This window comes from Neofelis nebulosa, chromosome 1 (genome assembly GCF_028018385.1).
Source record: "Neofelis nebulosa isolate mNeoNeb1 chromosome 1, mNeoNeb1.pri, whole genome shotgun sequence".
Classification (NCBI taxonomy): Eukaryota; Metazoa; Chordata; class Mammalia; order Carnivora; family Felidae; genus Neofelis; species Neofelis nebulosa.
The window spans coordinates 216,121,841-216,193,929 of NC_080782.1; the positions used below are offsets into that span (position 1 = coordinate 216,121,841).

Below are 72,089 nucleotides of genomic sequence, written 5' to 3' on the forward strand. Positions count from 1 at the left end.
GTGTCCCTGCTGATTCTGTCTTTGTTTAAAAGTTTGACGGTTTGTTCGTCATGGATTGTTTTTGCACTAATTTCGATCTGTAAAAACAATCCGTCAAAATATTATCTTGATTACTAGAGGTTTTTGGTGCCACCTCGGATTCTGCATCAGAGGTAAGTGCCTAAGTTGCCTTACTCCACTGCCAAGCCTCCTCCCAGTGCGAGTTCCTGTAGCGCCCTGCTGGAATGCTATTGCTAAAGCAGCCTGGCACACTCCCTAAGAGGTTTCCCAAGCCTTGCAATTCCACGCCGCCTCCACTCTTCCCCCAGGCACCAGAGGATCTAGCAACAGGACTCCATTTCCTTTCTATTTCTGTGCCTTCGGAAACGTGGCAAGTGATCTCTTTGGCTAGGCTTTAGTTTACCCAGGATGGTTGGGAACTGGTTATACTTCCAAATAGCTAAATGTTTACGCATTTACTGATAAAACTGAAATCCAACTACATTAAAATCCCTCCAAAATGTATTATACGTCTCTGCAGTCGTCCATAAGACACTCCTATTTTAAAATGTTCTCGATGGCCCAGCCTGATCATTCTAAGCATCAGTTACATAGACTCCTTGCTATAATCCAGTGATGCCAACTCAGGAGCCATGGGGATTTATAAGTCTGCTTTTCGCCTGAACTCAATGTTCACATACAATTCATTCTTTTTCTTATTTTGCTGCAGTCTTGCTCCTCCTGATCTCTGCTCTCTGTTGTCAGATTCTGCTTCTTGTGATTCATCCCTAATTAGTTGGCCTCATTTCCCTTTCCCTTGTCCATGTCACTCCCACCTTAACCTTGCCCTCTGCCATTCTCTCCCCTAGCTCTGCTCTCCCAGTACTTGACATTCACAGAGCTTGATAATTATAACCTTTGCCAGCCTACGACTGTACTCTTTTCTTCTGCGTGGCTAACTGACTCATCCACTTTATTGTTCAGTCTTTGTGTCGTTATCTCTTACCTCCTTTTACTTCCTAGTTTGCCATTGTTCTGGTTGGTTCAGAGACGCTGATATGTATGTAACTGTGGCTGTGTAATCCATGGAGAAACTCCCCAGTTTATCTCTACTATGGCATTTCTCTGCGTAGGGGATCATAACAAGGGGTTAAGAAAGAATCCTAACCTCAAGTACCTGAGGGACTTGACATCCTCTGTCCTTTGCCTCTATCTCTATGTGCTCCAATCCTAAATTTTTTAGGTGGTGCAGTATGAAGAGATGTAGGAAACTAACATGGGCAACTGAAGTATCTGTGATTCCTGATGGGAATATTGAGTCTATGGATCTTACTCATGTTTGAACAAATTCACTGTAAGTTCCTTTGGTTCCCTGTTAAAAATGGAAGAAGGCAGGGATTTACTGAGACTGACAGTTGGTCCCTGAAATCTATTTTGGGGTACATTAAAGGGCTCCTTTAGATGACAAGTTCATTTTTATTAAGAGTTGACAATCACAAAATTATAAAATATCCATACGATCTAATGAACAAAATGTAGAAACATGGAAATCCAGAAACTTCTTCACAATCTGTCCTGGGTCACAAACTAGCTAGAATAAGGTTTTTAAATAGATCCTTTCCTAGTAACTGAGATTATTTAAGAAAAATAGGCACGAAGTAGAAAACACAAGTTTCTGTTTGCTCATTTTTCTGGTCATTATTCTCTGTTTAAAAATAAGCAAGTAAATCAGGGGCCATCGGAGAAGGTTTAGTACTTCTTTTTTGGATATTGAGCACAGATACATCTTTTTTGTTTGTTCCCATAAGAGTCCTCACCCCTATAGTCTATGTCCTTGAAATGTGGCATAATGCAAACAGCACAGGCTTAGGAGCCAGACAGATTCAGGTGTGACCTAAGCCCCACCATTTATTCTCTGGGTGGCCTTAAGCATATCACCTTCATGGTATGAGACAGCAAAAGGTTACTAAAGGGCAAGGCATGGGACACCAGTGAGGACTGAATTAAAGAATATGCACAGGACTTTTAGCTCAGTGCCTGGCACATAGTGGAAACTCGGTGAACATAGGTTCCCTTCACATCTGCCTCTCCTTCACTTTCACTTTATCTGTGTGAAGGGCCAAACCTAGTGTCAGGGCCTTTACCCCCATCCTGTACTGAGACTTGCTCTCAAGAACGGAACTAAGGAAACTTCTTTACAATGTAAAACTAATGGCAGGTGGTCTGGAATCCAGTGTGTCTGGGCAGGTGCACATTGCTCTGAAGCAACCACGGCATTCATGTATCTATTCTCGGATCAGGAACTAGATCCTAAGACTTCCCCCTTATTACTGTTTGAGGGCTAAATAGGAAGGAAGGAAGCGGAGAACTCCACGGCAAACATACGGTTAACCCTCTCTGAGGAAACCACACAGCATGGCCCCATGCTCTGAAAGCCTGCTGCCCTTGTTCTTCTAAGGTGTGCAAGCCACCCCAAGGCGGGCCAGGCAATGAATAATGGTCTAAGCCCTTGTCCTTTGGATGAGATGGAGGGGTCTCAGCGGCCCAGTGTGGCAGCTTCCTCAGCAAGGGCTGATTCAACAGCACTGTTCTCTCAGGCAGTTAGCCCAGTTCTGTAAGGCAGCCTCAGAAGAATTTTATTATCTTTCTTTGAATCTCTTCCAACACTTTGATGTGCCTGAAGTTTAAAAGCTAAAAATTGCAAACAGTGCAGTGTGCCACACAAAACACCTTTAGAAATTTCCAGTTCAGAGGAACTTGGGCAAAGACAAATCTCTCCATTTGATTTTGTTTCTGTTGCTCCCCTGGGATTTGTCTTGGGCATGTTACTGTACGAATAACTCCTACCATCATCGTCATCACCATCATCATCAGTTTGTTTTCAGAATTATAACAGCTATCAAATTAGCTTATCATTTTTGAGACAAGATGTTTGTTGCCTAAAATAAATTATAAGAACAATCAGCTTTAAAAAAAAAAAAAAAGCGCAAGCATAGCCAATAGGACTAAGCCATTTGTTCATTGTGTATTTTTGTTGTCAACTTATTTTTTTGAACCTGGGTCCTTATTTGAGTGTCCTCTGATGCTGTAGGACATACCTGCCAAGCAGGCCACATGCTTCCCTCCCCTTGACTGCCATGACAGCCTTCTATACACTGTGCTACTCAGTGGTCACAGGCAGCCAGAAAATTGCACAGGGTAGCTGAGCCTTTGAGAAGTGGACAGGTCAACCTTTTTAATTCAGTAAGTCAATGTGATTTAGGTCCCCACCAATGCAGGTTGTTCTATAATAGGAAAAAGCTCTGGAATTTCTTATCTCAGAAGACACTGGCCATTACTTTGGGAGTAGCTATGGATATTAGTGAGATAAACCGGAGTCAGGTCATTCAAATTGGGACATAAAGTATCTGCTTGAGAGTGTCAAAGAGTCTCTTAGGGGTAGGGTTCCTATCTACAGTGGTCCTGAATTTTTTTTAAATGACTTGCTTAAAAACATTTCAAAGTGGTACCCAAACAAAAACCATACTCTACTGATTAAAGAAGTAATGCATTTATAGGTAAATTTATGCATGTATATTCACATACATATATGTTTTCATAACTGCTCCAATATCCACCCTGCTCCCTGTGATAGTCAATGGAATTTTTCAGGGCAGAACATCTGCCAGCCTTCCTCTAGTCTTTTTTTCTCCACAAAACCCTTTTCATACCTTTGTTCCAGCTGTGGTTAGCTTTTCGAAGCTACCAAACAAGTCATACTCTCAGTCCATCCCACACTTGACTCAAATTGTTTCCACTACCTTGAATGCCCTGCCCTGCCCCTATTCTTTACCCGGCTAACAATCCCTAACTATCCCCATCTACGGAGGGCTCTAGGGCTCCCTTCCAGGAACTTCTCACACACACATAGCTGTATACTTGACTAGTACTTCATGCTTACTTCCCCTTTAGCATTTAACCCTTTTGCATTGAACGGTCTGGTTACTTACTTGTCCCCCTTCACCCACCCGTAGTGTATCAGCTCCACCAGAACAGACCCAGTATCTTTTTCATTACGTGACCCCGTGCTTCTGACGCCTGAAAAACACTGAGTGAGCGAGTGAATATATGAATCGAATGAACGAGAGAATGAGTTAATCTTGCTCTGACCATTTGGTGAAGAGTCATCTCAGACACCAACCTCTAATCCCACTCCCACCCTGAGGTCTGGAGTTGAAGGCTGGTGGATGGAAGATTTTGTCACCATGTTCCCTGGGCAATAATGCAGATCAACCATCCACATTCCACCTGGATGAGAGAAAACACCTATGCGAGTGGTTTTTCTTTTCCAGGAGATTTTTGTCACAGTCTGTGGCTCGTTTTATCAAGTCTAGACAGCTTTTTTTTTTTTTTTTTTTCATATGCCGTGGCGTCTCAGTCCCTGTAACACAAACCTCTTTGATCATTAGTCTTTCTAGTATAATTTGATAGGGGTCATATAAAATCCCTCTCTTCGTCTGCTAATGGCAATTTATGGACACTTACTATGAGCAATATACATTGCAAAAGACCAGAAAACTCCCCCTCTGGCTATGATGCAGCACTATAAGGTGATAGTCTGGAAACTAGACTGATAGTTTAATCAGTGGTATGTGATCTGATTATCGTGGTTGGCTGCCTCATCAATTTTCATTTGGGACTTGAAATGGACTCTGAGGCAGATATGGCATTAATTACGAGGGAAATTGGTTGCAATATGCCTCGAGGTAAAACCCTTCTGATGGGAATCTGAGATTGAAAGAAAGCCAAATTATAAAAGGATGATTTACTGGAAAAGGCAAATGTATGCATTACCATCACCGCTTAGCAAAGAAAAACGAGTTGATAAACCAGAGAGATTGTGGAATGACTGAAAAGTGAAAAAAAAAAAAATCCCTGGATGTAACTCACTCAAAAAAGAGATTTATTCTTACGCTGAATGCATTAAATTTCCCCGGATACATACGACATTTTCCAAGAGTATGCTTCAATTAAAAGGCAACGAGCATTAATAACAGTTGTCAGGGTCCCTATTTTCTTCTAGACTGAAATACATTTTAGTAAGAATTGAATAGGGAGCATCTAGGGATACCAAAGCAAAAATTCATTTTACCAGTATGGTACCTGCTGTTATATCAATTTTCTAGTTATAATATCATTTTTTTTTCTTAAAGATTTCCAACACCTTCTTGGACAATCCTTCTTTACCCTATCACTGAATTGTAATGAGGTAAAATATAGAAGCAAAGTTGTAGTTGAATGACTATCTCCAACTTATGAAAACACTAAGACACAAGGAGCTTCAATTAATGCAGTTTTAAAGCAACATATTGTTTTTCATTGGCTATATTACAGAGTGAGTTATTAAGAAAAGTATTGAGAGTTAACACCTCTTCCCTCATCAGACCCAGGAAAAGAAGATCAGCATTGTGTTTCTAACAGTTGGGACATGTTTATCCAGAAGAAAAGTGAGGTAAGCGTAACCAGAAGTGAGAAGCCTTTGTGATAAGCAGAGAGTAGCACAATACATCGTTAGGGGCAGGGATGAAAATGAGGCTCTCTGCATCCAAATTCTGCCTCTGCTACTTATTAGCTGGGTGACGTTAGCCTTGGCGCCTCAGTTTCCTCATCTGTATGACCAGGAGAGCACAAAAGTGTTTGCTATTATCGTGAAAATTAAGTTAGGTCCCTTCTGCAGAGGGGAATGTTCAAATTGGACAAAGCAGAAGCTTTTGGACCCTAAGAAGGTTTAGAGTCCTAAGATCAAATATAGGGATAGGGTTTCACACATTTCCCCCAGTAGGGGAGATCAGGTAGTGCCTTGATGGTAGACTGAAGGACACCTGAACCCAGGACTCTGTATCTTGGTCAGGAGACCAGGCGCTAAAAATCTCATAGGCAAATCTTGGGCATGGTACATGTCCCTGTCTGCTTGGAGCTGAGTGCCAAACAGCACATTCATAGCTACAGGCATTTTCATTGTGTATTCTCTTTCTTCATACGGTTCCTGGAAAATAGGTAAATAAATGTTCCGTGAATACAGCCACTGTGGACTGAAGATGTGGCATTTTCCCTGGTTTTGTGTGTGTGTGTGTGTGTGTGTAAGGACCTCATAAGTCTGGCGTTCTTGAGAAGACAGGACAGGAATCACAAAAATGACTGAGGATGAATTTCCCACCAACCAAGTAGATGGACACTCACAACAGATTAAATTTGATTGAGAACAAAAGGGAATGTGTGCCTTATATCTCATTCTACTATTTTAGTGTAGACTAGAATCAATACCTGCTCTACCAGCTATGAACTCATTTGGCAGCAAAACCGTACTGTTGGTGATTTAAAATATGGTGCTTTATTCACTCATGTAACAGGAAATTTTGGAGGTAGACCGTTCAGACTGTCACCAGGGCCATCAAGGACCGAGTTTCTTTCCACCCTGCCACCCTTAGCACGTGGCTTTCATCTACAGCCGGTTGCAAGACGGCTGCTGCTTCTATAAGCCTTTTGTTGGCGATCCAGGTAGGAGGAAAGAAGAAAGGGCAATGAAGAAGAGGAGGTGTCTAAATCAGGAAAGCAAACACTTTCCAGAAACTGTCACTTTATGTATGTACGTATGTATGCATTGACTGGAGATGGGCAACTTTAGTTTTTATTAGTTTTTTGATTGAAGTATAATTGACATATCCTATCCTGTTAGTTTCAGGTACTCATCAAAGTGATCCCGTATTTTTACACGGTTCAAAATGACCCCAGTGGTAAGTCTAGTTACCATCTGTCACCATATAAAGTTATTACAATGTTATACTTTATATTTCATTGGCCAGTAGTACTGTGCCACATGTTCATCCTTTCCATGTGTGACGATGAAGCTAGAATTTACAGCTGGGCATGTTGCCATGCTGAACTAAATTAGTTTCTATTAGCAGAGAGTAAAATGGTGGTTACTAGGGGCTGGTGGATAGAGGAATGGGGGAAATGGTGGCCAAATTGTAGAAGCTTGCAGCTAGAAGATGATTAAATTCTGGGGATCTAACGCACAGCATTGTGGTTATAGTTAACAATGCTGTATTATATGCTTGGAAGTTACTAGCAGACTAGATCTTAAATATTCTCACCACACACACACAAAGGATAATTATATAATATGATGGAGCTATTAGCTATCACTATGGTAGTAATCATATTGTGACATACAAATGTATCAGATCAACACACTATATACATCTTAAACTTACAGTTTTATGTCAATTATATTTCAATTATAAATTACATAAATTGGCTTCTATTAATGAGATAGAATGGAGAGAAGAAACAGCTGCTAATAGTGTCTGCCACACACATTTTTCCAACATCTAAAATCTACCTTTATCTATTTAAGAACATTTATGGGGGCACCTGGGTGGCTCAGTCGGTTAAGCGGCCGACTTCGGCTCAGGTCATGATCTCGCGGTCCGTGAGTTCGAGCCCCGCCTCGGGCTCTGTGCTGACCGCTCAGAGCCTGGAGCCTGTTTCAGATTCTGTGTCTCCCTCTCTCTGACCCTCCCGCGTTCATGCTCTCTCTCTGTCTCAAAAATAAATAAACGTTTAAAAAAAAGAAAATTTATATATTGTTTAAAGCAAAACATATACCTGCAAAATATGACCATCTGATTGAAAAATAAAGGGGGAAGTTCTATTTGACTAAAGAGTTTACAAAATAACTTTCTTAAATTGTTTTTAAAAGTCATTTGATATTTTTAGGAAGGTAAAAAGTCTTTGATCTCAAGGAGTCAGAGATAATTTAAGATAGCCCTTTCATTATACAGTTGAGAAACAGACCAATAGAAATATAATGCAATTTTCCCATGTTTCTACAGCTAGGTAGTAGGAGAGAAGAAATCAAAAGCTTTGCAATAACAGATGCCAAATTTTTAAGATTATCTTGCATTTTAGACTTTGACTCTTGAAGTAGCTAAGTATAATATATAATACTAAATGTGTTTATTTGTAATACATTTTACAAATGTCCTTACAAGACTATTACAAAAATAAGTACATGTTAAGAATTATTTAATAATAAATTATATTTTTTAAAAATGTCCCCCCCCAAGAATTATTTATCACAGCACATGTAGGTAATTTTCATTTAGAAAATGTACCAGAGTTATAAAAAGAGGAGTCTTTTGCATGTTAAAATACTAGCATTGTTTCTTACTAACTACATGAGCCATAGGCAAATGGCTCATCTTTCTAAGCTTCAATTTGCAGTTGTAAAGGGAAACGAAACATTTGCATATGATTTTCTTAAAGGAGGTTAAAGAAATCAGCACATCCAAAGCATATGGTGATGTGGCTATCATTTAAGAAGTGCTCAATAGGACGTCTGGGTGGCTCATTCAGTTAAGGGTCTGACTCTTGATTTCGGCTCAGGTCTTCATCTCACAGTTAATGAGATCGAGCCCTGCATCAGGCTCTGTGCTGGCAGTGTGGAGCCTTCTTGGGGTCCTCTCTCTGCTCCTTCCCTGCACGCACGCGCTCACTCGCTCTCTCTCTCTCTCAAAAATAAAATAAACTTTAAAAAAGTGCTCAATAAATGGTTCCAGCTATTGTCGTCCTCCTCCTCCTCACCACCACCACCACCACCACAGCCATATTCTTCTCAAAGAACACAGACCAGTGTTCTTCATAAAAGTAGACTCACAAGGAGAGGAGGACTCTGAGAAGAAAGGACTTCAGAAGACTTTTCCACTGAGGCCGAGGATTCTCCCAGGGAGTCAGGGCAAAAAGGTAGTGATAAACTCCACCTCTTTAGGGGCCTGCCAAGAGCTAAGGAGATAACCATGGAGTCAAGGACTTACTTCTCTTTCACATCAGGATCTAAGTCTGAGATTTCATGGTTCTCTGAGGTAGCTTAGCTGCTAGAGGCCTGTGAATCCTTTTGGGGAAAGTCACTACCTATTTGCCCAGGGAGTTCTATCTTTCTACTCCCAGTGGAACTAGATGGGAATCTTTCAAAAATAGTTCTCCATCTTTATGACTGTGATCAGAGATCTGGCGGTAACCAGCTTTCTCTCCAAGCTTCAGCAGAGGGTTAAAGATTTTCTCCAGTTTGTTTACTGTTGATTCATTAACTGATGAGAGTAGCACTGCTGGGCCTTCCACTACCTTTTTACTGGTTGTAAGCTCCACAAAGAAGCTCACAATATGACTCAACTGCTGAGGGAATAATAATATATATTATACAACGAAAACTATGCACTTAAGGGAAACAGTAGCCAGACATAAGCAGACAAAACAGACTAGCAATATCAGATGGCCACTAATATTGATGGAGAACTGGTGCAAAATCCGGAAAAGATTTTTTACCAGAAGAAAAATAAAAACCTTCTCCTTCTGATAATGGTAGAGTATGTCATTAGAATCAACCCTTCCACTGAGGACAACTGGAAAAGTTGGAAACATACAACAAATATATACTTGAAGTATTCTGAGAACAAACAAATCCATGAGGAATTAGAGGACCAGATCTGTGGAAAATAGAAAAACCCACTAAGTGAGACGCACCTCTAAAGTTGCTTTCCTTCTAGGGGTATCTGTTACTATTGAAAGATGTAGCTAAGATAACCAGTTTCCAACAGTCTTGGGGAGTAAGGAGACAATCATTAGAGTCCAGGGATTAACAAAGACGAAGGACTTGTATAGTCACAAAAGGAATGTACCCTAAGAGTAAAGGTGACTTATGAATACACTGGACCTTACAGGGACTGATGCCCAATGTTGAGCCACCTCAATCCCTGAAATTGAATCAAGGTAGTGTGGGATGGCTAGAGCCCTTGGTCTCTTATCAGAAACTAATGTGGATCCTCTCTGGAGGAAGATAAAATTATTCTGGGCCTCACATTATTTCTATATTTTTTTCATAAGTAAAGATTAGGATTCCATCAAAAATTAGCAGTCACACACAAAGATAATGTGAACATAGTTAAAGGGAAATAATATGTAATATAAACAGATCTATAGGGAATAATAAAATAGTTACCAGACAGATACTTTAAAATAACTGTACCTAATGTGTTCAAGAAAATAAAAATAAGATTGAGAATTTCAGCAAAGAACTGAAATATTTTTAAAAATGAGAATTCTAGAATCCAAAAAATGTAACAGCTGAAATTAACTCAGCATAGGTTGAACAGAAGATTACACATTTTGAGAAAGAATTAGCAAATTGGAGGATAAGTGAATGGGGGGAAGGAAGAAAGAAGCATGGAGACAATTAATTTTAAATGGTCACAGGTAGGCAATGCCGAAGTTCCCTCAAACTGGACCTCTTTGGATTTTCACAGACTAAGATCTACTAAATATGAGGAAATAAGCCACCACAAATAAGGGTAAGCATAAATAATAGTTCTGTTAGACCTCTGCCTGTTTCATATAATAGAATAATGAAGAATGTATAAAGAATATATAATACATGTGTTTAAAATATTTAAGGAGATTTAAACTAAATAAAAACACAAGCTAATAATTACATGTTATTGAAAAGAAAGATTTGAAAAATAGCCAAATATATCTCCACCCAGAATTATAACCACTGAAATTTAAAAAGCCAATAGCAGCCCAAAGAGTAGAGCAGACACAGCTTATTAGAGGTAAATAAGGTCCTTGATATAGAATTGAAAATTTTTTAGAATGTAGCACATTGAGAAAAAGAGAGAAATAGGGAAGAGAAAAAACATTAGCGACATGGAAGATAGATTGAAAAAATGTCTACAAAAGATATAATTGACATTTGAAAAGAAGCAAAAAGACTTTGAAAGAGGCAATGGTTGAAGAAATGATGGATGGGAACTTTCTAGAACTAATGAAAGATATGGATCCTTAAATTCAGGAAAGATAACTAGTCCTACACAAGACAGGAAAAAAGATATCTATAGCTAGACTCATCAGAGTAAAAGTACAGATTGTTAAAGACAAAGGGAACATTTGACAAAGTAATCACAGAAAATACAAATCATCTATGTAAGAGCAACAATTAGTCTGACCAGTGAATTCTCGACAGCAAAATGGAAATCAGAAGATAATCAGGTAATACCATCAAAGAACCAAGAAAAAAATCCAGTAGCCAAATACTGTACCTAGCTAAGCAAACATTAAAACAACCAAAATAGATCATTTCCAGGATCCCAAAATTGAAAGAAAGAGAAAGGGAGAGAGAGAAAGAAAGAGGGAGGGAATTTTCTACCAACAAACTCTCAATAAAGGGAATTCTGAAGATTATACTTAGGAAGAAAGAACATGATCCTAGATGAAAATTTTATTATACCAAAGAAATATTGGCAAAAAACTTCCTAAGCACACGACTGAATTTAAACAATCATTAACCATGTAAAATACCAAAGAAATGTCTAACATGAGAGATTAAAAATTAAAATTAAATATTAAAGAATAACATCCATGTAGAGAAACATAAGCTTGTCCATCAATGATTCCCTAACAGAATTTCATTGGAATTGCACCTCATGCATCATTTCACTTGACAAATTATGTTTATGAGATAGCATTTTCCTCTCCAAGGATATTGTATACCTTTTCATTTGTTAAAGTGATCATTTTCATGGCTTTTCAGGGTCTTAAGTTTTCTTTGTATAGACATTGTACATTTCTTCTTGCATTCATTCTAGGAAATGCATCTTTTTATTGCAATTTTGTTTTATTTATTTATTTTACACTTTAAGGCATGCCACATGTTTGTTGCAATTCACAGATGTGATGAAACACTGAGCATGTGCTCCTTGGTTTTGCGGTCTGGCTCTGCACAGTGTGGTACTGTGATTTGAGATGGGGTCTTCCATTATTATCTAATTGGTGGTTGATCATACAGAAGTTGTTTATTTATATTAATTTTGTAGTAGTTATCTCCCTCAATTTAACTTTATTGTTTAGTTTTTCATTTGATTTTTGGTTTCAGAGGTTTATAACTCACATCATATGCAAAGATTTTACTTCTTCATTTCAAATGTGGATTTCTCTTGCCTGTTTACAACATCTAGTACCTCAGTCTAAACAATGTTAAATAACAGCGGTGTTAACGGACATTCTTTTCTTATTTATGACTTCCGTGCAAATGTTTCTAGAGTTTTTCCACTAGGTATGAAACTATTTTGTTGATGGAGATGGGTATTTTTTATAATCATGCTAAAGAGGGATCTACATATGCTTACTTAATTGAATTTTTAAATCAATATACCACATAACTTTACTCATATGTGTAATTCGAGAAACACAACAGATGAACATAGGGGAAGGGAAGAAAAAATACGATAAAAACAGAGAGGGAAGCAAACCATAAGAGACTCTTAAATACAGAGAACAAACAGAGGATTGCCAGAGGGGAGGTGGGTGGGTGGGGATGGGTTAAATGGTGATAGGCATTAAGGAGGGCACTTTTGGGGAGGAACACTGGGTGTCATATGTAAGAGATGAATCACTGGGTTCTACTCCTGAAGCCAAGACGACACTGTATGTTAACTAGTTTGAATACGGATAGATAGGAAGGAAGGAAGGAAGGAAGGAAGGAAGGAAGGAAGGAAGGAAGGAAGGAAGGAAGGAAGGAAGGAAGGAAGGAAGGAAGGAAGAAAGAAAGAAAGAAAGAAAGAAAGAAAGAAAGAAAGAAAGAAAGAAAGAAAGAAAGAAAGAAAGAAAGAAAGAAAGAAAGAAAGAAAGAAAGAAAGAAAGCCAGCCAGCCAAGTTTTATCAACTGCCTGTTTGGTTATCTATATTATTATAGTATTTCACCAATGTACATCTATGTACTTTGATACATTATGATGCATGTTCTTATGCCAAACCAGCTGCATATCACTCAAATACATTTCACATGGTCATGCTGTAGTATCTTCTAAAGCTATTGAATGCTGCTTCATTTTTTTTTTTTTATTTAGGATAATTGTCTTACTATTGAAAAGGAAAATTTGTAACTTTATTTTTTGGTAAACTTTTTCAGTATTTGGAGACAATGTTATGTTCACTTCATAAAAAAAATCTTTGGAAGAATTTATTTCCCTATGATCTGTAAAAGTAGAAATTGCATAGAAATTATCTGCAATACCAGATAACATCTTTTTCAATGAAGGAAGAACTTTTCTTTCCTTCACTTCTTTCTCCTGCCCCCAACTTCAACCGTGGTGGAGGCAGTCAGCTAAGTCGGGTAGAGTGAAGGGGTGTGCATGAAGATAAGGCACATATAACTGGAATGGATAGAAATTGATATTGTTCACCTCTCCTAGTCTTAGATTCCCAGCTCAAAGAAGCAGTATAAAGCTGGGGGACAGGAGAATATCAAACTTCAATTGAAGTTCAGATTTTTATTATTAAACTGGGCTGCATCCTTAAATTGCTGAACTGAGACTATTCTTGTGACTTGAAGCGACTGGGGACTTTTTATAATCTAAGAGTTCCCAGAAAATCTCTGGGACTTAAACAAGCACACTGAATTGGTTTGAAAGGGCCATGGGAGGAAACATAAAGCTATTTTATGATTGTACCCTGTTGAGTTCATCTTTTGCTATCTGACAGTTACACCTGCCTAGAACACTATGAGGAATGATTAAAAACAGTGCAGGTTGTTGAAAGGAATACAACAATGAAAAAAACAACAATAAAAAACCTCTTGGCTTCCTCACGGCGAACTCGCAACACAGAGCTCTTTCCTCCACTTCCATTTAAATAAATTGTAAACCCGACCTAGAAGATACTCTAGGAAAGATTTTGCCAATAGTATATCATCTTTCTCAAAACAGCCATCGTGGCTCACGGATGTCAGAAAGAAATGGCTGGTGGAGAGAACATATGGGCAAAGAGGTATCAGCCGCATTATCTTGGGAGTGAAGACATCCCTTGACTCCTTATTCTATTGCTCTCTGATATTTATAATTCAGCTACCCGCCCCCCGCCCTGAAGAAGTTACCGAAACCACAAAGCAATAATTCTCTGATGACTTCAATTAACTAAGGAACAATTCAGTTTTGACAGGTATTCGGGAAACTTAGCTTTGCATTTGTACATCCCAAGCTTGTGAAGGATTATGTTAACTAAACATCTGCAGGAGTTGGCACAGCTGTTGGGAGACTACTCCTATTCTTTCTTTTTTGCAGTCTTTCAAAATTTTTCTTATTTATTTATTCCCCCTGAATGCTCATTCCTCATTCCCATTGCGCTTCCTCCTTCAATCAGCAACAATTCATTTGAAGTGTATCCACTCATTTTGTGTGTTCTAGCAAAGGATGGACTATTTTATGTGAATGTATCTTAAATGCCTACTAGACAGTCCTGATCTAGACCACAATAAACACTAACCTATCACACATCTAGATGGGGCATTCGTTGCCTGGTTTTCTGTGTCAATTTTTATTGCTTTCCAGAACTGCAAATAGCAACATGCTCAAAGGTAGGCATTTCATGTTTTTATATTTGTTCCTCCCTGTCTTTATTTCTCTGAAGTATGAAAGGGAAGAAAGATACAAGACTATTTGGAGACAACATGTATTTTTCCACAATGGAAAAAATTAATATTACACAGCCCAAGTCAATGCAAAAAGATAAAAAGAAATAAGTTCTTTCTTTCCTTTTGTACCTCTCATCTTCATATTTATGTACATGTAATATATAAGTACGTGAGTATGTGTGTGTAATGAAGAGACTAAACTGTCTTATTTGCAGTTAATATGATTTTCAACTAGAAAACCGACAGCTTAATTAGAAGTCAGAAAGTCAGTAGAGTATCCAAATGAAAGATAAACCTACAAAAATCAGTAGTTTTCCCGTATAGAAGCAACAACTAATTAGAAAATGAAATGGAAATATCATACACATAATAGCCACAGGTACTGTAAAATACTCAGAAATGAACATATACAAAAAGTATATAAACCCATATTAAAAAAGATAAAACCTTACTAAAAGATATAAAAGAATTCTTTTTTTTTTTTTAACGTTTTTTATTTTTTATTTTTGGGACAGAGAGAGACAGAGCATGAACGGGGGAGGGGCAGAGAGAGAGGGAGACACAGAATCGGAAACAGGCTCCAGGCTCCGAGCCATCAGCCCAGAGCCCGACGCGGGGCTCGAACTCACGGACCGCGAGATCGTGACCTGGCTGAAGTCGGACGCTTAACCGACTGCGCCACCCAGGTGCCCCAGATATAAAAGAATTCTTGATTAAGAGACATACAGTGCTCCTCACAGAGACAATTCAATATGATGACGGCACCTATTCCTCCCATTCTGTATATTCAATGCAATCCTAATAAAAACCTCAGACAGTATTACAAACAGAATTTAATACGAACGCCCGAATATTCATTTGAGTGGGGAATCAAGAAGTAGCCAAAAAGTTTTGAAACAAAGTGCTTGCCACGATAGTACCTCAGAATGTAACTACATTTGGAGGTAGGGTCTTTAAAGAGGTAGTTAAGTTAAAAAGAGGTCATTGGGGGCGCCTGGGTGGCGCAGTCGGTTAAGCGTCCGACTTCAGCCAGGTCACGATCTCGCGGTCCGTGAGTTCGAGCCCCGCGTCGGGCTCTGGGCTGATGGCTCGGAGCCTGGAGCCTGTTTCCGATTCTGTGTCTCCCTCTCTCTCTGCCCCTCCCCCGTTCATGCTCTGTCTCTCTCTGTCCCAAAAATAAATAAAAAACGTTGAAAAAAAAAATTTAAAAAAAAAAAAAAAAAAAAAGAGGTCATTGGAAGTGGTTCATAATCGAATATAAATAGTGTCCTTCTAAGAAGAGAAAATTAGGATGCAGACATACGTAGAGGAAGGATCATGTGAGTACATAGTGAGACGGCAGCCATCTACAAGTCAAAGAGAGAAGCCTCAGAAAACCACACTCCTGTTGACACCTAGGTCTTGGACTTCTAACCCCCAGAACTGTGAGAAAATAAATTTGCTAAGCCACCCGGTCTGTGATACCTTGTTATGGCAGCCACGGCAAACTAATACAGACTGCTGAACTTCATTTACGGCACAGGCCAGCAACCTTCTGCCAAGGGCCAGACAGTAAGTAATTTTGGCTTAGTGTTGCATAGATTTTCAATGGCTATGACTCAACTCTGCCACTGTAGGATGAAAGCAGCCATAAGCAATATGTAAATAAGTAGACGGCGCTTATTCCAGTAAAACCTTACTTATGAAAACACGCACACAGCTGGATTTGACCAAGGGACCGGAGTTGCTGACTTCCGACTTACAGTGGCCAGGTTCAATTTCATTCAGTGATGGCAGCAGCAGTGCCAGTTGGTGCGACGGTCAAAGCCACCTTCGGCACATCTGTCTGCAGGGTCGACAGCGGCTGCGGCACCATCTTGATGAAATCTCTCTTGCTGCCCAGCCCACAGCATTTCTTTGGTTTTCATTCATTTTTGAAGCCCACTACTCCAGCTTCTAGTCAGTACTGACTCTGACATTTCCTTAGTGGAAGGAAATGGATTAGAAAACTATTTGCTGAAGGTCGTAGGTCTTCTGTTGCTTCCAACTGAGAATACAGATTGATACAGAGGCCAGTTTATGCGCAACCACCAAATTTAAAAAAGAAGAAAATGTCCTTTGATCCATCAACAGAAAAATCTTGGAAGAAATAACGTCATGTAGATGCAAAGAATATGTATAAGAATGTTGATTTCAGCCTTTTTATAAGGTTGGCATGACCCAGGATTTCATTCTTGCCCCACATCTCTATCTTCTCTTACTCCCTAAGTGATTTTACTTGGGCACCTATCCTTAAACATCATCTGTAAATGTTGACAACCTCTAAATTTATAACCCAGTCTGGACTTCTCCTATGAATTCCAGAACCCCATATGCAACTCTCTACTTACTATCTCCTTGTGGACCTTTAACAGATTTTTCGCATTTAATATATCCATTGCTCAAGAACAGAACAATGGAGTCATCCTTGATTCTTTTATGCTCACATGCTACATCTGATCCCATTGGCTCTACTTTCAAAATGCTCCCAGAATTCAACCACTTCATCCCTGCCAGCATCATCCAAGCCGCCATTTTCTCTTGCCTAGATAACGGCAAGAACCCCTGTGTCTGCCTTCATTTCCCTCGGTCTATACTCAATAGTTTGATGATGTTAAAATGTGAAATTCTGTCCCTTCTCTGCTAAAAATTTCAATACCTTTCCAACTCGCCCAGTGTTAAAGCCAAACTCTGTACCAGAAGACCTAGAAGAACTACGTAATCTGATACCTTTTCCTCCTTAACATTGTCTTCTACTGCTATTCCCCTTGTTCACTCCACTCCAGCCACACTGGCTTCCTTGCTGTTTCTCAGAGCCTTTGTTCATCCTGTTCCTGTTCCTGTTCCCTCTGCCTTGAATGTTCTTCCCCCAGACAGAGACAAGACTGGAGCTCCTGCTTCCTTTAGGTCTTTGCTCAAATATTATCTTCTCAAAAAGGCCTTAACTGAACACTCTCTAAAATTCCAACTCTCTACCCACAACAGTTCATATCTCTCCTCACTGCTATATTGTTTTCTTTCTTCATTATATATATTTACCTACTTAGCTTGTCTATCTTCTCCAGTAGACTCCACAAGGGCAGGAATTTTTGTTTAGTTTGTTCACTATTGAATCCCTAGTGCCTAAACTAATGTGTGGTAGGTCGTGGGCACTCAAAAAATATTTGTTCAATGAATAAATGAATGAATTGAAAAAAATGGAAACATAGTAAGTGCCCATTAATGGTGATTAAATAAATTATGGTAGATCCATAAAAGGGCAGGATAGAATAAAAATGCTGAAATCAGATTACCTGAAATAAAGTTTTATCTCTGATACTTGCTAACTCTGTGGTCTTGGGAAACCTACCCAATCTCTTATTTTCCTCATCTCCAAAATGAAGATAATAAAAATATCTACCCTTTAGGACTGGCATAATGATAAATGGGATTATCATATTAAATGCTTAGCACAGATGCTGACTTACAACAAATGCCTAAATAATGTCAACTGTCATTTTCACAATGGGATACTATACAACTGTTAAAGGCACAACACTGATTTACATGCATGGATATCAGAGATCATAGATGTTAAAAGAAAAAAGATATCCTAAAACAAATATGTATAGTCTGACCTCACTTATGTATTATAAAATCTCTCCAGGCCTGTGTGGACGATTAAAATATGTGAGAAAAAAACCAAACCAGACTTTTATCAATAGCTAGTTCTAATGAAAAGATTAGATGGAGGGCTATGAAGGAGACTTTAACTTTCTGTTCCATATATGTCTTTGTTGTTTGAATTACTTGACTGAATTATTCACAATGGGCACCAAGCTATTCATTTTTTTTGTATGTAAAAACTTAAAACTGGGGTAAAAGATTGCTCCTATGCCTGTCTGCCAAGCCACTTTCCAAGAGGATGGTCCAGATCTGTGAGGTATGATTTTAAGGGTGTTAGGAAAAGAGTCTGACTGGACTTCTTATCAAAGCATATGAATCACTAGAAATTCATTCCTCCATTTATAAGCAAATATTTAAGGCCCTTTCTATATCTTATATTGTCCCCGAATAGAAAACCAGAAAGGAAAGAATATGCTTTCACAAACTGTACTTCCTCCCTGTCCCCCTCCTAAGATTTCAAAATAACTCTTAGAACCTTGCCCCTTTGTTTCTCTTCTAAAATGCAACCTAGAGGGGCACTTGGGTGGCTAAGTTGGTTAAGTGTCCAACTTTAGCTCATGGCCTTGATCTCATGGTTTCAGGAGTTCCAGCCCCTCATCGGGCTCTGTACTGACAGTTCAGAGCTGGAGTCTGCTTTGGATTCTGTGTCTCCCTCTCCCTGGCCCTCTCCCACTCATTCTCTGTCTGTCTCTGTCTCTCTCTCTCTCTCTCAAAAATAATTAAACTTAAAAAATAAGATAAACTAAGATAAAATAAAATAAAATAAAATAAAATAAAATAAAATGTAAACTAGAAACTGAAGTCAGTCCTAGTGTCTCACTGTCACTTCAGTGTCACAAATGCCTGACCAGTGAGAGCAGCAGAACATGTCTAAGTAGCAATTTTGCAGTGACCATCTCTTATCCTGTTGATAATGAGTAACCAACCCTCCCCTGTTCCCGGGTTTGAGATCTTGAGCCTTCTCAGACTCTTCTTTCTCCTCACCTCTCACATCCCATCCATTTTTGATAACTAGAAAGTCAACAGACCCCTGGTGAGGACTTACAGTGTGCCAGGCCCAGAGCCTGGGGCTGTGGAGACACAAGACATTGGGTGTGGTCTTTGTCTTTGAAGTGCTCACAGTCTGGTGGGGAAATGGACAGGTAAGCAAACAACACATCCTACAAAGTGTTATGGAAACAGAAGAACAACCACTTTTCCTCCAATAGTAGTATCTCCTGCATCCATTCCTTCTGCTACCTCTCTTATCCAAGTCCCTTGGCTGCAATGGTTCCTTAGCTCATCTCTCCATTCTCAAGATCTCTCCAGTCCAATTCACTCTATGCAAGGCAGCCAAATGAACTTTCTCAAGTCATGATTTGTAGTTTACTTCATGATCTTACATGATCTTCCTTTCCTCCAACGGTCAAAAAAAAAAAAAAAAAAAAAAAAAAGCCTTCTTAGTTTCTCTTTGCCAACATGATAAAATACAAGTTTCTTTACCTCAGGGTCAAGGCCAGCACATGGTGTACTCTTAATATACCGATGAATGAATAAATCAACGAATGAATGAATAAATCAACGAATGAGTGAATGTGGACTGAATTCTCTATTCAAATTTATTTTATATTTATCTGGCTCTAATCATACTACTTCATCAACAAGGATATAAATTCTGTCCCCAGAGCACATGAGCACATTCCTGTCTATGTCTCTTTCTGGTGCCACCCTTCCTATGTCTCCAGACTCCTTTCCTAAATGCCTCCTTCCTAACTGCCAACACTCGAAAGCTCAGCTCTGGGCCCACCTCTTCAGTGGAGTCTTGCCCAAACACCACGCTCTTCCAAATGTCTTTAAAACTCCTTGTCTGAGCCATTCATTTGTTACTTTGGAATATGCCACTGGGAATTGTTATCTTTTGATAAATATGCCCTGTCTCTCCAAATAGGATCCCCATAAATTATCAGTCCTCTGAAACTGGAAGTACAATTGTTACCTCTCATATAATAATTACTTAGAGTGCTAAAACAATACATTTAGAAGAGAAAACAACATTTACTCCCAATAGGTATGAATGACACATTCCCACATCCACCTCCACTGCAGGCTCAACAAGGAACCTGATAGGAAATCGCGAGGCAGCAGGCCTCGCTAGTATGGTAATGAATTAGGAACATGCTGATCAACATCTTCTCTCCCATCAACACGACAGAATTACAAATCTATTTCCAGGGCCAGCTCCATTAAACCAACCAGCTGTCACTGGCTATTTCATAATTTATTTGGTTTGATTATTAAAGATTCAGGCATGTTTAAATTGGGAAGCGGGAGAAAAGGACTAAGAGCCTTCCTGGGCTCTTTGTGCTAAATCCATAGCATCCCCCCAATACAGGTCTTCATGACTTTCGAGTTTTGGAGAACAAAGTCTGTGTTTTTATCTCATTCTACAATATTGTTGTTTATTTCATCCCCAAATTCAGGAGCCAAAGGGCATAGGGACGATCTGTTCTACTTGCAACTACAAAGCCACTGAGGCAGGTTGGACCTGCAGACCAGGGGAACTTCTTCCAGTGCTACCACCCCCCCACCCATGAAGATGAGCAGCCCGCCCCCTCCATGCCCGCCCATACCCGAGCACTCCAACACCATGCTGCCAGGCCACCCACCATTGTGTCCCCAAATGTGTGTGTCTGTGCACCCCAAATGGAATAGATCAAGAACAGAATTCTTCAAGATCATGGCTTTTCATCCCTGTCATTCTCATCTTCAGAAGAGCGTCCAGCAAAGAGCAGGCCTATAATGTCTGAACTGAGCAAAAACTGGCAACTTCCTATGGTTTTCAACTTCGTACAATCCTAACACCATTTCAGAAAACACAGGCTGCATACTGTATCTTGCCATAGGAATGCAGGATGCATATTGCAGCTGGGAAAGTTCAAATGGATATTTGAAGATCTCTCAGCAACTACTGGCTAAGGCATTAGCATTAATAAGGCATTTTCATGGGTTACTGGATTAATCCTCACAATGACCTGTGAGTTTGGTACTATTATTCCCATTTTAGAGGTGAAAAAAACAAAAAAAAAAAAAACAAAAAAAAAAAAAAACAAAAACCTAAGACTAAGAGAAGTCAGGGGTAACAGGCAGAATAATGACCTTTCAAGAATATCATGCCCTAATTGCTGGCACCTATAAAAGCTACCTTCTAAGGAGAAAGGATCTTTGCAGATGGGATTACACTAAAGATTCTGAGATGGAGAGATTATCCTGGATTATCAAGTGAGCCCTAAACGCAATCAAAGGGTCCTTATAAAATGGAAGCAGAGGGAGATTTCACAAACACACATGAGGAAGCAACATGACCACGGAGGCAGAGATTGGTGTGACGCAGCCACAAACCGAGAAGTACTAGCAGCCCCCGGAAGCTAGAAGAGACAAGGAATGGACTGTCCCCCGGAGCCTTCAGAGGAGTACATCCCAGCGGACACCCTGATCTGGGGCCAGTGGAACTGATTTTGGACTTCTAGCTTCCAGAACTATAGAAGACTAAAGTTCTGTTATCTTAAGTCACAGGGTGTGTGGCGATTTGTTTTGCACAGGAAACTACTGCCTTGAGGAACAGGCCTAAAGTCAAATAGTAAGAGGTTCACCCAGCATTCAAATCCAGGCCCTGTGATTTTATTTTTTTTTATATGAAATTTATTGTCAAATTGGTTTCCATACAACACCCAGTGTTCGTCCCAACAGGGGCCCTCCTCAATGCCCATCACCCACTTTCCCCTCCCTCCCACCCCCCATCAACCCTCAGTTTGTTCTCAGGTCCTCTGATTTTAAATCCCAAATCCGTTTCCCTATTTCACATGGCCAGGGATGCTGAGAACACGACCCAATCCCTGGCTATGGCGAGGAGCTTTAGGAAGCTATATTAGCTTTTCAACTTTCCAGACTGGTAAAGATGGCTTACTCCTTCACATTGGACGTATCTTTATGTGACATGCCCAGTACTTACATAAAGTACTTTATATGCATTATATCTTCCAATATTCTCAACATTAAGAATTACATGCAATTGTTATAGCTGTGAAAAATGGAAAAATGGAGGCACACGGAGGTTAAATTACTTACTTGAGATCCCATACACTTTAAATGATTTGCATACCTAAGCATAAATATGGCAGGATAATATTTTTGTAACTTTTAATCAGATTCAACCTCCTCCCCCCAGCCTTCTCCCTCTTTGGAATTCCTTCATATGTTCCACAAGGTGTTTCCCCCAACTCCAGTGATACATTATGAATTACTCACGACCTTAGGAATAGGAAAGCAGAGGAGAGAACAATGGAGTCAAATATATTACTTACGTTTGACAAGCTGAAGTGCAGGTAAAAGATGGTACAAATTTGGAACAATAGGACCTTTGGTACCCCCACGTCATTCAGTGCAGAAAATAATTTCATGGCTGGTGAGATGGCAGGAGGAGAGATCTCATGGACAGGAATACAGGACCACTGAGAAGCTACTCAGATCTGCCGCCCAAGAGCTTCATGGCAGCACAGCCAGGGTTCAGACCCCAACAGTCTGGGTGTTACCCACCAAATGATAAGCGAGACTGATGCTCATTTGACCTTTGTACACTTCCATTCAACCCACCTGATAGGGACAGTCACCGCTCCCCAATTTCGATGGCTTGGGTCACTCACACAAGTAACCACAAACACATGGAAAGGAAGATGGGGCCCTGATATCTGGAAGGATAGGGCAATGGGGTAAGGAGAGTCCCTAGGACCAAATCAAAGCATTTTGCAGTCTCCCCTGGGATTCCCCGAGTCCTGTCACTCCCACCCCTTTCACTAAGGCAATCAGCAACCAACCAATTAGACCACGAATGCATTCAATGGTCCTATTGCACATTATCAGGGGTGGAGAAATCTGGCTCAATGGGGTTCTTCTGCTGGGAATCTGTTACGGAAAGCGATGCTAATTTGTAGTGTCTTCTATTTCTCCAAAGTACTCAGAGATTTTGATATTCAATCTTTTATTCATACACCCTACTGTGGGGTCTTTTAGGTCATCCTGCAGATCTCTCTTCTACCTCATTCTTCTCTAACAAGTGGTTTGTTGGCAAACCAGTTGCATTCATGGAGCAATTTATACACTTAGCCTCACTTCTCTTTGCTCTACCAATAATAAGGGTCCCATCCATTTAACCTAGTGCTAGACCTAGCAACAATTTAAGAACTCGAAAGGGCAAAGCACCAATTATAGTACAGAAGGCTTGGTCGGCTGGGTGAGGAGGAAATAGCAAGCTTGACCTTTCAGACTTAAGCTAACATGTAGATCACCAGGGTCCATTTACAAGTCAAAGACATTTTCCAAACCACCTCAAAGAATTAACAATATATCCCTATCATAAGAGAATTCAGAGATTTTTTGTAATCTACAGAACCAGACTCAAAGCATGTATATATTTACTTCTAAACATTTTTCATTTCCTGGGGAGATTTGAGGAACTCTAAAAGAAAGAGAAATGGCATAATATGCTATAAAAGGAAAACACTGAGCAAACAAGCTGTAAGCAGCCCTCCATTTGGTTAATATGGCATAGTGTTTACAACATTCTTTTCTTCACCACTATCTCACAAATATTTTGTCCAAATTTCTATAGTATATATGTTTAGCCACAGACCGAGCATGAAGGAGAACAAGCTTTGAGTCACTGGCCGTCTAGAAGCAACAAGTTCTCTTTCCAATGTCTACCCAAGAGGCATTTACCCTGCCATAGTCACATCTTCTCATTAGATGCTCCTGAAGCACTGGATCATTCCTGCTCAAAGGCAAGTCCACTAAAGTGACCAATCTTTGCCCTGTGGGAGGAAACAGCTTACTCCACACAGGAATTATTAAAGTCTCAGTTGATATATAGCAACATCTTTGAGTAGAAACCACAAGCAGCACATAGAAGAGTTAGTCTTCACATTAGTACTCTGCCATCACACCATGAAAAAGTTCGTCCTCCTTTTTAAAGTCCTCCTACTTAGCTTTTAACACCTTTCTATAGGGTGAATCACCCTTGCAAGTATTATCATCATTTACTAGGCACCCATACCATTTGAGATCATGATGTTTCTTGACATGCATCTATCTGGCAGAAGTATTCCAAATGTATTGAGTCACTGCTATTATTCTTCCAAAGTTGGAACTACCACAAAGGAAGTGTATACTTGACCTGAACTCTTGAGAGCTGACTCTTTTAAGTAAGTATAAACAGAGCGGAAACCCTGTCATCAGAGAAGCATTTGCAAAAGGGAGACCAAGTCAGAACATGAGCAGCAGATGGGGCTTGAGAGCCAAGAATGAAAAACCCAGGAATGCATCCAAACTCTGTAAATCATTATTGACTTAGCTTCATGCCGTCTTAATGACTTTTACTACCTCTTGGTTCCAATTCGAAGTGCATATTAAAGCAAGCAACATTGCAAAGACCAGAGGGGCTAGAATAGTAAACTACCCGTGGCTTAGTAATCGTTATGCATTAATTATTCAGGAGCTGGAGCTACTCTTTGCAAACATTAAAACCAGTGACAGCAAAGAAATATGCCTTCCGTTTGGAGGATGGGAAGGAGTAGTACTATTTGGGGTTGATGCTGGCACAATATTTAGCAGAGCATGACAGGTTTAGTAGATAAATAATGTGATGTAGTATCATGCAAACTGTTAGCAATGTATTGGAAGGCTCAAGTATTCCCTGTAGGGCATTTACATTGGATTTGCTATGATTGCAATATCTGCACAGTGATGCATTACGTGTTTTATTCTCTTTATTATATGTTTTCATTACTTTGTGTGTTAGAATGCAATAAAGAAAGCTGAAGCAATAAAGGCTGATTGATAATAATAATTCTGCAAAGATGCAACTTCCTTTCTAAAGCAGTTCCAGAGTCAGAAGAACCAATGGCATCCAGTCATCTGTTCCTTTGTGAAGATTTTATCCTCCTTTCTGATAAAGGAACGGTAATTGGTTTGGAAACAGCTTCTGGTGACAGCTGGCACTCTATGGTAAAGGAGGAGGAAGGTAGGGGAGAATGTGTACCATTTAGAATGCTGAATCCTGCATGTGGTTCAATTCTCTGCTTCTCTTTTTGCTTTCATCTTCTTCAATTAGAGATCAGATGTCCTCTTTTAAAGGAAAAATAAGTACACTTTCAGGATCAGTACTGTCTGGGCTCTCTCACTCTGACAGCCTCTCCTACATTCGAAATTTTAAAACATCTTCCCCAGGGAGGCCCTTTAGTAGCTCTCAAGCCAGGTTCACTGGATTCAGGAATGTGTCACATGTGGCCATGGGTCAGGAGAGGACGAGTCCCAACCTAAGTTGAAAGGAGCTTCCGAGATCCAGACATGGGTGGAAGTGTCTGTAAGGAGTAGATTTTTCACAGAGGTTTTGTTGGGGGTATGTGGTTTTCTTGTGGGCATCCAGGACAAGTGGATGGATATAAGGGGTGGGGGGGCGGCAAGGGGAAGCTGCACGCACAAATTAAATGAAATAGTTCCATAAAGGACCCTGGGGATCCAGAAAAGTAATAGTGTTGGGGAAAAAAAAAAACACAGAATCAGAGCAAACAGTATCCTCCTCACTTCTGTGTCCAGCACAGAATGGATTCATCCCCATCAGGAGGCCTGGGAACACAGCACAGCTCTCAGCTTCCTGAGGGCTTGTGGCTATAAGAGCACAGGGAGAGAGAGAGGGAGAGAGGGAGAGAGGGAGAGAGGGAGAGAGGGAGAGAGGGAGAGAGGGAGAGAGGGAGAGAGGGAGAGAGGGAGAGAGGGAGAGAGAGAGAGAGAGAGAGAGAGAGAGAGAAAGAGGGAGAGAGAGAGAGAGAGAGCGCGCACCTGGTCCTGGTCATGCAGATCAGCATCTTCAGGGAGGCCACCAGCCTTGGAGCCATGGGGAGGCACAGTCTAAATGACTCCAAAAGCAACACACATCAACCAGCAGCACAGTGCAGAGAAGCAGGACTGAGAGCACCTGTGAGGCACCTTCCAAGACCTCCCAGAAATACCGGGGGAGAATTATGCAGGGAACTGCGGTTTTGTATTATGTAGGCACAGGCATGAGTCAGTGAAATTTGGGTTATAACCATTAAGTGGCTTTATTTGTACCCACAAACAGATGAGGCTTTGGGGAAAGTCAGGTTATATGTGAAGTAGAGAGAAAATTACATTTGTGATTGCAAAGGGCAGACAGTCACTCCCAGTATGTGATTTTCTAAAAGGCCCAAGCAATATAGATCACCCTCAGTTAAACACACTAATGGAACAAAACAATAGTATATTCAGGTCAGACCAGTGAGCTGTCACATGTGGGAGTCCCTGCAAAAGATGACAGAAAGGGTAGGGACGCCCAGGGATCACATGAAATGGAGGGCAGTACTTGTAAAATATTGGTCACAAAGGAATGAATGAGGGGCGCCTGGATGGCTCCGTCGGTTAAGCATCCAACTCTTGATTTCGGCTTAGGTCATGATTGCATGGCCACAAGTTCGAGCCCTGCGTCAGGCTCTGCACCAACAGTGCAACAGTGCAGAGCCTGCTTGGGATTTTCTCTCTCTCTTTCTCTCTCTCTCTCTCTCTGCCCTTACCCCACGTGGTGTGCCCTCTGTCTCGAAATAAAGCATTAAAAAAAGAGAATCAACGAGAAAGCCTATTAAAGTGCAGATTGTAGGACCTACTCCCCAGAGGTCCTGATTCAGTCAACTCAGATATTCTTCAAGGCTCCTCCAATGTAATCTGTATAGAAGTGATCTTCAAACCACTCCTGGATAAACACCACCATAGGGGCATCTGACAAAGTATCCATCTGGGTCTACACTACCAAACCAGAACCAGAGCTTTGCCAAGGGAATCACTGCGGCTGTGCCCAGAAGAGATAGAACCCTGTGTAAGACAGAGAATAAAGTGAGGAAGACAGCATGGAATGCTGTAACCAGACGCAGGGTTGGAAAATAGGAAGTCTAGAGAAGCAGAGAGAAGAATGAGTGGGGGCCAGGGCCACGGACCAACAGGGCCATGGGTCACAACTTTTACATGGTGTCCTCAGCCTGATCTCACGAGGTTGGGCTGGACAGTGATGGAAAAGCCTCAAGAGATAACTACATCTGATCATTTATTTCAAGTATTTTTGTAGTCATTGTGTATGGTAGGCACATTTTTCATGTGCCAAACTGCTTTCTGAAATACATTTCTCTTAACTAATGGAATTGTTTGCTATTGAGTACAGATGTGAGTTTGCAGGTACAGTTTTTGAGAAGCTCCGTCTTTCTTCGTAGATGTTTCTTTCTTCGAAACTTACTTTGGGAGGCAGCCTTGTATGACAGAAAGAACATGTGCTTTGGAGGCAGAAAGACTGGAATTCAAATTCGGACTCCACTCACAAAGTGGGTGACACTGAGCAAATTATTCGACCTCTTGGGACATCAGTTGTCTACTCTATAAAGTTGGGATGATTGTACCTAGCCTACAAGTATCTTGTGTGGATTAAGTCAAATAAAATATGTCAAAGTAAAATACAGTTGTGACGCCTCCCTCACGGGGCTTGAGATTTAACAGGCACTGAATAAATGGCAACTCGTAACTAGTATTACCAACCAAGTCTATAGCTTTGAATAAGCCCATCTTTCTAACACTGTGGTTAGCAGCTTATTACACTTTTCCAGATTAAAAGTAAAAGCTGAACTAGTGTTTGTTAATACCTCAGCATAAACATGTACTTATATTTCTAATCCTTATATTAAAACAACATATGACTAATGGTTTTACAGAAATTTCAACACTTGGGGAGGGTTATTATTTTTTCCACATCCTTAATCTAATCCTAGTTTTTCTTAGATTTAAGCAGAATGTGTTCCTTCTACTGGTAATCTCTGATTGGCTTCTGCCTATTTTGCATGCATCCTCCAGATAGGGATGGCCACTTGAGCATAGTCGGTCTGGATAGACCACCCTGGGGTGACAGAAATCCCCCTGCTTCCTTGCTGTCATTTCTTAGTACCAGCCTCTTCTACATTTTCCATTATTTACTTAAGTCCAAGAGGTACTGCCAGCAAGTCTATTCTTTTTTCACCCCAGAGCATATAAGAGGAGCAAGGTAAGAAGTTACAAGAGCAATGGTACCAAACTGGAAGAGCAAAGCCAATCCCTATGCAGCTATTGTTTGTGGGCAATGTCTTGTAGCTTATGGATTACTAGACTATGATTGGCGAATTCCATAAAATGATGAGTTTATAGTATGCTTTGGGAGCTCGGAGTAGGGAGCGACTATGAAAGGCAGGTTCAGTATAGCTTCAAAGAGGAAGTGATATTTAATCTGGGATTACAATGGCAGGAGGGTCATGAGTATTTCAGGCAGTGTGAACAGCATATGCAAAGAAAAGGGCAAGTACCATGTTGTGGTTAAAACTGTGTGTGTGTGTGTGTGTGTGTGTGTGTGCGCGCGCGCGCTCGCGCGCACGCGCGTGTGCACACATCTAGAGGTGGTGATAAAGGATTGAAGGTGAGATCAGAATGGTAGGTTGGGATTAGACAAGGAATGGCTTTTAACCCAAGCTGTAAAGGTAGTACTTTATCCATAAATTTCAACTGGCTGTAAAAAAATATTTCAATAGCAATATGTGCATAAATTGTATAGAACACGAACAGAAGTGAGGAAACCAGTGAAATGCCCAAAGAATTATCTTTTAACTATCGGTACATCTCATAGACCACCCGCATGTCCCATATTAAAACAAAGTAGAAGTGATCCTACCACAGAGGAAAAGGGGTAAAACCAGCCAGCACCCTGTTTTGGTGATTTGTTTTTTAAGTAAATCAAAGTGAAGTTCAGCCGTTGTTAATGCCCCAATTTAAGACCTAGAATTGCATTTTGCTCATTTGAAAGGCCTTTTCTTTTAGAATAAGTATATTTCATTTGAAAATGGATTTTGCAGCTTATTAGTGACCTAGTCCTGCAAAACTAGGATCCTGAAGCCAGCTTCAATGTGATTCCCACAGTATTTTCAAGCTACTTAGAGCTCTTACCACAACTCCACACCGCTGTGGGGGTGGGGGGGCAGGTTACAATTTGGACAAGGGGACCTGAAACTGGGTCTAGAAAGCTGTGCTATGACCTAATATAGAAAAAACAATTACCTTGAAATTTCATAGAATCCATAAAGAAAATCAGGCTGTTTGCATTTTATGGATTCTTTAATTCCCCCAAAATAGCTCCAATTTCCTCCTAACACCCTAATCATACAATCTCTATGATTTTAGACAATTACTGATCAAAGTTTTATTTTCCCAGGCCATTGCTTCCTCTCAAATCCTAAATTTGTTATCAAAACTAGCTTCAGTGACCCTAAGAGACTTCTCAAGAAATTTTTTCCAAGTAAATTATTCAACAGTAAAACAATAATTTAAAAGGGAGAAATTCCTTTTGATCTCTTTTTGAACCATTGAAATGGACTTGGGGTTATTGTCATTGTCAGACTTGTTCAACAATAATCTTCATTCTCTCCACTTATCAAGAAAATGGACAAAATCACCATGTACTTCTGTTACAAATTATAATTTTATAAAACTTTCATTTTGTAAGTGAAATACCATGACTAATTAAAAAAAATGACACTGGGTTTAAATATCACTCTTATTGTAGCAAACATCATCACTTTCTGATGAGTAAATCTCATCAAAGAAACAAGAACAAAGCAAAACGTCATTCACTTTCAAAATTCTATTCAACCTCCTTTTAAAAATTAGGGACAATAAAAGTTCTGAGCTCAACATACCTTATCAGCTTCTCCTGAGAGTCCTCATCGTCCTTTGATCTTTTCTGCCATCTGTAGCTCCACTGTTGATGACAGAACCTCTCTATCCTGGAGACAAGATGGAAGCATGAAAGGATAGTGGATTTGGGGTCCAATTTCAGATCGTGGTTCAAATTTAATCTCATAATAGTTTTGTAAGCTAAAGCCACACAATTAACTCATCTGGCTCGGGTGTGAAATGAAGGTAAAAGTAACCTGCTTCCTACGGGGTGTGTGTCTGTGTATGTGTATTAAACTGCGCTCAATAAACACTTGACAATTTCCAATTACATAAGGGGGAAAGCTCAAACTTCTTACTGCACAAAAGAAGTCTGACCAACAGAACTCACAAAAGAAGTTAGAAGAGATGGATCCACATGTACGTAAATGGACTCAACTGCCCAACTAAAAGACAAAGAATGTTGAACTATATGTTTTTTAAATAGTCACATCTAAAATGAAATTTGCAAAAGGAACATCTAAACACAAACCACAGAAAAATTAAAAATGTAGAAAAATTATGTATTAAGCACGTATTGGTTAATACAACCCAAAGAATTCTGGTATAGTTACAATAATATCAGACAAAAGATCATCTTTAAGAGGAAAAGATTATTGCACTAGTGGAGAGGGCTTCTACATATTTAAAAAAATGTAGAAACACGTAAAAATACTAAAACTCTATAAACCACAATAAAATACCTTCAAATATATACAACAAAAAGCTATAGAATGAAAAGGAAAAATTGATAAAGCAACCATCATCATAGTGAAAGGTTTTAACACACTTCTCTCAGTAATTTAAAGACCAAGTAAACAAAGAATCAGAAAATAGAATATTTGAAGAACACAATTAATATTCCATACATTAACATTAATGTACATAGAATATAATTAGAGAATAAACATTCTATTCAAGTATACATGGACTGTCTATAAAAACTGGCCCTCATAAGGAGTCTCAATAAATTTCAGAGAATCCTATAATAATCTGCATTCTCTGATCTCAATAATACTAAATTACAAATCAGTGAGAGGAGGATTTTTTCAGGCCCATATATTTAGAAAGCTAAAAATATGCTACTTTAGAAAAATGTTTTTAATATTTATTCATTTTTGAAAGAGAGAGAGAGAGAGAGAGAGAGAGAGAGAGAGAGAGAGAGAGAGACTGAGCATGAGTGAAGAAGGGGCAGAGAGAAATGGAGACACAGAATCCAAAGCAGGCTCCAGGTTTTGAGCTGTCAGCACAGAGCCCGATGTGGGGCTCAAACTCACAAACAGCAAGATCATGACCTGAGGCAAAGTTGGATGCTTAACCAACTAAGCCACCCTGGCACCCCTAGAAAGTTAAAAATACACTACTAAATAATTCATGGCTCAATGGAGAAATCATACAAAACATTTGGAAAAATAACAGAAACATTACATCGCAAAATCTGAGGAATGCATTTAAAAAGGTAATTGAAGTTAAAACAAATAATCCTAAAATTTGTATGGAACCACAAAAGACCTCGAATAGCCAAGGAATCTTGAAAAAGACTAACACCATTAGTATTGCAACCCCAGATTTCAAGATATACTACAAAGCTGCAGTAATCAAAACAGTAGGGTGCTGGCACAAAAACAGACACATAGGACAAGAGGACAGAATAGAGAGCCCAGAAATAAACCCACAATTATATGGTCAATTAATCTTCAACAAAGGAGGCAAGGATATGCAATGGGAAAAAGACAGTGTCTTCAATACATGCTGTTGGGAAAACTGGACAGCTACATGCAAAAGATGAAACTGGACCTTGGCTTACACTATACACAAAATAAACAAAAAAAATGGATTAAGGACCTAAACGTGAGAACTAAAACCTTAAAAATCCTAGAAGAGGGACACAGGCAATAATTTCTCTGACATCGGCCATAGCAACATTTTTTCTAGATAGGTCTCTTACGGCAAGGGAAACAAAAACAAAAATAAACTACTGGGACTACGCCAAAATAAAAAAAATAAAGTAAAAAAAAATAAAATTAAAGAAAAGCTTTTGCAGAGCAAAGGAAACCGTCAACAAAACAAAAAGTCAACCTACTGAATGGGAGAAGATACTTGCAAATGACATATTCAGTAAAGGCTTAGTATCAAAAATATATAAAAAGCTTATACAATTCAGCACACAAAAAAACAAGTAAACAAATTTAAAATGGGCAGAAGATATGAACACACATTTCTCCAAAGACATATAGATGGCTAACAAACACATGAAAAGATTCTCAGTATCACTCATCATCAGGGAAATGCAAATCAAAACCACAATGAGACGTCACCTCACACCTGTCGGAGTGGCTAAAACCAACAACACAGGAAACAAGTGTTGGCAAAGATGTGGCTGTAAAGGAACTCTCATGCACTTTTGGCGGGAACGCAAATTGGTACAGCCACTGTGGAAAACAGTACGGAGGTTCCTCCAAAAATTAAAAATAGAATTACTTTATGATCCAGTAATTCCACTAATGGGTATTTGCCCAAAGAATACAGAAACACTAATTTGAAAAGATATATGCACCCCTATGTTTATATCAGTATTATTTACAATAGCCCAATTATGGAAGCAGCCCAAGTGTCCACTGATAGATGAATGGATAAAGAAGATGTGGTGTGTGTGTGTGTGTGTGTGTACGTGTGTATGTATATGTATATATATATTTCTGTTCCAAATTGTGGTTTTGTAAAAACTTTCATTTTATCATAAGTTCAATACCATGACTAATATAAAAAATGACCCTGGGTTTAACCACTTTTATTGTAACAAACAATATATATTTGTGTGCGCGTGTGTGTACCTATATATGTATACGTATATGTATACGTGTATATACATGTATACATATACGTATATGTATATATATATATACATAGGTATACACACACATGCACACACACGCACACACACACAATGGAACATTACTTAGCCCTAAAAAAAAATGAAATCTTGCCATTTGCGATGACATGGATGGATGGAGCTAGAGAATATAATGCTAAGCGAAATAAGTCAGTCAGAGAAAGACAAATGCTGTAAGATTTCACTCATATATGGACTTTAAGAAACAAAACAAGCAAACAAAGAAAAAAAGAGACAAACCAAAGGACAGAATCCTAACTATAGAGAACGAACTGGTGGTTGCCAGAGAAGAGGTGGGTGGGGGAATGGGTGAAATAGGTGAAGGGGATTAAGAGTACACTTATCGTGATGAGCACTGTGTAATGTATGAATTATTGAATTACTGCATTGAACACCTAAAATTGACACAAGACTGTATGTTAACTATACCTGAAGTACAATAAACAAACAAAACCAAGAACAAAATGAAAAAAAGGTAATCGAAGTAACACAGCCATAAATGCTTTTATTAGAGAAAAAGAAAGGGTGAATATAAATAAAGAGTCCAACATAAGGGATTTTTTTTTAAAAAAATTGAAGTAACACAGCCATGAATGCTTTTATTAGAGAAAAAGGGTGAATATAAATAAAGTGTCCAACCTAAGGAATTTAAAAAAAAATTTTAGTATTTTTTAAAAATACTAAAAATAAAGAAAAAAGGAAAATTAAATAGTAAAGATAAGATGAAACAGGAATAAAATAGGAAATGAAGATATTAACAGAGAGGATTAACTGAACAAAAGAATTCTTTTATCTGAGTAGTAAATTTGACCAATTTTAGCAATATTGATCAAGAAAAAATAGAAAAGGTACATTATGAGGAATAAAATTAAGTCATAATTACAAATTCAGCAGAGACTAACAAGATTTCTTTAAGATTATAGTTTTTTGTCAATAAATTCGAAAATATAGGAAAAATCAACAAATTCCCTGAGACAGTTAAATTGTCAAAACTTACTCAAGGGGCGCCTGGGTGGCGCAGTCGGTTAAGCGTCCGACTTCAGCCAGGTCACGATCTCGCGGTCCGTGAGTTCGAGCCCCGCGTCAGGCTCTGGGCTGATGGCTCGGAGCCTGGAGCCTGTTTCCGATTCTGTGTCTCCCTCTGTCTCTGCCCCTCCCCCGTTCATGCTCTGTCTCTCTCTGTCCCAAAAATAAATAAAAAACGTTGAAAAAAAAATTTAAAAAAAAAAAAAAAAAACTTACTCAAGAAAAAAAAATAAAAAACTTGAATATACCCATAACCAATAAAGGCATGGGTCCATCTGAACTTTTTTCATAACGAAACTCCAAGGACAGACAGTTTTATATGCAAGTTCTACCAAATATTTAATAAGCAACTAATTCCTAAATCGGTTTCTTCCTTTTATGTTTTGTTCAACAAATATTTTTCAGCTGAAGGTATAAGCCTGTTCTGTATTTCCTTAGAAAATATTTGGAAGCTTTGTCTATCATATGTACATAGTTATTACATTTAGAATTGATTTTGTATATCCTGTGATGTAGGAATCAATTTTCTATTTTTCCATATCCACTGTGCTTTCTGCCATGTATCAGATTTCAATATATATGTCTGTTTCTGAGCTGTTGTTTCATTGATTCTATATCTATTTATCAATATATACTAATATCCGCTGATATAATTACCACAGTTTTTAATGTTTGCAAGTTGTCTGGCCTCCTTCCTCACCCCACTTCACCCCCCACACCACCCACCACCTCCTTCTTCAGGAACATCTGAGCATCTGGGCTATTTTTACCTCTGTTCATATAAATTTTAAAATACACTTCAAAAGTTCCATAAAAAGTCTTGTTGGGATTTTGACTGGAATTTCTTTTAAAAATGTAGACCAGGGGCGCCTGGGTGGCTCAGTCGGTTAAGCGGCCGACTTCAGCTCAGGTCATGATCTCGCGGCCCGTGAGTTCGAGCCCCGCGTCGGGCTCTGTGCTGACAGCTCAGAGCCTGGAGCCTGTTTCCGATTCTGTGTCTCCCTCTCTCTGACCCTCCCCCGTTCATGCTCTGTCTCTGTCTCAAAATTAAATGTTAAAAAAAATTTTTTTTAAATAAAAAAAAAAATGTAGATCAACTTGGTGAGAACTAATACCTTTATAATATTGAAACTTCTTATGCTAAAATACGGTATACAGCTTCATTTATCACAATCTTTAGGCTTTTTCAATAAAATTGTTGTAAATTTCTCCTTAATGGTCTTTATTTTTTTTTTCCTTACCCCTACACATTATGTTAAGTGTATTTTTTAAATGTTAAGGTCTGTTGCTGGTGCTACTAAAGAAATAGACTTTTATATACTGAACTTCATCCAGCAACCTGTTGAACTCTTACTAATTCTGATATTTGTCTCTATATTTTATGGAGTTTTCTATGATTAATTTCAACCACAAATAACAAAATTTTGTTCCTGCCTTCACAATCTTTACAATTATTATTTCTTCTTCCTTATGAGTACTATTTCTGAAATGTTTACTACAACATTGCACCTACACGGTCATAGTAGGTATCCTTGTCCTGCTACTCTTTTTAAAGGAAAGGTTTTGTGGGGCGCCTGGGTGGCGCAGTCGGTTAAGCGTCCGACTTCAGCCAGGTCACGATCTCACGGTCTGTGAGTTCGAGCCCCGCGTCAGGCTCTGGGCTGATGGCTCGGAGCCTGGAGCCTGTTTCCGATTCTGTGTCTCCCTCTCTCTCTCTGCCCCTCCCCCGTTCATGCTCTGTCTCTCTCTGTCCCAAAAAATAAAATAAACGTTGAAAAAAAATAAAGGAAAGGTTTTGTGCTTAGCATTGAATTTACTGTTGTTTCATGTCTGATGTTTGGTATTTCAGATATACTTTATCAGGTTAAAGAAATTCATGTCTATCTCTAGTTCCCTTAATAGCATTTTATCAAATGATTTTATATCTTTAATACTACATCTGTTAATTTAGCAAAATAAACTCACTATTTCTCTAATGCTGAACTTTGCTTTTCTGATGTAAACCCAGCTTGATGATACATTAGCTTTTTGATGGATTCCTGAATTCAATTGCTAACATTTTAATTTTTTTTCTTAATGTTTATTTATTTTTGAGAGAGAAAAAGAGAGCATAAGCGGGGAAGAGACAGAGAGAGGGAGACACAGAATCCGAAGTAGGCTCCAGGCTCTGAACTGTCAGTACAAAGCCCAAAGTGGGGCTCAAACTCAAGGACCATGAGATCGTGACCTGAGCTGAAGTCGGATGCTTTACTGACTGAGCCACCCAGGTGCCCCTCAAGTGCTAACATTTTAGATGCTACTTTTGCATCTATCCTCATGAATATACTTAGCCTATAGAGTTTCTTTCTCATACTCTCATCAAGACTTTGCTAGAATAGCAATGAGGTTCCGTTGCAAATAACAGAAACCACTCTAATTCTTTTAAGCAGAAAAAGGATTAGGTCCTTACAAATTTGTTAGGAGTGTCGAACTGGTTTTAGGCTGAGACTCCAAGAGACTTCTAGAGAAATCTTGCACATGTGGTCCACCAAGTTAACGGTTATCTCTGTTACAATTAAACACACACACACACACACACACAGGCATGATGGTTAAGTTTTATGTGTCAACTTGGCTAGGGTCTGGTGACCAGTTGACTGGTCAAACAGTGGTTGAGATATTGCTGTGAAGTTGTTTTGTATACACAATTAACATCTATAATCTGCTGACTTTAAGTAAAGGAGATTACCCTCAATAATATGGGTGAGCCTCACTCAATCAGTTGAAGGCCTTCAGAGCAGAAACTGAGGTTTTCCAGAGAAGAAGTGTGCCTCAACACTGTAACATGTGTATCCTGCCTAAGTTTCCAGCATGCCAAGACTGCCCTAAAGACTTCATACCCAAGAGTACAATATTAGCTTCTGAGATTCCAGCCTACTGGCCTGCCCTACAAGTTTTGGATTTGCCAGCCTCTGACAATCACATGAGCCAATTTCTACGAAAAAAAGATATACATACCTTTATGTGTGTGTGTGTATGTGTGTGTGTGTGTGTGTATACATATATATATGTGTGTATATATATATATATATGCATATATATATTCTGTATAACACATATAAATGTCTGTAAATGTATATTATGTCATATATATTATATGAATATATATACATATTACATGTATGTGTGTGTACACACACATATACATACCTACATATATGTATACACATATATATACACACACACACATATGTGTATATAGGAATACAAAATGGTACAGCCACCTTAGAAGACAGTTTGCAGTTTCTTGCTAAACTAAACATACTCTTACCATAAAACACAGCAATTGCATTCCTTGGTATTTCCCCAAAGAAGTTGAAAACTTACGCCCATACAAAAACCTGCACACAGATATTTATAGCAGCTTTATTCATAGTTGCCCAAACTTGGAATCAACCAAGATGTTCTTCAGTAGGTGAATGGATAAGTAAACTGTGGTGGTTCATCCAGGCAATGGAATACTACTCAGTGCTAAAAAGAAACGAGTTATCAAGCCATTAAAAGACATGGAGGATTTCTGCATTCTTTGGGTAAACACCTAGTAGTACAATGGATGGATCATAGGGTAGTTCTATTTTTAACCTTTTGAGAAACCTCCATGCTGCACCTCAATGTCTGTAGCAGAATTATCTATAATAGCCACATTATGGAAACAGCCCAAGAGTCCATCAATTGATGAATGGATAAGAAGATGTGATATATTTATACAGTGGAATACTACTAATCCATAAAAGAGAATGAAATCTTGCCATTTGCAATGACATGGATGGAGCTAGAGAGTATAATGCAGAGGGAAACAAATCAGTCAGAGAAAGACAAATACATATGATTTTACTTATATGTGGATTTAAAAAACAAAACAAATGAGCAAAGGGTAAAATAAAAGAGAGAGAGGCAAACCAAGAAACAGACTCTTAACTATAGAGAACAAACTGGTGGTTACCAGAAGGGAAGTGGGTGAGGGGATGGGTTAAATAGGTGATGAGGGCTAAGAAGTGTACTTGTTGAGTGGGAGCCAAGGTGGTGGAACAGCATGGAAGGTTTTTTTTGCATCTCTCATCCATGAAATACAGCCAGATCAACACTAAACCATCCTGCACACCTAGATAACTGATTTGAGGATTAACACAACAATCGGCACAACCTAAACCAGAGAACTCAGCAGGTACTCAGTGTGGAGAAGTGAACTGGGGGAAACAGAAGCATCAGAGAGAGGGAGCTGTTTTTGCTTGCAGAGAGAGGATGGAGATGGGGGGAGAGTACAGGAAAGCTTCCCCCCTGCCTGAAAGCTGGAGAGAAAAGAAAGAGTATACAAGGGACTGAACCTAAAAGGAAGAAAGGAGAAAGCAGAGGGTTTAAATTCCATTAAGACTCTATAAACAGGCGCCTGGGTGGCTCCATTGGTTGGGCATCCAACTTCAGCCCAGGTCATGATCTCACAGTTCGTGGGTTTGAGCCCTGTGTGGGGATCTGTGCTGACAGCTCAGAGCCTGGAGCCTGCTTTGAATTCTGTGTCTGCCTCTGTCTCTGTTCCTTCCCTACTCACACTCTGTCACTCTCTCTCAAAAATAAACATTGAAAAATTTTTTCAAGTCTGAAACTCTGCAGCTTGATACTGGGCAGAGCTCTGGTGGGAAGGGCAAATCCCCAGGAGCAGAGAGCGAGGACCAAGGGGTCCTCAGGCTACAGGGGGAGAGGCAGTTCCCTTGCTGGGAGGATATTTGGTAGAGGCTGTGCAGCCACCCCACAGGCAAAGGTCCCAGCAGACCCTGGAGAACAACCACATTCGCTGGTACTGGAAAAAGGACATTAAGCAGGAAGCCTGGTGTCCGATATATGTTGTGATTTACCATAATCCCTGAAACGATGCTGCTACATGAGAGCGGAAATTTTTCTGGGCCAGGCTGGCACCCAGCCACAGTCTCTGAGCATCGTCAGTAGCACAGTCCTACGAATGTTCCTGGGTTCGGCCAGCACTGACCATTGCTCAGTGAGACTCTCCCCAGTCAGTGCTCACTGACCATTGTTCAGTGAGACTCTCCCCAGAGGGCCTGAGTGGGTCAAAGCCTCAGTCCCTCAGAAGTGAGGGACTAGGAAAAAAATCCCAGCCACATCTGAGATAAAATTCAGGAGGGAGGTGCCATCTTGCAACCTGATGGCTTGGTCACAGACAATGTAAAAGCAGGGAGTGAATGGAAGCCAGAGACAAAGGAGGGGTGTGCGATTGCTGGTTGGGGAGAACCGAGTTCCCAAACTAGAGACTGGGTAGCTGGGTGACACCATTTTCATCCCTCCCATGCATGCACATTCACACCTACACGCACCACAACAATCCACCTCAGTAAGCTAAGCAGGGCCACCTAGTGGAGAAGGGAGCTGTTACACTAAGCCCCGCCCATCTGGGGCAACCTCGCTCTACAGGAACACTACATGTCTCTCTGCCTGCTTAGTTTACAGACTATAAAATGCTGCACAGACGTCTGGGGGAAATTGATGTAATTTCAATCATATTTCAGTCTGTTCGCTAGTCCATCTATTCAATTTTTTTTTTCTTATTCTTAAATATAGAAAGAGAAAAAAATTATTTTTATTTCCCATTTTTATTAAAAAGATTTTTAAGGGGCGCCTGGGTGGCTCAGTCGATTAAGCAGCCGACTTCGGCTCAGGTCATGATCTCGCAGTTCGTGAGTTCGGGCCCCGCGTCAGGCTCTGTGCTGACTGTTCAGAGCCTGGAGCCTGTTTCAGATTCTGTGTCTCCCTCTCTCTGACCCTCCCCTGTTCATGCTCTGTCTCTCCCTGTCTCAAAAATAAATAAAACGTTAAAAAAAATTAAAAAAAAATAAAAAGATTTTTAATAATTTTCTACTATATCTTCACATTTTTGTAAATTTTTTACTTCTATTTCACTTTCATCATTTCATTTTATTCTATTTTATTGTATACATTTTTTCAAATTTTCAAACATTTTCCTTTTTCTCTTTTGTATCTTTTTCTCATTTTTTCTTTTTTTTTCTTGTATCTTTCCCTTTTTTCTCCAATCTATCAAGCTCCTCTCAACCACCAAACCAAAATGCACCTAGGATCTAGCATCATTTATTTGATTTTTTTGTTTTTAATTTTTTTTTAATTTTTTTACCTTATTAATCCCTTTTCATCCTTCAAAAATATGAAATGAAGGAATTGACCCCAAAAGAAAGAACAGGAAGAGATGACAGCCAGGGACTTAAGACAAATACAAGCAAGATGTCTGAACCAGAATTTGGAATCACAATAATAAGAATACTAGCTGGGGTTGAAAACAGATCAGAATCCCTTTCTGTGGAGATAAAAGAAGTAAAAGCTAATCAAGATGAATAAAACATGCTATAACTGAGCTGCAATCTCCATGGATGCTGCAGTGACAAGGATGGATAGGGCAGAGCAGCGAATAAGTGATAGGACAAACTCATGGAGAACAATAAAGCAGAAAAAAAGAGGGAGACTAAGGCAAAACAGCATGGTTTAAGAATTAGAGAAATCAGTGACATTAAAAAGGAACAACATCAGAATCATAGGGGCCCCAGAATATGAAGAGAGAGAAAAAGGGGTAAAAGGGTTATGAGGGAAAATCACAGAGGAAAACTTTCCTAACCTGGGGAAAGACACGGACATCAAAATCCAGGAAGCACAGGGGACTCCCATTAATTCCAACAAAAACCAAACATCAACAAGGCATATCACTTCCAAATTCACAAAATACTCAGTCAAGGAAAGAATCATGAGAGCAGCAAGGGAAAAACAGTCTTTAACCTACAAGGGAAGACAGATCAGGTTCAGAGCAGGCCTATCCACGGAAACCTGGCAGGCCAGAAAGGAGTGGCAGGATATATTCAATGTGCTGAATCAGAAAAATATGCAGCCAAGATTTCTTTACCCAGCAAGGCTGTCATTCAAAATAGAAGGAGAGATTTAAAGTTTCCCAAACAAAAATTAAAGGAGTTCGTGACCACTAAACCGCTAACCCTGCAAGAAATTTTAAGGGGGACTCTCTGAGGGGAGAAAACACACACACACACACACACACAGACCAAAACCTACAAAGACTAGAAAGGACCAGAGACCACCACCAGAAACTCCCAACTCGACAGGAGACATAATGGCAATAAATTCATATCTTTAAGTACTCACCCTAAACATCAATGGACTAAATGATCCAATCAAAAAACGTATGGAAACAGAATGGATAAGAAAACAAGATCCATCTATATGCTGTTGAGACCCACTTTAGACCTAAAGACACCTTCAGATTGGAAGTAAAGGGATGGAGAACCATCTATCACGCTAGTGGCCACCAAAAGGAAGCTGGAGTAGCCATACTTGTATCAGACAATCTAGACTTTCAAGTAAAGACTGTAACAAGAGATAAAGAAGGGCATTATATCATAATTAAGGGGTCTATCCACCAAGAAGACCTAACAATGGTAAACATTTATGCTCCAAATGTGGCAGTCCCAAATTAATTAATCACAAACATAAAGAAACTCATTAATAATACCATCATAGTAGGGGACTTCTCATTAATAATACCATCATAGTAGGGGACTTCGACACCCCACTTACAGCAATGGGCAGATCACCTAAACAGAAACAGTGGCTTTGAATGACACACTGGACAGGATGGACTTAACAGATATATTCAGAACATTTCAACTAAAGCAGCAGAATACACATTCTTCTCCAGTGCCTTTAGAACATTCTCCAGAATAGATCACATACTGGGACACAAAGCAGCCCTCAGCGAGTACAAAAAGATCAAGATCATACCATGCATATTTCCAGACCACAATGCTATGAAATTCGAAATCAACCACAAGACTAAAGACCATCCTACTAAAGAATGAGTGGTCTAACCAAGAAGTTAAAAATGAAATTAAAAAGCACATGGAAGCCAATGAAAATGGTAAGACCATAGCCCCAAACCTCTGGGACGCAGTAAAGGTGGTCATAAGAGGGAAGTATATAGCAATCTGGGCCTTCCTAAAGAAGGAAGAAAGGTCTCAGATACACAACCTAACCTTATACCTTAAAGAGCTGGAAAAAGAACAGCAAACAAACCCCAAACCAGCAGAAGACAGGAAATAATAAAGATTAAAGCAGAAATCAATGTATCGAAACCAAAAAAAACCCAAAAAAACAGTAGAAGAAATCAAGAAATCAGAAGCTGGCTCTTTGAAAGAATGAACAAAATTGATAAACCCCTAGCCAGTTTGATCAAAAAGAAAAGGGAAGGACCCTAATAAACAAAAGTAAGATTTAAAGAGGAGAGATCACAACGAACACAGCAGAAATACAACAATAACAAGAGAATATTACAAGCAATTATACACCAATAAAATGGGCAATCTGGAAGAAATGGACAAATTCCTAGAAACATATACACTACCAAAACAGGAAGAAATAGAAAATTTGAACAGACCCATAACCAGTGAGGAAATCGAATTAGTAATCAAAAATCTCTCAAAAAACAAGAGTTCAGGGACAGATGTCTTTCCACAGGAATTTTACCAACCATTTAAAGAAGAGTTAACGCCTATTCTCTTGAAGCTGTTCCAAAAAATAGAAATGGAAGGAAAACTTCCAAACTCTATGAAGCATTATCTTGATTCCAAAACCAGACAAAGACCCCACTAAAAAAGAGAACTATAGACCAATTTTCCTGATGAACACAGATGCAAAACTCCTCAACAAATACTAGCCAACCGGATCCAACAATACATTAAAAAAGTTATTCGCCATGACCAAGTGGAATTTATACCTGCGATGCAGGGAGGTTAAATATCTGCAAAACAATCAATGTGATACATCACATCAATGAAAGAAAGGACAAGAACCACATGATCCTCTCAATAGATGCAGAAAAAGCATTTGACAAAATACAGAATTCTTTCTTGATACAAATCCTCAAGAAAGTAGGGATAGAAGGATCATACCTTGAGATCATAAAAGCCAAATATGGAAGACCCACTGCTAATACCATCCTCAATGGGGAAAAACTGAGAGCTTTCCCCCTAAGGTCAGGAGACAAGAAAGGGATGCCCACTCTCGCCACTGTTATTCAACATAGTATTGGAAACCTTAGCCTCAGCAATCAGACAACACAAAGAAATAAAAGGTATCCAAATCAGCCAGAAGGAGGTCAAACTTTCACTCTTCGCAGATGACATGATACTCAATATGGAAAACCCAAAAGATTTCACAAAAAAACTGCTAGAACTGATCCATGAATTCAGCAAAGTTGCAGGATATAAAATCAATGCACAGAAATTGGTTGTATTCCTACACACCAATAATGAAGCAATAGAAAAAGAAATCAAGGAATCTCATTTACAATTGCAGCAAAAGTCACAAAATACCTAGGAATAAATCTAATCAAAGAGGTGAAAAATCTATACACTGAAAACCATAGAAAGCTTATGAAAGAAATTGAAGAAGACAAAAAAACTGAAAAATATTCCATGCTCTGGGATAGGAAGAACAAATATTGTTAAAATGTCAATACTACCCAAAGCAATCTACATATTTAATGCAATCCCTATCAAAATAACACTAGTATTCTTCACAGAGCTAGGACAAACAATACTAAAATTTGTATGGAACCAGAAAAGACCCTGAATAGCTAAAGTAATCTTGAAAAAGCAAACCAAAGTTGGAGACATCACAATCCCAGACTTCAAGCTGTATTATAAAGCTGTAATCATCAAGACAGTATGGTACTAGCACAAAAACAAACAGATCAATGGAACAGAATAGAGATCCCAGAAATGGACCCACAAATGTATGGCCAACTCATCTTTGACAAAGCAGGAAAGAATATCCAATGGAATAAAGACAGTCTCTTCAGCAAGTGGTGCTGGGAAAACTGGACAGCAACATACAGAAAAATGAACCTGGGCCACTTTCTTACACCATACACAAAAATAAACTCAAAATGGATGAAAGACCTAAATGTAAGATAGGAAGCCATGAAAATCCTCGAGGAGAAAGCAGGCAAAAACCTCTTTGATCTTGCCCTCAGCAACTTCGTACTCAACACGTCTCCAGAGGCAAGGGAAACAAAAGCAAAAATGAAACTACTGGGACCTCATCAAAAAAAAAAAGCTCTGCACAGTGAAGGAAACAATCAGCAAAACTAAAAGGCAACTGACGGAATGGGAAAAGATATTTGCCAACAACGTATGAGATAAAGGGTTAGTATCCAAAATCTATAAAAAACTTATCAAACTCAACACCAAAAAAACAAATAATCCAGGGAAGAAATGGGCAAAAGACATGAATAGACACTTCTCCAAAGAAGACATCCAGATGGCCAACCGACACATGAGAAAATGCTCAACATCACTCATCATCAGGGAAATACAAATCAAAACCATAATGAGATACCACCTCACACCTGTCAGAATGGCTAGCATTCTCAGGCAATGACAGATGTTGGTGACAATGCAGAAAAAGAGGATCTCTTTGGCACTGCGGGTGGGAATGCAAACTGGTGAAGCCACTCTGGAAAACAGTATGGAGGTTCCTCAAAAAATTAAAAATAAAACTATCCTATGACCCAGAAATTGCACTACTACTAAGTATTTATCTAAGGGATACAGGTATACTGTATCCTGGGGTACATGTACCTGGGGCACATGTACCCCAATGTTTATAGCAGCACTATCAACAATAGCTAAAGTATGGAAAGAGCCCAAATGTCCATCAATGGATGAATGGATAAGGAAGATGTGGTGTGTGTATGTATATGTATATGTATGTATACACATACATATACATATACACACACATACATACAACAAAGGATGTAAATTTAAAAATATTTTAAAAAAGAAAAAAAGAAGTAAACTTGTTGTGATATGCACCACGTGTTATATGGAAGTGTTGAATCACTACATTCCACACATGAAACTAATATTACACTGTATATTAAATAACTGGAATTTAAATACAAACTTTAAAAAAAGAAAAAGCAATACAGCTTCTAACAGACTCTCCATTTGGGGATACTCACCCTTGAAACATTCATGCAATGTAAGACTCTATGAAATTATCGTATTAATATTTAATTATAGACATATTTGTTCATTGACACAAAAAAGATGTGGAGGAGTCTTAAATGCAGATTACTAATCAAATGTAGCTAATCTGAAAAGGCTACATACCGTGTGATTTCAACTATATGACATTCTGGGAAAGTCTTACTATGGAGACAGTAAAATGATCAGTGGTTGCCAGAAGTAGGAGTAGACAGAGATGAATGGGCAGAGCACAGAGGATTTTTAGGGCAATACTCTATATGAAATATACTCTATATGATACTATAATGATGGATACTTATCATTATATACTTGTCCAAACCCACAGAATGCATAACACCAAGAGTGAACTCCAATGTGAACTATGGACTTGAAGTGATTATGATGTGTCCGTATACTTTCACTGATGGTAACAAATGTGCCACTCTGGATGGGGGTGTTGACAATGGGGGAGACCATGCATAGGAGGGAGGGTATATATGGGAAATCTCTATACTTTCTTCTCAATTTTGCTGTGCATTTAGAAGTGCTCTGAAAAAATTAAGTCTTTAAAAAAAAGAAGTCATAGACTCACTAATCAGGGCATGAGACTGAATTTTTGTCACAGAAAGGAAAGCCGTGCGTCTTATCAAAATGAAGATATGTGGTGAGAACCAGTTGTATGAACTTGGATAAGACACTTATCCTCTCTAATCCTCCGTTTCCTACAACTTAAAATGAGGCTAATTATATCTAAGTCACAAGAATTAATTACGTCTAAGCCTCGTGCATGTGTTTTAGTAGGAACCTTATAAAGTGAACTGAACTCGATTAAATTAAGGTGAAGTTATTTTCAGCAGATAGAGCGCCACCGAGTCATCCTGGCTGGCGTGCTATGTTATCTCTGTGTGTACAAGGTCATGGGGAAAGGCTGCTTGTATTTCTAGGGGACATGCTGTGCACAGACCACCTCTGATTGGATCCCCTCCGTGTCAAGATCAGCCACTGTCAGATGCCTCGCACAACTGCTGTCTGATCAGAAAAATCTAGTTCTAAATACAGACTCCCTCAGAGCCTTGTCATCCAGTCAGTAATATTCCCTCCTCCACTGCACAGTGCAAAACCGTCAGCCCTACCACACCTCCTCCATAGGGCCACCTGACATCTGGAGCATCCAGACAAAAGGAGATTCTAGCCTATCAAGCATTTCCAAGACAGAAATTCTTAGTGGCTGTATAAAAACAAAAACAAAAAACAGGAAAAAACAGAAACTAAAGATAACACATGAGAAACTGGTTTGTGCACCCCCACCACACACACACACACACACACACACACACACACACACACACACACAACCTTTAAGCCTTCGGGATCACGTTCTCAGCTGCAAAGCCTGTTTCTGAACTGGGCACTTTCTCCAATGTTGATCAGAGGCAGATAGCATGCCTTCTATCCTGCATATGCCAAGGGCAATGTCAGCACTCAACAAAAAAGAAAAATAATGATAAAAACGTGAGGCTAACATCTCGTGCAACCTTTTGCCAACTCCTGCTTTTGAAATTCTAAATTGCATGCTAAACCATATTGGCTCTACATACCTTACCGACTAGTGGCTTCTCTCTTGGGAAATGACTCAATCATACATTTGTCGTTCTGGGGATGGCTGAGTTTTCTAAAAGCCCTCTGTCCTCACAAGCCTACACGCTTTTTGATGAAGGAAAATCTTGTGAAAAGCAGAACATTCAAGAGTCATTAGTAGTCACACTCATAGGCTTTCATACTTACCCACAACCCTCCAAACAGGCCTCCCTGTGGTTACTAATTTTTTCCTCTTGCTGAGACTTCCCAGCATGCCCTAGGATTATCAAGTAAAGCCAAATATTAAGAGGAAAATCTTGAAAATCCTTCAGTGCCTGGGGTGGAATCAAATCAGACAAGCTCTCCACTCTGGCACCGGCCAGCTGAGCTACAAACACTGACCCAGCCCATGCTGAGAAGACTCATCATGAGTAGAAACCCATAATGTTGCCAGAATACGTTGTAGACTCACAAATGGGGGGAAATGAAGTATATAAAACAGTGGGAAAGTTTGCAGAAATAACAGTTAATATTTATTTCAGGCATTCATCTGTCCATGGCAAGGTTGAAATCTTTTTTTTTTTCCTCAGCATTTCTCTCTACCCTCAAGGCCTAATATTGGATAAAGATTCTGAATTCCTTAATCATAGCAGCTACACACCATGTCTCAATTTGCAGCTAAATGTAGCCTTTGCCAAAGTGAGCACTGGACCCAAAACACAGCGGACATTAAAAATGAGAAAAAAAAAATGAGCTGGAGACAAAAACATGGAAGCCCATATTCCTGGTCAAATGAATTTTATTATGCCACGTTTTAGTGTCTTCTTTATGTATTCTACTTGGTTGCTCCGATTGTGAAGATTACAAAATAAAAATTAAGTGGCTGTGTAATATCTGACTTGTCAGTTTTTCCACCTGGCATTTCTTTCTTTTGCAGCATTAACTCTGTCTCAAGGTGAGGGTGCATGAAATATGGAAAGCCACCTGTCTCGTTTAGTGGAATGGGGAGGGAAGTGGGCTGGAAGTCAGGGAGGCTGGTTTCTAAGCCCGCTGCTACTTTTTGCTACGTGTCCTTAAGCAAATCCCTAGCATTCCCTGGGCCTTACCTGTGCTTAGGCTTTTACAGGAAATGCCATTCTCAGTAAAGAAAGCATTACCTCTAAGACTGTTGTCTCTGATGGAAGAATCTCTGAGCACAGAAGGGCATTTCTGCCAAAAATCCAAGTCTGGACATTCTGAATAACCAGCGTCTATCAAATAAAAATGGTGTTCTTGGGAAAAGCTGCTGGTTCGGCTCACAACTCAACTATGCAAAGTGCTTTTTGGTTTTGTTGTTGGTTTGTTTGTTTTTTGTACTTTTGTATGTAACAGGAGGACTTTTTTGTACTCCCATGTCATCACACACAATGCAGGGAAAAGACATGCAGTGAAGAATTAAGATTTAACAAAATAAATAATTTGGCTGCTTCACCAAGGTCATTCTTAAATGAAACTCTTTCTTTGTTGTTTTCTGCCAATGCAAGTGGATGAAGAACACAGTGTCTCCTGGTGCAGCACAGCCTTGATCCGTGCTAAGACGTCAGCAGTTTCACCTACCCGTGCTTTTGTACTATCACTGCGAATGTCAGCACAGCGAAAGAAGCAAAACTGAAGGTCGGTTTGACCTCCCAGACCCCACGGAAGAGACTCCGGATTAACCAAGCACCCATGGACAATACTCTGATGTCCACTGAGTACATATGTTAATATAAAGACACGACACCAGCATAATTGCCTTCGGGACAGAGCAGACAGAAACAAGGGGGGCTTGGCTTAGAGCTGTATCACTCTAATCTCTGCCTGTTTCCATCTACACATCACATTCTCTCTGTGTATCTGTTTGTGTAACCTCTCCTCTGATAAAAATACCAATCATTAGATTTAGGGCTCACCCTCATCCAGTAGGACCTCATCTAAACTCAGCCACATCAGCAAAGTTCCTGTTTCCAAATAACATCACATTCATAAGTACTGGGGGTTAGGACTGAACATATCTTTTTGGGGGGGGGACCCAAAACCAGGGGCATGAATCGCTATTAATTATCATCATCATGTAGTGTAATGGGTTTGTGTCCCTTAAACCCACATTACTGCATAATAATAATGAATTAACTGCAACTGATGCTCCTCATGGCAACGTGGATAAATCAAGCTTTTGAGCTTCAAACAGCTGGAAATATTGGGCAAGAAATTTGGGCAAGAAACAGTTTAACTGAGGTATAATTGATATGCGATAAACCACACATATTTACAGTGTACAAATTTACACTGTACATATTTACACAGGCTCCAGACAGGTATGCGGGGTGCCTTTGGAAAGCCCCAGGGCACAGTGGCCAGGGTCCACATTGGCCAAGTCATCATGTCCATCCGTACCAAGTTGCAGAACAAGGAGCATGTGATTGAGGCCCTACGTAGGGCCAAGTTCAAGTTCCCTGGCCGCCAGAAGATCCACATTTCCAAGAAGTGGGGCTTTACTAAGTTTAACGCGGACGAATTTGAAGACATGGTGGCTGAAAAGCGGCTCATCCCAGATGGCTGTGGGGTCAAATACATCCCTAATCGTGGCCCCTTGGACAAATGGCGGGCTCTGCACTCATGAGAACCTCAGCACTGCCCTTCCCCATTCATGCCCACCAATAAATCCTGCTTCCTGTCTAAAAAAAAAAAAAAAAAAAAAAAAAATACACATACATATATGTAAATATGTACAAAGTATTGACATATGTATATTCCCATGAAACTATAACCACAATCAAGATAATATACATACCCATCACCCTCAAAAGTTCCCATGTGCTCCTGTGTAACCTTTTCTTCTTGCCCTTCTCCACCCCCACCTCATGTCCCCAGGCAACCACTGATCTGCTTTTTGTCACCATCATTAGTTTCCTTTTTATAGAGTTCTATATAACAGACTCACGAAGTATGTACTCTTTTTTTTGTATGGCTTCTCTCACTCAGCATAATTATTTGTGATTCATCCATCCTGCCACACGTATCGGTGATTCCTTCCTTTTAATTGTTAAACAGTATTCCATTATATGGATGTACCACATTTGTTTATCTATTGGCCTAATAGTAGAAAGTTGGATTGCTTATTCATTTGGCATAAATAATGCCAAGAAAAAGAGTTTTAAATCTTCAAAATACAAGTAATTTCCTTTTTTACAATATGCTATATATTTTATTTATTTATGAATCTAACAAAGTTTTTGTTGCTTATAAATAAAACTAAGCTTTTGTGGTTTCCAAGAAGGCTGGATTCCACTGGTATAGACGGTGGAAAGTCTTGCAAAGAAAAATGCATGATAAATCAAGAGTCAAAGAAACACAATTTTCTACTTAGTAATCCTACTCTTAAGAACTTAGCCTATGGGTGCCTGAGTGGCTTAGCAGGTTAAGCATCCAACTCTTGATTTTGGCTCAGGTCATGATCTCATAGTTTCTGAGTTCTAGCCCTGTATCAGGTTCTACACTGACAGCACAGAGCCTGCTTAAGATATTCTCTCTCTCTCTCTCTCAAAATAAATAAAGTTAAAAAATAATCGATTAAAAAAAAAAGAAGAAGAGGTAAGCTCATAAAGGTATGTTCTTCAGACCTGTAGAGAATAGCAAAACTTCAGAAATGGTCTAAACATATAATGAATAAACATTGAAACAACAGGAGAATGTGATTCAAATATAGTATCTTTTCAAAAAAGCATAAAATTATATCTAGATTATGACTGTAACCATATAAAATTCATATATGTTTGTGGATGAGGGAACTCAAAAAATATTACTGTTATAGTTCCATAATGTTGAATTTTTTTTTACTGTCTTTATTTTTGTCATAAAACTTATATGATAATAAAGTTGGCTGCTCTTAAATCACTAAGCCCATAAGCTTCTTCTCCTTGCTGATAAGCAAGGGCTATGTGTATCCATCTGACCCATTCATCCTCTATCATCAGTGAAATAAAGGAGGATGTTGTTAGAGGCCCAGTCTAACCTGCCCCATTTGTATCGCTACACTCAAACAGAACCTGGAGGCTGGTATTAGAAAGTCTTTTATACTCTGGGAATCTTCTTTCAACTGAAAATTATGTCCTTATAAATGAGAAAAGATAGAAAATATCAAATGTGTCCCATCTGCCGGTGGGTGTGTGATTTGGTACAACTGCTTTGGACAACTACTTGGCGTTATCTAATAAAGAACATACCGCATACACCATGACCAAAAATCTCTCTGGTAGGTAGAAACACACAACAGAATCCCATATGACAATGAGAATGAACAATCTACAATTGCATATATTCAAACGGCTGAATGCCACAAATGTTGACAGAAATAACCCAGATGCAAAAGTATATATACTCTACAATTCCATTTATGTAAGTGCAAAGCCAGGCAAAATTAATCTATGCTTTTAGGGAGCAGGATAATAGTTATCCTTGCAGGTAAAAGGGGAGATACTCCAAGGAGCATAAAGAGGCTTCTGGGGTGCTTATGATGTACTATTTATTGATCCAAATGCTGGTTATATGAGTGTGTTCGGTGTGTAGAAATTCATCAAGCTGTACACTTATATGTACTTTTCTGTAATGTATATTATGCTATAATAAAAGTTTTTCTGTAAAGTCAATAAGTATTACCAAAAGCATTAAGAGTGTTACCAGGAGCTTTCTTTTTTATGTAGATACTGAAAAGAGGGCCAGTTGGCAGAGTTAGGGTAGTGTTGTGAATTTACAATGAACTAGAAAATCAGGGTTATATAGCACAGCGTATCTGGGGAACTTTGTAACCAGCCAGGAATGGTTATTGCTAGTCACAGAGCCGAGAGCTCTCAATAAATTTTGTTCCCTCCATTGCCCACTGTCTGATGATTGGCCTCTTCTCCAACCACAAGAGGCAAGGAGGGAAGGGTATCAGCCTCTCAACTGGTTAAAAATCAGCTCCAGGAAGCAGAGGAGAAAATGTCTATCCACCTGAAGAAGTGTCATTTTCCTTTAGTCCTCACAAAATTGGGTTCTCGGGAAGTTTGTATGGGAGAAATAAAGCTGACCACACCTGAAACAGCTGATCAATTTCAGCCTCACTTAAACTAGGCCCAGCCACTTTCTGTTTTTCCTAATGTGATGCAGCAGGCAGTATGCAACACCTGCTATTCAGTGTTCTTGCCAAAAAAATGGAACATGGATCTAGTCAATCCTTTATATTCAAGCACCTAAAGGAAACACAGGGTAGAAAAAGGTATTAAATCACATTATAAGGATACAGGAAGCCAAATCTAGAAGATGGGAAATGCTACAAGGGAATTAACCTGGTTTCCTCAATAATAGAGGCATTAAAGGGAGAGAGGAAGGGAAAAGTTGTAAATTTAAAAGAGATTTATAAGCCGTATCATGAAAATGCAATGTCTGGCTCTGAATCCTCAAACAAACTGACCATTAAAAAAAAGACATTTTTGAGGAAATCAGGGGGATTTAACCATAAAGAACTATTGTAAATTTGGCTTTAAGTGATAATGGTTATTATGGTTATGTTTTTTTAAACACCTCCATTAGTGATTCATATTAAAGTATTTATCTGATAAAAATAACATAAAGCCTAGGTTTGCTTAAAAATATTCCAGCAAAAAATGAAAATATTTTAAAGTTAGGTGGAATATATGAAATAAAATAAAGCACCAATAATTGTTGAAGCCAGGTGATGGGCAGTGGGGATTCATCATGTTATTTTCTCCATCTTTTATTCTTTAAAATAAAGAATCCATCTTTAAAATAAAGAATAAAAGAACAAATTAGAACTCTGACAGTTGACCTGGAGCAATTTTCATGCTTTCTTGTTGAGTGAAAAGAGCGAGATGAAGTAAAGTACACATAACAATCATAATAAAGAACCCATTTTGGGGTTATTTACAAAACGATGACCTGTTCTGTAATATATATATACATATATATGTTATATAAATACAAACATATATAAACAAACACATATGTAAACACATACATGTATATAAACATATGTGTGTATATATAAACACACATATGTACGTTTACATGTGACTTCATAAGATGAGCACTGAGAATTATTTGAGCACAAGCTAGATTATAAACATGGACTAGCTGGGTGTAGAGGCTGATATGGGTTGGGAAAGAGTAGGAAAGGGCAGATAAAGAAAAATATTTCGCTTAAAAAAAGGCATGATGCTATGATCCAATGTATAGATTTATATGAAATGATATAAATGAAAGAGCGCGACCTGCTCACGTTTCTGAAGCTGTTGTCCTCGCACTGGGGCCTCATGGCCACCATAAAACTCCGAAAGCTGCATGTAAACTGGGCGAGAACAAACGAGGAGCTCCCGTAGCAGCGCGCAGTGAACTGAAGTGAAGCAAACAGAAGTGGGTGTGTGGTCAGGTGTTTGGGATGGGGCCTGGCTGGAAATCAATGCTTCAAAAATGCACTGAAACACTCACCACTGTGACACAGTCATGGATGGCAAGGAACCAAAAGGAAATGTCCGCTGAGCATACAGAAGAGAACGAACATCTTTTTCAAAGCAAGTGGCAGTCAGAACGTGCATCAGCACCAGGAAGCCGTGAGGCAGAGGGGTAGCACTGACCCAGGCATCGGAGGTCTATTGTTGACACCTTACCTTGGTTCGTACACACTGCATGACCTTGGAAAAGAAACTGGGCCTCTTGGCCTCACTTTCTACACATGGAAAAATGAGAATAAAAGTAACAGCTCACCTGCGATGATCTCATGAGATAATATACATCTACTTTATTTTTAAAAGTGCTGTACATTTGAAAGTGCCAAAAAAAAAAAAAAAAGATTGCTTGGCCCCAGCCACACACATACGTGCACACCTCACCGTTCACATAAACAACACCATATAGAAATGCACACCATATATACATAAGTGCTGTATATACATAAGTGTGACAGCAACATAACTCTCCTCCCAACTTTCAGATGGGAAAACCAAGGCTTAATGGCATTAAAAAGCTAAAGGTCATACAGTAACCCATTATGATGCCACTGGGATCTAGCAGATATATATATTAAGTTGTCTCATTAATAGCTATTAAATATTATTTCTGATCTGGAAAGGAATCTATAATCCTTGGCCTGAAAAACTTCTAAAACCAGCTGCTGTCGACTAAATTATGTCCACCCTCAAAATTCTACTGTTGAAGCCTTAACCTTCAATGTGATTGTATTTGGAGATAGAGCCTTTGGGAGGTAACTGGGTTTAGATGAGGTCATGAGGAGGGGGCCCTCATTATAGGAACAGTGTCTTTATGAGACGCCAGGGAGCTGACCTATTTCCTCTCTGCTATGTGAGGACACAATGAGAAAGCAGCCGTCTGCAAGCCAGAAAGAAAGCCCTCGCTGGAAATGGAACCCAGACTAACTTTGATCTTGGACTTGCCAGACTCCAGAACTATAAGAAAATAGAGGTCTGTTGTTTAAGCCACCTAGTCTATGGTACTTTAGTTATGGCAGCCCAAGAAGAAGTCTAAGACATCAGGTCAGGAGCCTCTAATCCAGGCTTTCACAATATTCTGAACGTACCCCCATCACAACACTGGTCACCTTGTATTGTCAGTGCCACTTTGAGCTGTGTGGCCTTGGGCAAGTTACTTAACATTTCCTCGCGTCTCTGCTTCCTCTTCCATACCATGGGCATAATAATGGAACCTAGCTCATAGGTCTTCTGTATTGTCACACTGTATTGTCATAACTAAGTGAGGTAATACATGAACTCACCTAGGACAGGATCTGGCAAATAGTAAACATTCAATAAGCAGAACAAGTTATAGCTGTTACCGTTGTTTTTGGTGCTACACCTGTCTACTTGGCTAAATTATAAACTCCATAAGGGTCTAGGGACTTTGATTACCTTGCTCACAACTGTCACCTTCAGAACACACACAGTAACTCAGCACATAAATGAGTATTTGCTAAATGAACAACCAAATGAGGAGAAAGAAGAGAATGATTCAGCGCGAGAGAAACCATCTTCAGGAAGTACATACTGCATCTATAAATAGAAACAAAGCTATTTTCTCAGAGATTTTAAGCCGAAATTTATAAGCTGCAATTTAATTGATTCAACACACAGCCAAAAAGATGAGGAAAGAACAGTATAATATTCTTGCACATAATAAAATATCCACCACAGAATGGTTGGGAGGCTCCCTCCTGAAGCCCATTAAAGCTGTCTGAACAACCACTGTGCAGGTTTTGGTTTTTCATTTAATTTTAATAAAATATTTTACTGGAGGAAGTTTGGGGTGTAATAGCAATGAAGTGTGTCTACTGCTTTAGGTGACCTTTCATTTCATTTCTGGACACCTGTGGAGATGAATATACTAATCTTAATGCCTGGGAGTTGAGGTTGCTAGTTACCCAAAAGCGAAATGTCACGTACAAAAACTTATTTTTTATTGTTTAATATCCAACTGTCTGGCCAGCAAATCACAATGACAAAAACAATAGCTATTTCAGGACAGGGCGCCACATGCATTATAGAAAATGCATCTCATTTGGAACTTTATTCCTATTCTTGATGAAAGATCAATGAAAATGTGAACTTTAAAATATTCCTCAGTGCTTCCTGAACAAGGGTGATTATGAGCCTTTAATTTTGTTTTGACTGAAATCGTAAAGCAAAGGCATGGATATATTGCAGAGCGGTAACCACACCATCTGCATAAACCATCCATATCTCTAGGCAAACTTTTTATAGCCTAAATAAGTCCAGAAGACAATGAGAGCAGTAAGTAACTTAGATTTAAAAGCGAGACGGTGATCTGTAGCTCAAGGAAGTCGGAACAGACAGAGAGACTGTTCATTCTATTACCAGGACTATGGTTGACAATTCTTCAACCTTATCACACATCTCAAAACATCAGAGCATTATTCCCACCTTGGACCAAACTTTCTGAAGGAATTCAGCAATATCGTCCTGTTCCTCTAAAGTACAAATAAGTTGCTCAAATGCATAACTTAGTCTCCCCAAAATGAGGGAAGAAAATGCTCTTCTGGTCCATTCTCAGTAGCCTTTGGGGATACTGCGAAGATGAAGCTACCCAGAGATTTCTAACACAACTTTGTTTTGGACAATATCCACGTGTCATCTCTGACAGACTCCCCCCCCACACACACACCAATCCTTATGAAAAAGGGTGAAAGAACATATTCATGAAATCCTTATGCACATTTGTTTGAGGAGGTTAAGTCACATTGGACGGGGACTCCATGAAGTTTATTTCTCCTCCTCTGAAAATCTATAGTGGCCATCATTGGTGGTTCCATGCATCAAACTTCTGAGTTAAGCTAATTAGACAAAGTTTTGACCATGCTGTTTACTTTCTTTATCAAAAGACCCTCCCTCGTTTGCATTTATTGGTTCAATGGTATAACCTTGAAGCTTTGACCGGACCACCTTCTCTTTTCTGAGGACACTTCACTCTTACCCTGGGTACTACCATTTAGCCATATGGCTTTAAATATTACCTATATCCTGATGATGCCCAAATGCTTATCTTCATCTCTGACTTCTGCTTGAGTTCCAGACTTTTATATCTAACTTCCCACTTGATTTGTCCATTAGGGATGAAGACTAGGAATCACAAATATAAGGAATCACAAACATGAAAAGAGAACTCTTGATTTCCATTTCACACTATTTCTCTTACAGAAGTCTGCTCACTTGCTCAAGCCCCAGATCCAGGATTCATCCTCGATTATTTCTTTCCTCCTCCATCAGCAATCCCTGACAGCCGGCCTCCAAAATAAACAGTAACTAAGCAAAAAACATAAACTGATACGGATTAACAAAGTGATAAGTGTCATTAAGACTATGAAATAAATGGACATGAGAGGAGGGAGTGAGAGCCTACTTTTGACAGGCAACAAGGAAAGCCTTTTTAGGAAGGTGGCAATTCTTCCATCTGGATGTCGAGATGGAGATGTCCATGCAAAGACCTAGGGACCAGCCATTCCAGGTAGAAGGAACAATGACACTAAGGCAAGAAGGAAGGCTGCTTTGACTAAGGGGAGTCGGGGTTTGGGGGCGGGGGCAGGAATGTACCATGAGCTCTGGTTGCAAAGAAAAATAGGAATCGACTCCTATGGGATATTTTCAGCCAAAATCAGGAGTTTGGAGTTTATCTAAATGCAATAGCAAGTCATCAGCAGACTTTAATCTGGAGAGAGACAAGATTTATTTCATTTTCAAAACATCACCCAAGATCCTTGGGCAACATAAACTGAAGTCATTTGCATCCTTCCATCGCCATTACCACCACAAACAGATACTACTGATTCCTGTTGAAAACACAGCAATGCTACGTAAAAGCATTGAGCAATTGTATAGAATACATTATCAACTCAGATGAAGAAGGGAAGTGGGGAGAACAGGAAAGGAGAGAGCAAGGAGGAGAGGGAAACCCAGGAAAAAGAACCCGAAACCAGACTGGTAATTCTGACAACTGATGAAAGAAGAGCCCACAGGAGCACGGGTCTGCACAGTCCACCAGGAAGCTAAAGGCAGAGGCTTTACCTTGCACTGGGAAAAGGAGATAATGCCCTGGGGGCGGTGTGAGGCAGGAAGCTGAAAAAATAAGAATCCTGCACAGAGTAAAGTTCTGGAAAGGACTTCCTTCTCTTCAGAAAGAGGCTTAGAAAAACCCTACCCATCAGCTCAGGAAACGGAAAGAAAAACCTTACAAATTGCTGGGAATCTAAGTAGAAAACAAATAAAATCTTCCATGAAATTAAAACCCCACACCAGATATGGTATCAGAAATTACAATGCCCAAAGAATATAACAGATGCAAACCAAGAGAATGTTACAAAACCTACTCTAGTACAAGGGACCCCAAGAAGTCCAAGAAAAGTAAATGCAAAATTGAGCCACAAGGGAGTATGTCCCTTACATGGGAAAAACAACCCCAGTTTAAAAGGAATTTGCAATAAAAAATTACAAAACACACAAGAAATGAAATTACTGGAAAGAGAATATCAGACACGACCACTGGATTTAACACCACATGTTCTAGGGTAGTTGACAAGACAGTGTGAAAAAGATTATACAATAAGAACTAAAACTAAAACGGAAGAGCCAAGAACTAGGAAAAAAGGAGACAAGTTAAAGACAAAAACACATATTATCTTTAAACCTTAAAAAAAATAGTTATTCCAGAACAATCTACAAAACAGAGCTAGAGGCCTCATACTTCCTGACTTCAAAACATATTACAAAGCTATGGAAATCGAAACAGAGTGGTACTGGCATCCAGACAGACATAGAGACCAAGGGGCCAGAAGAGCCCAGAAATAAACCCACACATATATGGCCAAATGATCTTTGACAGGGTGTCGCTACTATATGATGGGGAAGGAGAGTCTCTTCAACCAATGGTGCTGGGAAAACTGGATATCCATATACAAAAGAGCAAAGTTGGATTCTTACCCCACACCATACACAAAAATCAACTCAAAATGGATTAGACTTAACTGTAAGACCTGAAACTATAAAACTCCCGGGTGAAAACATAGAGGAAAGCTTTGTAACATGGGATCCGCAATGATTTTTTAGATAAGGCAACAAAAGGAAAAACAGACAAGTGAAACTACACAAACAAGCAAAAGAAACCGCCAACAGAGTAAAAAGGCAACCCATGGAATGGAAGAAAATATTTACAAACCATATATACGGTAAGGGGTTAATATCCAAAATACATAAGGAACTCCTACAACTCTAGCAAAAAAGACAATAACCCAATTATAAAAATGGGCAAAGTATCTGAATAGGCTTTTTTCTACAAAAGACATACAGAGGGTCAACATATACATGAAAAGATTCTCAACATCACGATTCATCAGGGAAGCACAAGTCAAAACCACAATGAGCGAGCACTTCACGCCTATTAAGATGGCAATTCTCAAAAAACAAAACAACAAAAAATAACAAGCACTGGTGAGGATGTGCAGAAATTGGAACCCCTACGTGCTGTTAGAGGGAATATAAAATAGTGCAGCTGCTACAGAAAACAGTATGGAGGGTCCGCAAAATATTAAAAATAGAACTACTGTATGACCCAGCAATCCCAGTTCAGGATATTTATCCAAAAGAATTGAAATGGGGATCTCAAAGAGATACGCGCACTTCCATGTTCATAAAGCATTACTCACCAGAAATGGAAACAACCTTGGTGTCCATAAACAGATGAATGGATAAAGAAAATGTGGTATATACAAACAATGGAGTATTATTCAGCTTTTAAAAAGAAAGAAATCCTGTCATATGCTACAGCATGGATCAACTTTGAGGACATAATTATCTCATAATGTGAGATAAGCCTGGCAAAGAAGGACAAATACCACATGATTCCATTTATCGGAGGTATCAAAAGTAGTCAAACTCATGCAAGCAGAGTAGAATGATGGCTGCCAGTGGTTGGAAGAGGGAGAAATGAGGAACTGCTGTTCAATGGCTATATAGTCTCAATCACGCAAGATGAAAAAGTTCTTGGACATTTTCTGTACAACACTGTGCATACAGCTGACAACATAGTGCCATGCACTTAAAAATTTGCTAAGAGTATAGAATTCATGGCATGTGTTTTTTAACCACAATAAAAGGTATTAGGGACAAGTCTCTATTTTAATAAGCTGTTGTATTTCAGAAAAGTGTTTATTACAATTTAGAAACTCAATGAAGGGGCACCTGGGTGGCTCAGTCGGTTAAGTGTCCGACTTCGGCTCAGGTCATGATCTCACGGTCCGTGAGTTCGAGCCACGCGTCGGGCTCTGTGCTGACAGCTCAGAGCCTGGAGCCTGCTTCAGATTCTGTGTCTCCCTCTCTCTCTGACCCTCCCCTGTTCATGCTCTCTGTGTCAAAAATAAATAAACATTAAAAAAAAATTAAAAAAAAAAACTCAATGAATAGGTTATAGTAGATAAGAACCAGCTCGAGAGAAAATTAGTAAACTCCAAATATATTTGAAGAAATTACACAAAATGCAGCACAAATACATGTAGAACAGAAGGAAAGGCTGGGCATGTATCTAGTAGGCATGTATCTAGTAGGATAACAAGAAGAGAGAACGGTGAAGCAGTATTTCGGTCTGAATAATCACAGAACTCTATTCTCCTGGACATAAAGTGTGCTCTGAGGGGGAACACACGTGTGTCCAGCAATTCCAAAGAAGCATTTCCCTCGGGCAGATGTATGAGGTTGGGAGACATCTTTTCAGCGGGCTGCAAGATGCAATGTCAAGGGAAGGTATTGTGCTTTGGGTGGGGGTAGAGAATGTGCATCATGAATGGAAATCCAGAACTCCTTAGCTTTTTTTCCCCACACCTATTCTTTCTTTACACAAGCTGTGTCCGGGGGTGGAAAACCCTGAAAACAAAGGCACACGCTTAAGAGCGCCCACCGTGAACCTGACACTTTCCTAGGCAACGCATGTAGGGTGAATAAGACTTTATCCGTCCAGGGAGAACCAGAATATCAGGGGCTGAGAGGGGCTGGGACCCACGCCTGCTGACATCTGAGTCCCAAACTCCTTCTGCTCTGTCTTCCTCCCTCATGATTCCACAACACTGTGTGGCAGCCATGACAATGACTGAGAGCTAACAAAAGGTATTTTAACCTCCTCTCGACCCTGCTTTGAGCTCATCATGAAAGGGAATGCTCCAGCCTCCCTCTGGTAGCCAGAGCCACTCTCACTGCGTTCTTTTGGCAGAAGCATCTCATTTGGAGCGGCCTGGGGTCCCTGGGCTCTTTGAAAGGATCGGTGGGGATAAGTGTCTACATCTTATGGAAAAAATGCTCTGCTCACAGCCTAAGGGAGAGCAAGGCCACAGGCAGAGCGGGGGCCAACAGTGCAGGCACTGGGCATGCTGGAACCTGCAGCCACGCAGCCCTGGCCAGTGGCGGGTTCTACTGAGTGATCAGGACAGGGCAGTAGACACGAGGATCAGAAAGGGGGCTGCTGAAAATGGAAGCAAATACTGCAAAATAAAAAAAAGCACCGTCACGCTCTAGACAAACATGAAATAATCGACTTAAATCCTTTTGCATTTAAGTGAAACACAAGTGCAAATTCAAGATTTCTGAACCGGCACCTTACCTTTCAAGGCTGGTAAACATAAGTCGTCCTTTCTCCTGGAAATCATGCCTTGAACTCTGCTACAGACAGGGTGGCTGCCTCCTGATTTGCTCAGGGACAGCCGCGTGTATAGCTGCTGTCTCAGGCGTGACCTCTTTTCAGCATTTGTTCAGGAATTTTTAAGTAACAGCAGGGGTGGCAGCAGCAGCGGCAACGGTAGCAGTGGCCTAAGTTAGCCGGGACAGGCTCAGTCCGCTTCCAGTGGGGATGCTGTGAGGTACCCCTCAGAGACCCATCAGGATTATTCCTGAAGCTTCCAGGAGGGCTTCCGGAGAAAGCCCCAGCCATCAGCCCTCCTCAGACTTGCTTCAGAGGAAAAGTGGCATCTCAACATGGTCATGTCCTCTTCCCAGGGTGCCCAGGTTCAATGACTTGTTTACGGAGAGGTAGAAAGGCCTGGCCCGGCTTCGAGGCTCCCCACGGGAGCTTGGGTTGGCTTGTGTTGAGGCCCCCCTCACAGGCCAGTTTCTCCTCCTGCCCAGGCCACCTCCCTCACTCCACTCCCAGAGTGGGTGGTCCCAAGAACACGCCCCAACAAACTCCTGGATGCTCATCTCCATCTCAGAGTTGACTTTCCAAGCAGCTCACGGCAATGACCGGTGTCATTTGGTGCTTTTGGCTTTCTACACGTCTGGTAGCACACGAGACACTTATGTAGTGAACGGAGTTCTTACTCTGGTTAGATCAGAGGATGCCTGGAGGTAATCGATCTCATTTTTTCCCATCTTGTCTAGACACGACATATGGCAGACTATCTGACGTCGAGGTGCTTCTTCAAGGTGGAACTTGCTGGCCAGGTGTGGGCAGCACAGTGAACAGACGGCCTCTCTCAGCCTCTTCAGGGTCAGCCTCAGCTTCAGAGAGTGGCCCCATCGAAGTTCACACACCTTCCAGGACAGCCCACACCTGGTGACCGAGTAAGAAGTGGGTGTAAGTCCAGCTCTTTGGCCAAACGTGAACACCTCCGAGGGGTTACCCTTACTCCAGAGTTCCCAGCTAGTTTAGCCTAGGCTTTGTCAAGCCTGTATGACATCTGGACATCTTCCTCTACCCAATCCCGCTCTTCCCCTTTCCTCTTGATCCCCAAAATAGACCCCAAACTTCCTCTCGGCATCTTCTTCTGAGTAATTCAACCCGCAACCCAATGTAACACCTCCCCTTCCAGGATGGCTTGTGGGGTGCTCACTTACCAAAGAAAGTGACAGAACACCAGCAGCTGGGAAGAGCTCTCTCATCCATCTGGGATAATGATGAGAGGAGATTTGGTGCAGCTGCCTCTGCCGTCTTAACGTGAGAGATACCCGAAGTCAGCAGGTCACCATTGGGTGCAGTGGAAAACCAGGGAAATCTCAGTCTAGATGTATATGAAACATGGGTAATGGGCACTGAGCAGTCCCATCACATAGCATATGGAAACAAATCCAAATACTCTTCCTACAGTGGTTTTAACATTAACGGCATGCAGGATGAATCTACAACTATTAAATTGTGTGGTTACGCGGTGGCACTTTAAAAACTGGCAACGAATGTTTGGGCATTAACGGGTTAAAAAGAGGAAAAGGACTGTTTGATGGAAAACCAAATACTCTATTCATGAGAAAGTCCGTGACAAACCTGTAAATTCCAAAAGGTTGATCGACACTTACCCTCTACTAGAGGAGTCACATGCTATCGCTGATCCCACAAAAACCAGAAGACGCACATCTGCTCAAGTGTCGGTGTCAGCTCCCAAAGACTGTGCCGGAACACAATGACCTGACACGCGCAGCTGTGGAAAATATGCAGGAAAGCAAGACTTTCATCTAGATCAATTAAACGTTGCTCTACAGTTTTATTCCAGTAATTATTTATTATTAATTTATTAATGTCTTTGTATTCTATTTATTAATCAACTTACTGTATCAATTTCATTATATTGTTCTTGGGCACATAGAAAAAGTGAAGACAGCTGTTAATGTGCTGGCTCCCCTGGCAGAAGAGCGTTTCAAGTGAATTAAATGACGTCACTTTTACAGAAATGTAATCAGAAGCTACAAACTGGAAAACGGTCATTTTCAATAATGATTCCTTTTTTTTAAAGTTTATTTATTTTTGACATAAAGACAGACAGAGCATGAGTGGGGGAGGGGCAGAGAGAGGGAGACACAGGATCTGAAGCAGGCTCCAGGCTCTGAGCTGTCAGCACAGAGCCCGACGCGTGGCTCGAACTCACGGACCGTGAGATCATGACCTGAGCTGAAGTCACTTGCTCAACCGACCCAGGCACCCCAATTCTTTTTTTTTTAATTCACGGTACCAGTAAAGCATTTGGGATTTCATTCTGTTGAAGGTAAACACCTGACATTACCAGGGTGAGATGCCATGATAAACTCCGCTAAATGAGTCACTGCTGCTGTAAATTCAGTTCCTAGAGAGTTCAAACGACAGATAAAGTTATCCTTGCATACCGATATAAGTACAAATTTTGATGGAGCAAAGTTCCACGGTAAAACCCCATTTTTGCGAAAAACACTGATGGAGTAGAAATGTGCTTGGAATTAAGTGTGGTGCAACATGTACTCAAGTTGTCAAAATAAGCAATGGCTAAGGAGTTTATAAATAGCATAACGTATATAGTACTTGGAATAACTGAACCACACACTTTTTGTGAAAAGTCTGATTTTGAATACCAAGCAATGCGTGGTTTCTCTTTTTGCTGGCTGCCATAAGTAGGATTTTAGAAAAATACGAGCCTTTGAGAAAATAATTTGTAAATCAATCTAAGTGTCCTATGATGGTGTTGAACTCTTTATAAATAAGCCTTCTAGATTTGGGCCATATCCTTCTAAATCCGTTTTGGAGAAGTTGTTATCAACATTTTCAGTGAGCAGATGATCAAACTTCAGTTTTCTAGAATTTCAGCAAATTGGGATTATTGGTAATGAGGTTTAAAAACAGCAAGACGCTAAAATTTGTACCCACAAGGGCAAGGGAAGAACTGAACAAATTAAATAATGGCAGCTCGAATGATGTGTAAGATTTAAATATGCAGTTCTAGAACTACATTTTGGAATATCTCTGTAGAGAGATTTTTTTTTTTAATTTTTTTTTCAACGTTTTTTATTTATTTTTGGGACAGAGAGAGACAGAGCATGAACGGGGGGAGGGGCAGAGAGAGAGGGAGACACAGAATCGGAAACAGGCTCCAGGCTCCGAGCCATCAGCCCAGAGCCTGACGCGGGGCTCGAACTCACGGACCGCAAGATCGTGACCTGGCTGAAGTCGGACGCTTAACCGACTGCGCCACCCAGGCGCCCCGAGAGAATTTTTTTATAGAGTTCCTTCCTATCTTCCATTGTACCAGACTAGGGTAAAGTTGAGAAATAAGTTTTTGCAAAATATAAACATGGCACAATAGAGACAACTAATTTGACAAGCTTTGCCTTGTAAAAATACTTTTTGAGGAAAGGAATGGAAGCAAGAATACCCTTGAAACTGCATTAGAATTGAGAATATCATCCACTTAGAATGTGTTCCGATCCTATTAGTATGCTAGAGAAAGTACAGTCTGCAACACAATATGGTCTACAGAAAGGTTAATTGAAGGTTCATCTCAAATTTATTAGCCATAAAATGTAATTTTGAAGAAAAATTCAGGTAACTTTTGGTTCAACATAACAAGATCATATAAGAAAAAAAATCCCACTTGCTTCAGAACAAATACAGTACCGTGGTATGCAAGATATATGCGTTTTAAGGAACTGATTAAAGAGGTGAATAAGGATTCTGATATTTTTTAATGTTTACTTTTCAATATAAAGTCGTATTAAAGTTTACTGTACGCAGTTATGTTATTACACGTTTTGGGAAAAACTATTTTTAAACAATTCTTGAATATAACTTTTATGGGTTCATCAACATAATGAAACTATCAGTCATTAAATAAATATTTCAAAAAACACATGGTTACTTTCAGCACTTTCTTCCTTCTCAAAAGTGTTCTGGTTTGAGTGGTAAATACTATGACCACCCTATGATGACACCCACAGTCATCAGGTTCCTCACACTTTAAAGAAAATGAATGTTCTCTGACTCCCCCTTCTAGGGACAAAGGCTCCCAAGATGCAAAGGACTCTCAAAGAAGAGATGATTAACTCTTTTCCCTAAAATTCTCAGTATGCACAGGATTTCTTTGGGAGCCTATTATAATACAGATGCCTGCCCCTACTCACAAAGTCCATGATGAGGCCCTGGAGTCTGTATTTTGCCCAAGACTTCCCCATCTCTCCAACAGATTCCTGGAGATCCAAATGCAGCTTTGAAAAATGCAGCTGGCCTTTTCTCAAATCAACTTCCAGAGGCTTTTCTTGGCATGGAGTTGAACTCTACATCCCTGAAGTCCCACCCACTAGTAAGATCAGCCACAAAAAGAGAAAATAGAGCTCTCTTCCCCATGATGGATCTTCAAATGTGAGGAGACGACTTTTATCCGTTTCTGGAGTTTTCTCTTCTCTGGTCTAATTACTTCAGTTACTTCAACTCTTTTTCAAAACGTAAAATACACACAACATAAACTCATAAAAGATTATTGAGAATACAAAGTATTCCCACACAGAAAGACTAGGGTGATGTGGCTCAGGCATAATGTGAGTGGAAACATTCAGGATTTTAGCTGATGGTAAACTCAAAAGGAGTCAACAGCATTAATCATTACAAGAAGAAGAAGAGAGAGCAGGAGGATGAAAGAGGGAGGAGAAAGAGGAAAAGGAGAAAAAAACCATCTCTACCTCTATTTGTCGATATCAAATGAAATGATGCTGATTACTCAGACGTCTTCGAACACATTCTACTGTTTCCATTCACACTTCTTTGATCAAATATCTCCTACTTCCTGGAATGCCAGCTCCACTCCTCCCCTAAAGCAACCAGCTATTTTCAAAACTATTCATCTTTCAAGATTCAGTTCACTGATCAGGTCCTCAAGCACCTCAGGAGAATTTACTCCTCTTTCCTCTGTGCACCCGCTGTCCCCAAAGAGCTGTCACCAGACTCGTCTGTTGACACATCTCTTATGGCATATACACCTCCAAGCAGACTATAGAATTTAGATATTATGTTTATTGCTAGTCGTCTATCTGTCCTCTAATGTAAGTTTCATGAGGGCAGGGCTGTGGTTTTATTTAAAATCCTATTCCCAGTACCTGGAAGAGTGCCCAGCACACACTGGGGCAGTCAATCTTTGTTGGATAAACAAGTAAGTAAATTCATATTTTTTTAAGAACTATAGGGCAAGAACTATGTCCTATTTATCTTCCTAGACAATACAACATAATGTACAGTCGACAAATGTTTATGGAAAGAGAACGTAAAGAAAGGGAGAAAGGAATGGATTATTTGACAACTGGAAAACAATGTCCACATTAAGGGCTTTTTGTGCTGCTAAGGAAAGGGATCAAATACTAGACAGATAAGCTGGGCCTGTCAAATGCGCCCTTGAATATCCATAGAACACCTACTCGTACATGTAATAATGTATCAGATAGGGAATGAACTAGGTATCTAAGGTCCTTTCCAAGTCTGGATTCCACAGTTCCCAGGTGGTGGAATTTACCTGTCTTCAGCCAGCCTGCTTTTCTCCCTTCCTCCACCCTCAAAGCTCTCCCTGCGTGGGTGGGTAAACTCACTGGCACATTTTCTCAGAGCCCTGCACTGAAATTCATTCAGAGCCAGCACCTTGGACTCATTTACAAACAATGCATGGCTCGCACAGAATCTCTTCACCCATCTTGGGCTTCCAACTCTTAACAACATTCATTCTACCCTGTTTAGTCCAAAGACAGCTCTCCTTGACAGAGAAAACAGGAAAAACAGCAGGAAACAAGTCCTGCTTTCTTCACGTTATCCATCAACATCACACCATTGGCCGCAAGCAACACGGCCTGCCTCTTCCTTCTTGTTCTCATTCTGAAGTTGTAAGTCCTCCATTATCCTGCCCTTAACTTTTTTTTTTTCTTTCTCAAAAGCCTCAGCACACTCTGGCCTTTGGTCCTTCTGTTCCCTGTTAACTGGCCATTGCCTCTCTTTCACATAATTTTTGGTGACAGGTCTTTCCACTTTTTGGTACGTGCCCTTTTTAAATCTGAGTTTCTCAGAGAGAGTGCTTCCATGTTGGCTCTAGATGCCCTCACTTTTGGTCTTCAGCATGGATAACATGTAATTGCAAAGACAGACTATAATTTTGAAAGCTTACCTATCCCTTTGAATTCCTCCTTCAGTAATAGAATGATAACCATCTTGTCTTGAATTCACTGAAATCTGCCTTCTCTACGTGTTGAGTACTTGTGTTAGCATTCCAAGCTTTCTGTCTGGCTAGCAGAAATCCTAAAATGCCACAACTACTTCCTCACAAGATTCCCATCACTTCCACGATACCATGAGGAAGAAACTGTATCCTGACGACAGAAATTACCACTTATCTTTGAGTCTCCACATCCCATATTCAAAACAGACCGGAATATAAATACCGTATTTAAATTTTGATCTCTGATCTTTCCTAATTCACAACGTTCCCTTTCAAATATTCCTCTCTCATCTGTTTCTGCGGCCCCAATACGGAGGCACAATTTCCGTTCCATTTTGGCACCATCATGGTTTCTAACTCGTAGTAATTAAAAGGTCTAACCAGTTCGTAATACAGTGGGGATCACTCACGCAGCATTTATGTAGAAACGGAGACGTCTTCCCTCTGATGACCGGACAGTTCCTACAGCTTGGCTGCAACAGAGTTCTTTGGGCACAAGAGAGGCCCTGAGTGCATGCACGCAGCTCTGGGAGGCGAAGCAAAGGAGTCGTAAGCAGCAGCTTGCTGGGACATGTGAGTTGCAGCCGCACCAGTCTCCCTGTAGCCTCTGCTCCAGAAGATGGCACAATGACATGGCAATACGTGTACTGAAAAGGTTCCTCCGTTTGCCTTCATTTGCCTTTAAAACCCTCACTTTTGAGCATGTATTTCTGTGAGGAGAAAAAAGAAATTATCTTCCTATGATCCTTTGTAAGCTCCACCGTTAAACAGTGGACTGTTCAAAAGGAAAACGATTCCAATGCAGGGCTTCTTCCTGAAAGAAATACCTAACTTTCTGAAAGCCAACCAAATCGTCAAGTTAAAAATAAGCTCACCAAATTTTTAAAACATTTAACAAAATCAATCTGACGAAAGAATCTCATTTTTTTTTTTTTTCCAGCTTAAAGTGTTTGGAGAGCGCAGGAGTTCTCCCGTGTAACAACACACAAAACGAACGTGGGTGCTCAGGACTATGCCAGGAATGGAATTAAGACCAGCTGCCCCATATTGTCCATAACTACCCCCAGCAGTTTTCATTTTCTTGTGATGAGTCACTGGAGGGCTTGCTGCTTTGCACCTTTTAAAATCTATCAGTGCAGGGGGGTGCCTGGGCCCTTAAGCAACTGACTTCAGTTCAGGTCATGATCTCTGAGTTCCTGAGCTCAAGTCCCGCACTAGGCTCTGCCCTGACCTTTCTTCAGGTCCTCTGTCTCCATCTCTATCCCCTCCCCTTGCCGACTCACATGTGGGCTCTGTCTCTCAAAAATAAATAAATATTTACGGGGCGCCTGGGTGGCGCAGTCGGTTAAGCGTCCGACTTCAGCCAGGTCACGATCTCGCGGTCCGTGAGTTCGAGCCCCGCGTCAGGCTCTGGGCTGATGGCTCGGAGCCTGGAGCCTGTTTCCGATTCTGTGTCTCCCTCTCTCTCTGCCCCTCCCCCGTTCATGCTCTGTCTCTCTCTGTCCCAAAAATAAATAAAAAACGTTGAAAAAAATTTAAAAAAATAAATAAATAAATATTAAAAAAAAAAAAAATCTAGCAAGCAGGAATCTACTTCTAGGTTCCAGTTCAAGATGGTGGCTGGGAAGACTCTGAACTCACCTCCACGGAACACACCGAATCACACCTATTAACAGAATGACTGGTCCGGAAGCAAACCGAGCACTGACTGCACAGCTGCTGAACAACCAGGGAAAGAACAGCAGGAGACACAGAGACGTGGTATAAATAACTTACCTGACCGGAAGCCCCACCTCAGCCCCGCCCCCTGACACTGTGAAGGGCAGTGGGGAAGGAAGGAAAGTAAGGGAGGGATCAGAAACAGGTCCTTCTGGGCACAGGAAAAAAATGGGGTTTAAAAGAGGAACTAGCACAGAAAAGAGTGCTAGAGCTCGGCCAAGCGGTAGAGGAGTGATGGGAAAGCTCTCCAGGTACACCCTTCATGGTCCCACCTTACCTTACAAAGCCTAGACCAGAGCACGGTGGGGACCCCCCAAGGGGTGGGTCCGCTCCTCTCGGTGAGCTTGCAACCGTAGCAAGCCCAGGGTCCATAACCCCACATCAGCCCACCTCTACAATAGGGCACAGAAAAAGCAGGTGGTGGGGTTGAAAGAGCTCGGGAGCTGTAGGAACACTCTCTCCCCTGTCGCTTTAAAAGCCCAAACTGATGCAATAAGGAGGGGGTCTCAACACCGTAACTGATGGGTCAGATCTCACAAAAAGCTTGCAAACCTCCGCAAGCCCAGGCATTGCAGGCCCACACCAGCCCAGGTTGTACTGGGACACCGGAAAAGGCCAAGGTTTCAAAGGGCCAAGGAATTGCTACAACGCTCTCTCCCCCTCCCCCTTAAAAGCCCCAACTGGAGCCGGGTCTGGCTGCCATGGGGCTTTCTAACCCTTCTAACCTGCACTTTTTAACCCTCACAGGGAGCTTGCCACCTCGGCAAGAACAGTGCCCTCAAGCCTACACCAGCCCCAGTCGCGCATGCGCCAGCGCTGGAGAACCGCAGAGGTGGGAAGCCGCAGTTTAAAAGGGGCGAAGAACCCCGGGACTGTTCTCGCCTCTTGCGCCTTAAAGGGCCAGACCAGAGCAGGGTCCAGCACAGGGTGAGCTGTGAGCTTGCAACCTCAGACAAGCCCACACCAGCCACCCTGTAGTGCTAGGGCACAAAAACAAGTGGTGATCTTGTGGGGGGTTTACATTTTTATTTTACTTTTAAAAAAGTTTTTTTTTTGGGGGGGGGGGTTTGGGGGGGGGTTGTTCTTTCTTGTTCTGTTTTTCTTTTCTCTTTTATTTTTTAATCCTCCCTGTAAAAAGTCACAGTTTAAAAGAGTAACTAGTACACACGGCCACAGCTCCAGCCAGCCAGCAGTCACAAAGCACACAGTCTGCAGGAGGGACATCATCCACAAGACCACTCCTTCAACTTTAGGTGGAGAAGCCATTTTGTCTAATCCATAGAACCAAACACAGAAAGACAAGCAAAATGGGGAGGAAGAGGGGCGCCTGGGTGGCTCAGTCGGTTAGGCGGCCGACTTCGGCTCAGGTCATGATCTCACGGTCCGTGAGTTTGAGCCCCGCGTCAGGCTCTGTGCTGACAGCTCAGAGCCTGGAGCCTGTTTCGGATTCTGTGTCTCCCTCTCTCTGACCCTCCCCCGTTCATGCTCTGTCTCTCTCTGTCTCAAAAATAAATAAACATTAAAAAAAAAATTTTTTTTTAAATGGGGAGGAAGAGATATATATTTCAACAGAAAGAACAAGAAAAAAAAAAAGCTCAGAAAAAGAACTAAACGAACAGAGATAACCAATATGCCTGATAAACGATTTAATAGCTGTAAAGATACTGCACTAGAGAAAAGAATGGGAGAACTCAGTGAGACCTTAAATAAAAAGATAGAAAATATTTAAAAGAATCAATCAGAATTGAATGCAGTAACTGAAGTTAAAAAACACACTAGAAAGAACCAACAGATTAGAGGATGCAGAAGAATGTATCAGTGATCTGGAAGACAGGGAATTGGAAAGCACACAAGCTGAGTGGCAAAAAGAAGAGAAAAAAAGAGGAACGTTAAAAAATGAAGGCAGATTAAGAGATCTCTTAGACAACATCAAGTGAATACATTACAGGGGTCCCAGAAAAAGAAGAGAGAGAGAAAGGTGTAGAAAACTTATTTGAAGAAACAATAACTGAAAACTTCCCTAACCTAGGGAAGGAAATAGACCTCCAAACCCAAGAATCTCAGAGTTCCAAGTAAGATGAACCCAAGGAGGTCTTCTGTGTCTCCCTCTCTCTCTGTCCCTCCCCCACTCACACCCTGTCTCTCTCTCAAAAATAAATTAAAAAAACATTAAAAAATGGTCATGACACAGAAGAAAAATATGAAAAAAGGATGTAAAATGATAACATACACATAAAATGTAAAGGGAGTAGAAAGGGAAGAGAACTAGAAGAACCATTCTTTTTTTTTCTTTTTTGAATGTGTTTGAATTTAAATGACCATCAAATTAATATGGACTATTATTTACTTAGGATGCCATTTATAAACCTCATGGTAAACACAAACCCAAAACCCATGATAGATGCACAAAGAATAAAGAAACCCAAACAAAACATTAGCTACTCATCTATCACAAAGAAAGACAGCAAGAAGAAAGGAACAAAGAATTATAAAAACAATCAGAAAAAAAATTTTTAATGCCAATAAGTATATACCTATCAATAATTTAAATTTAAATGGCCTAAATGCTCCAATCAAAAGACAGAGTAGCAGAATGGATAAGAAAACAAGACCCATATATATGTTGCCTACAAGAGACTCACCTCAGACCTAAAGATGAATATACAGACTGAAAGTGAATGAACAGAAAAACATTCATCATGCAAAGGTATATGAGAAAAAATCCAGGGTAGCAATACTTATATTAAACTAAATAGACTTTAAAACACTGTAATAAGAATCAAAGAAAGGCATTACATCATGATACAGGGATAAATCCAACAATAGGATAAAACAATTGTAAATATCTATGCACCCAACACTGAAGCACCTAAATACAAAGCACTTAAAGCAAATATTAACAGACATGAAGAGAGAAACTGATGGTAATACAATATCAGTAGGGGACTTTACCACTCCCCTTACATCAATGGATACATCATCCAGACAGAAAATCAAGAAGGAAACAATGTCTTTGATTGATACAATGGACCAGATGGACATAACAGATATATACAGAACATTCTATCCAAAACCAACAGAATGCACATTCTTTTCAAGTGCACATGAAATGTTTTCCAGAATAGATCACATATGATACCATAAAAAATACCTCAATAAATTTAGAAGATTGAGATCATACCATGCATCTTTTCTGACCATGATGGTATGAAACTAGAAATAAATCATGAGAAAAAAAATAACTAGAAAAAACACAAACATGCAGAGACTAAACAACATGATACTAAACAACCAATGGGT

The 72,089-nt window shown here is 40.0% G+C and overlaps 1 protein-coding gene across 1 annotated transcript; it reads left to right on the forward strand.

Annotated features, from left to right (window-relative positions):
• Positions 1-19,297: 19,297 nt before the first annotated feature.
• On the forward strand, positions 19,298-49,265 carry LOC131492807 (large ribosomal subunit protein uL16-like). Its single transcript, XM_058696650.1, has 2 exons — positions 19,298-19,305; positions 48,896-49,265. Exons 1-2 carry the CDS (start codon positions 19,298-19,300, stop codon positions 49,209-49,211), a joined length of 324 nt encoding a protein of 107 aa, XP_058552633.1. The 3' UTR covers positions 49,212-49,265.
• Positions 49,266-72,089: the final 22,824 nt, after the last annotated feature.